The 72089-nt window shown below is 33.6% G+C and overlaps 2 protein-coding genes across 6 annotated transcripts; one reads left to right on the top strand and one right to left on the bottom strand.

Annotated features, from left to right (window-relative positions):
- The first annotated feature begins 13212 nt into the window (after positions 1–13212).
- Positions 13213–18661, top strand: LOC107851389. 4 transcript variants are annotated; one of them, XR_007048373.1, is made up of 10 exons: positions 13213–13393; positions 13746–13857; positions 15249–15376; positions 15802–15941; positions 16074–16142; positions 16507–16645; positions 16880–16942; positions 17015–17058; positions 17421–17663; positions 18201–18661. XR_007048373.1 is itself a non-coding variant. In XM_016696389.2 (9 exons), exons 1-9 carry the CDS (start codon positions 13303–13305, stop codon positions 17505–17507), a joined length of 879 nt encoding a protein of 292 aa, XP_016551875.2. In that variant the 5' UTR covers positions 13214–13302; the 3' UTR covers positions 17508–18661. The 4 variants fall into 4 exon arrangements, 1 of the variants encoding a protein (XP_016551875.2); XR_007048371.1 differs by having other exon boundaries at positions 13215–13393; positions 13740–13857; XR_007048372.1 differs by having other exon boundaries at positions 13215–13393; positions 13740–13857; positions 17910–18661.
- Positions 18662–31907: 13246 nt separating this feature from the next.
- On the bottom strand, positions 31908–59484 carry LOC107850862 (probable DEAD-box ATP-dependent RNA helicase 48). 2 transcript variants are annotated; one of them, XM_016695659.2, is made up of 10 exons: positions 58356–59484; positions 58158–58264; positions 57783–57838; positions 57465–57689; positions 34517–34723; positions 34215–34298; positions 33953–34048; positions 33602–33817; positions 32798–32980; positions 31908–32555 (listed from the first exon to the last, which is right to left on the bottom strand). In XM_016695659.2, the coding sequence occupies exons 1-10, from the start codon at positions 59375–59377 to the stop codon at positions 32325–32327; spliced, it is 2427 nt and encodes an 808-aa protein (XP_016551145.2). In that variant the 5' UTR covers positions 59378–59484; the 3' UTR covers positions 31908–32324. The 2 variants fall into 2 exon arrangements, with proteins under 2 accessions (XP_016551145.2, XP_047257035.1); XM_047401079.1 differs by lacking the exon at positions 33953–34048.
- Positions 59485–72089: the final 12605 nt, after the last annotated feature.

Below are 72089 nucleotides of genomic sequence, written 5' to 3'. Positions count from 1 at the left end.
AAGTCAGGAAATAGCAACCAATAACCCCAAAAAACAAACTCAAACCAACTCCGTAACCATATTCCCAAATAACAGTGCCAAAATTTGATGTCGCCCAAATTACACCTCTTAAGTAAAGTATAATGTGGTCACTGACAAATATAGAACCCAACCAAGGTTGGGGTCAAACAAACAAGGAATAGGTCAAAATATCAATCAATATATATGTCAAGGGAATCAATAATAATTTCCAGTAATAGAGGGGATTTGTAATTAAGAAATTCAGTAGTTTTAGTAGTACTAGTTATTGATTTTGTTGGATTTTTAATCAATATGAGAGAGGCACTGGGACTGTTTTCCCCAATTGCTTCACTTCATAGGTTCGTTGTACTTCACAATCTCTCCTGGTGTTCAGTATGCAGAATCACAAGGTTATGTATACCTAGAACAGCTTTACGCATTTGTCTAGGCAATATCCTCAGGTAAGTTTTCTCTTCTCTTAAGCCTGCGTTACTAACCTCTATCCTAGATCTCAAATAGATATCCCATATTATCAGCTCAAGCTATTAAGTGAAGGTTAATAGCTCCAAGTTTCTATTGGTTATTCCCTTCTTTTCATTCGTACTCATTTTTTCGTCAGATTACATATTAGACAAGTTTTAACACTGGCCATCATCAAAAAAATTCAAAACCAATGGAATAGTCAATTTGAAGATTACTCCATACTATGAACCCTACTTTCAATAATCCTCCATAGTTCCCACAACTCTAGTTGTGGTGTTTAGCTACTCATAATTGCAAGCACATAAGAAGAATTCATAATTATGAACTTACAAGAATAATAAGAAAACTCCAAAATCTCACTTTGAATTCAAACCCTAGAAATCAATGTTTGTACTTGCAAAACCAATAATATGTCTTGAAAGTAATAATAGAATGTAAATTTATAAAATAAAATGAATAAGAGTATTTATAGATAAAGAAAACCTATCCTAAATAAAATAGGAATCTGGGTCGGTCTCAGTTGAGTGAGAGAAAGGTATGATTGTGGTTAGCTACCATGATCATCATTTGGTGCTCGTAGTTTCATCAGGGACTTTGACATCTTTAGGTTTTCCTTGGTACGATTGCCAGTACGGTTCTATGGTATCAACGTATGACTATACAATGTAGTAATTTGATCAGCTTCAACTTCAACTTCTGCAAACTTTAATTTTGGCCTTCGGTCTTATGACCTTGAATTATGACTGTAACTTTAAGTTACAGTCATGGGATCCAATCGTCTAAGCCTCTTTACACCTACCTTCTGTATATATGGCTCTAGGCCATCCTTCCCATGATCACATGGTACAATCTTATAATTAAGATACGATTGTGGGAAGCTCTCATCTAAACAATATCTATTATCCACTTCTCTACTTTTTCCTACGATACCCAAGTACGGTCGTGGTTAGATCCCATTATCGTGGCAATGATCGTCTAATGCCCAATTTATTCCAAAATCAGCACTCCACTCCTTGAGACTTATTTGACTTGTAAACGCCCAAAAATCCATCATATCTACATAAAATCACCTTTATACTTACAAATATTCACTATTTTACGTGTCTCAAGTATCATAATTCACAACACATCAACGTGTTTTGAGCAACCACTGTCCATGAAACATCTTTAACTATTTCATCTAAATCCTTCCTACAACAAATATCATTTGTTAGATTTGATAACCCATTTTAATTTGAGCTCCTAGTAAGCAGACAAACGAAGAATCAAGCTTCTGTTTGTTCAGACAAACAGCTTGGTCCTTTCAGATTTAGGAACAGATGTTCCTTTGTGTTTCATCTTCTCAAGGTAAGTAGAATACTTCATTTTAAAAGACATTCTTTTGAAAACTGCTTTTAGTAGAATACTTGACCATTTCTACCACAGTGAGTACACAATAGATTATTGGAAACATGCACATACTTGCTATGGGGATTGTATGGGGGATTAAGATTTTGATAATCAAGACCATGACCATTACTTGGCCTCTGACTAGTTAGACCAGCTAGGACATACGAAGGTATTGTCCATCAAAGGGAACTTTTCAAGTTCACTTTACACATGGACCATGTCCTTCTCAAGTTCTATGTTTCTCTCAAAAGAAGCAGTAAGATCTAGTTGAAACTTGTTCATCTTTTCTTCAAGCTCAAACTGAAGGTTACTACTTTCACCTTTTTCTTTTGTGCCCTAATAAGAAGCCTCTTTCAAATGCTCATGCAAAGACAGATTTTCAGTCAACAACATGCCACATTTTTCTTGTATTTCAGTAATTTGAACACATAAAACATTTTTTTTCACTTTCAAATTCATCAATATTTTTCTTGAGAGCCTTTTTTTCTTTTGTGAAATGACAAAAAGTATCTATCAATACGTTAGCTAGAGACTTTAGTTCCTTTAGTAAATAATCCTGAAGATTTTATTTAATATCTTAGTAAGTTACCTCATCATAATCTTCATCATCTAATTTTACCATAAGAGAAAAAAGCCAGTTGAATATTGAATCTTCATCTTCAATCACCATCATTGAGGCATCTTCAGAATGTTCATAGATGTCTGACTCATTAGAGGAGTCTACCCAGTAAACTGGAACTTCCTTGACGGCCTGATCAGTGGATGCTCGTATTTTGAACTTGTGAGGAACCCAACCCTTCTTTTTTCCTTTATCAGCTTCATTCCTTACATATTCCTTGTACTCAACTTTGTATTAAAGACACTCCTTGATAAAATTACCTATTTTTTTACACTTATGGCATAAATCATTGGTACCTGTTGTTCTACTGGCATTCCTCCTTTTAGCGAAGCCTCTATTTCTTTTGAAAGCCTTCTGGAATCTCTTAGTGAGATAAGACATATCCTCATTTTCGTCACTTGAATTATCTTCCCATCTTTAAGTGCTAGTGTTTTCTCCTTCTTAGGGGTTTTTTGCATTAATCTTGTTGTTCTTAAGCTCATAAATCTTCAGGTTGCCTATCAGTTCATCCATAATGAAAGTTTTGAGATCACAAGCCTCATTAATTGCATCAACTTTTCTTTCCCAAGACTTGTGCAAAATATTGAGAACTTTTTGAATCTGCTTGCTTGGTGTTATCACTTCACATAGACAGTAAAGTTTATTAGTAATAGCTGCGAATCTTGTATGCATCTCCTAGATAAACATTCCTTCTTTTATGGTGAAGGTTTCGTATTGAACTTCTTCACTTGACTAGTACCTTCACATGCAGTCTGCAAACACTCTTATATCTCCTTGGCTGATTCAGAGGCAGAGATTCTATTATACTCATTTAGTCCTCTCTTGTATACCAACCACCTTTTAGTTCGGTATCTTTTCTCTATCTTTTTTCTATTGTCTTTATCATACTCTTTGTTGGTTTTAGGAACAAAAGTAGTGACTTTTTCTACTTTGACTGATTTCATAGGTGCATGAGATCCATCAAGGATGACATCCCAGAGTTCATTATCTCCAGCCATTATAAGGACGTGCATATAAGTTTTCTACCACCCATAGTACTGACCATTGAAGCGGGGTGGCCTAGTTGTTGATTGATCTTCTTAAAGACTTGGTGGAGCGGTCATTAGAGTGAGAACTTTCCTAGGTGTTAACCATTTAGGAAGTACTAGCTCTAATACCAATTAAAGGCCTATATGAGTCCACCAGGTCAAGGGACCAAGTCTTTGACATGGAGTAGTAAGAAGTACTAGCTCTAATACCAATTAAAGGCCTATATGAGTCCACCAAGTCAAGGGACCAAGTCTTTGACATGGAGTAGTAAGAGTAAAGTTAAACAATAGAAATAAAACAAGACAAGAACAAACAATATTACGTAAAAACCTCACTGCTCAAGTACCTCGTAGAATTTATCAATCAGTCCACTCAGCTCAAGAAAACTTCAGAATTACAAACTCTTACATTCCTAGGATTAAACTCTTAATCCTCAACTCTTACAACAACTCTGTTGTGCAACCATTAAAATAGCTCTATTGTAATTAGTCTATCAATTAACTCTAGTTGTCTAGACACAAAATGATAACTTGAGAATGAGACACCAAATACCTACACAAGACTCCTAAAACAGAAGAGTAGGTTTTCATATAAAGAGCATTACAATGACTCAACACAAAAACAACAAAGAGACGATCTTGGAACAAGTCCTTATCGCTGAGGCAACATAAAGAAGCAGTGACTTGCTGATAGAATATCAATATTTTGATTTGCAGATACTAGGTTGTCTTGTGTCATCTCTTCTTATATAGAAGACAAAACAAAACCTAAATGTCTGCTATTGGCTGAGGTTGGTCAGGACTGCAGTTGTCCTGCTGTGCACTGACAGATAGTATGAGTTTTAGTTGTACAGTTGATTGGAACCTCGGAGCATGTTCGAGGTACCAGGTCCCCGAGTAAGGTTTATCAAATCATCAAAATGAGCATTATAACACTTTGAGAGAGTTGAATAGTATTGTTGTGAGTTGCCCTAAATTTTGTGAGTTCTTTAGTTTCACATAATTATGCATTTTTTAGAAATTATGTGAAACTTAATGAAACTTATGATCAATCTCGTACAAAGATTCGTATGATATTCTTTGTTAGTTGAGAGCAAAAAGCCAAAGAAACATGAAAAATATCATTTCTGTCTCTAAAAATAATGAATATAGTTGACTACTTAATAAACACTTAAAATGATATCGATTCTCGAGTTTGACACAAATCACAAAATTCCTATAATGTTATATCACTTTCTTCCTAACTTTGTTGTCTTCCAAGACCTTTACAGCGACTAGATGACGAAGATTGACTGAGAAGGTACAGAAATAATTAACTAGATACTAATTTTCATCATATTATTATAAAAATAAAAAGACACGTAGCTTGGATTAAATTTAATTATTGTGCCGAATCAATAAATCTTGTGATAACAACAATCATCAAAGTTGATTTTCTTAGTGAAAAACACCGTTATAAAAATCCAGTGGGGTTGGAAGGAGTTTGCCAGCCAAAAACCTAACTTTTTAACTTGGTTAAATTTAAGAAATCGTATTAGATTGAGTATTATTCACGGAAATTATTAACAAGAGACATATTCACTCAATTTTTATGCACACTTTAAGAGTATATTTAAAAAAAAAATCGCTTATTAATAAACTACTACAACAACAACATATTAGTGAAATCCTACAAATGAGGTTAGGGAGGCTAGAGTGTACCCATACCTTATCACCACCTCGGGGAGGGAGATAAGTTTATTTTCGAAAGAACTTCGGGTCAAGTGCAGTAAATTTAGATATAAAGAAGAAAAAAACAATGAAAAAAATATAACAACTAACAAAGAAACAATGCAAAGCCTACAAGAAACAATAACAACAACAACAAACTAATGCGATAGTCAAAACACCATACGCAACAAACTATGATAGCTATCACAAGCAGCGATCAGTTTCACCTCAACATCTATGGCTAACCCTAAACTACCTACCATACTATAGCTAGGTTTATAAACTAACTAGTGAATTTGATCGTGCTTCGCACGATTATAAAAAATAATAAATATCAATAATTATATTATATAAATTTATCCAAATGTACAATTAATTTCATAGAGGAAAATATGTGGTTAGCAAACTTCTAAAAAAGTCATAAGGTACTATTTTGAACTAAAAGAAATTACAGGGTTAGAATCAGAAATTCATATACACTGTAAAATAACGAGAGCATACAGAGAAAATTCAAAAAATATATATATAATAATGCACTAACATAACTTCTTACCACCTTAATCTTTAAAAGATAGAAAAAAAAAATGAAATCAATGCATAATTTTCAAACGCTTGCTGACATCTATTCTCACAAATCGATCACCATTTTATTAATCTTAATTTTTTGCATCAATCTAAAACATGAATATATTAAGCATAAAAAAATATGATAACTAAAAAGACTAATGTGATTATTTCTAGGAAGTCTTAAAATCTCTCTATTTATAGGTTACTCCAATATGGAATAACAAATAATATCATGAATATCACTATTAATTATTTTAGAGGTTATGATAACAAAAAATTGTGAAAGTAATGAAAATAAAATTTTATTAAATTTTACATTAAATAAATGACTTGGAAATTTTTTAACATTACATGCTTAATATAATTAAAAAAGTTAAAAGAGTATTTTTTATTTTTTTAATATAGCACATAAATAATATTTCTTGGACAAAAATGGAGAAACCCCACAAAAGGAGAAAAAAATATTTCTTGGACAAAAAGTGGTACCACATCACTCTGTTATTATCTAATTAACTTACTCTGTGTGAAGATATAAATACCACAAAAATTAAAACACAATTATATAACAAAAGACACATAAAAAATTAAAATAGATAAACAAAGCAAAACTAAAGCATTACAAAGTTTACAACCACTCGTGGAGCAATCCTCATTCCTAATACATAGAGGTAATATAACACTAACTAATGCTCCTTTAATTAACAAAAAAAGTATCCTTTTTAAGACCTCTGATTCTACTCCTCTTATACCTTTCATTATAGTTTAAATATTAATTTCATCAATAATATTGATAATTAGTGTGAAACAAAATAAAAATTATTGAAGATCTTTGGTCTCCTATCACTCCTTTCACTTTTTATTATTATTCAAATACTATAAATAACTTTAGTTGAAGCAAATAATATTTATTAGAAAATATATTAGAAACTTTTGATATTTTAAAAATAATATATAGAGCACTTGTTTTTTGCTTGAATATAAATAAATATTAAAAGAAATTAGGCACCTATATATTTATAGTAACTAACTAATGAAATTTGTCTGATCAAAATAATTTTAGATTTTTGTATGATAGGAAGTTATGGAAAAAAGAAAAAAAATGATTTGAATGCAAAAATTAGTATAGTATGTAACATTGTTTTGTAGTAAGAACTTCTTTTAGAGGAATAAATGTCCATTTTCTCAAGTTTGTCATACAATTTTCAAATCACTTAAATCATCAACAATGTTGTAGTACTATTTACCTCATGGCTACAAGTATTTAGAATAGGATTTGATCAACCCAACACACGTAAACAAATATAATTTGATGGATAAAATAAAATATTCTACATGTCAAAAACAATATATAAAAATAGCAAAAATAATAACTTGATAAGTTTCAAATATTTCATTTAAAGCAACATATCAGATAAATGATAATCCACCACCATCCAACTTTGCAAACTTGTTCCAATAGTATTTGTCAAAATCAAAAGAGCAACTTTCAAATTATTGTGTTTTGGTGTAGGTTTGTAAATTAATTTTGGTGGTTAATGAAATAAGAAAATGGGGATAAGAAAAGTCACATTCATGACTATTGAGTCTTTTAAGCTTCTTTTGTTACTAAAAGTCCAAAAGTGAGTATTGATTATTGAGATATTAATATTGTTACAATAAGATATATAAAACTTAGGAGGCAAATTAAAAAGTAGAAAAAAGTTCAAAAATAGGAGAAAAAAAGATAAATAATTTTTTAAAAAAAAATAAAATGACTTCAATACTACTCAAATAAATTTTATTTTTTGTGGGTATGAATACTGATTGAACAAAATTTTAAGAAATAGAAGAGACAAATCATAAAAATAATTAGAATTCTATGAGAGAAGTTTTATTGTCAAAATTTGTTAGTCACAAGCACTATTGAGATATAGATTATAAAAAAAATGGTGAAAATATGATTTCGAATAAAGTCTCTACCACATTTAAGAAAATTTCTCATCTGAAATTTTGTAATCATGTAAATATGTTGAATTTTATTTTGTGATCACCCCAACAGAAAAACATAATTTACGGTAAATAAATGTGTGAGAGTAAATAACTTTTCCTAGAAGATTTATACAATTACATAGGAGTAGGGATGAGATAAAATTAGAATACTTACCAAAGCGTAAAACACTAAAGCTACAATACGATCTTCTGAAATAAGATCATATTTTCCTAATAGCTTGAAGTTTTTAATGAAAGGATAAGTAAAAGTGGATAAAAATGATAGGGGAAGATAAATAGTACCGTGAAATAAATATGACTAATTAATCACACTTCATCATTATCTTATATTAATCCTAATAAAAATAATAGTTACATCCATTCATAAGAAAACGGTTACAACCTTCATCATTAATTATTAATGCATTTTTCTTATTTAGAAAGAATAAAATTAACATAATTAGAGGTCGTTTGATAGAGTGTATTGAAAAGTTAATGTATGTATTAGTTCAATGTATACTACTAGTATTTTGTTTTGTATATTCTTTCACCCTATGTATAACACTCTAATATGAATTGAGATGTTTACCAATACCTTAAAATCCATTGTATTAGGAATGCAATGGATCCAATGCATACATTAACATGATTAACGACACTACTATCCTTCAAAAAAAATTTTGTATCCTTTCCAACATATATATGAAGTGTATTCCGTTAAAAAAAATTATCTTTTTGAAATTATGTAATTCATGTTACGTTTAATACATTGAACCAAACACTGCGTAAGAAAAATACAACCATAACTAATACAAACATAGCTAACACAAACATTACTAATACAGGTATCACTAAAACACCATATTTTATATTATTTTTATACATTCTACCAAACGATCCCTTAATAAAAAATATTGAGTGCAATAGCATTCACACTTCCAATTCAATATATCCTTTAAATTATACTATTGAACAGGGGCGGCTCAATATATCCGATGGCCTAAAACGAAACTTCAAAATGAGGTCTTTATTTGTTATATATATATATATATATATATATATATATATATATATATATATATATATTATTTGAAGTCTGTTTTAGAAGTTCTTGAGATGTAAAATTACAAGTAAAATTATTTTATAATGATCTTCTCGAAATATTCTCTTGAGACATTGTTTATTTTAAGAAAGATTTTATCAATTTTAATTTTAAAAAATTCTTTTGGTTAAGGATTGCTATAGAAAGTCTATAGGCAATATATGTATTTGAAAAATAATAAAAACTTTTATTTTATTAAAATATTTCTTATCTTTCTCCTCACTCATCCCGCTTTAACATTTATTTTAATTCTTTTCACATTTATTAAGCAAAATAATATAATACAAGGTATAATTTACTAAGTTATTCTTATTTATTGAGCAGTATTAAAAAGAAATCTTCTTTAATTTTAAATGTGAAGTTGGAAACAATCTTAAAGTGATAATATTTTTGAGCTAAAACAACATTAAAATGAGACAAAAAAATATTAAAAAGCTCTCAATATTTTTTAATAAAGAAATTATAAAACTATAAACCTATAATTGTGAAAAATGAGACCCCCAAAAATTAGGGGCCTAAAATCTTGGCTTCAATTGCTTTATGCTAAAGTCGACCTTGCTATTGAAGTGATGTAAGTAATTTTTTGACTTTTGAAATACGGTAAGCGTCTTTTTTAAAATTGATGATTAGAGAGTTTATGACTAGAGCCCGTTTGGATAAGCTAAAAAAAGTGGCTGAAAAAAAGTTCTTTAAAAGTACTTTTGAAAGTGCTGAACTTATTTTAAAAATAAGCAGTTAAGTGTTTGGATAAAAGTGCTGAAACTGAAAAAAAAAATCATTGATGTGTTTGGTAAATAATGTTTTTAAGCACATTTTTTTATCAAAATGTCTAAAAAACCCTTATAGCTGTTAATAATATATAGAATTGATTATTATTAATTTTTATTGCTAAAATGATTCAAATCAAAATTAATATATATTTTCATATATATATAAATGTCTAAAATACTCTTATAGTTGTTAATAATATATAGAGTTGATTATTATTAATTTTTATTGCTAAAATGATTCAAATTAAAATTAATATATATATATATATATATTAAAAATATTTTCATGAATGACTATTGTGCGCTAAAAACCCATTTTTTTAAAGAGTTTAAGTGTTGAATGTTTGTGTTTGAAAAATATAATTATAAATTAAAAGATTCTTTGTTTCTTCATTGTTATGTTAAGATTCCGTATCATTAAGGTGCAATTAAAAGATTATTTGTTTCATCATGGTTATGTTAATAATATTTATTTCTAATATTATTTTAATTGTCTTATATTGCATTGTTTTATTTATCGTGATATAATGGTGAAATATTTTATATTTGACATTATATAATAGTAGGAGGAAATGACACATCTATCCAACCGTTATTTGTATAAATTGGAGTTTGAAATTAGTAAAGATGGACAAGAGAAATGTGAAGATTAAGATGACAATTTAGGAATAAGTGAAAATTATAAGGGAAAAAAAGTCATTTACTTGGTCAACTGTGAATAGATTATAAGCTAAAAAAATAAGTAGAAAATACCAACTTCTTATTTTTAGCTTTTTTTTTAAGCCAAAATTGACTTTTTTAAAGCAATTTTCAAAATTGTCAAACACTCCTAAAAGGTTAAAATGGCTTTTAAGCCATTTTGACCAACTTATAATCTCTTCCTAACACCCTCTAACAACCACATCAGCAGTCCCATAGCAGTCATATCAACAATCATATAAAATAAGTATAATTAAGAAAAATGTCAAAAATTTGAGAAATGTTATAAATGTATTTATATTATAGTAAATGTTTATCAAGATCTAATTGATGTATTTAAACTATCTGTCTTTTAGTCAGAAACTAGAAGTATTTTTTTCTATAAATAGATGAATTTTGTTCATTGTATTCTCAATCAAGATGATTTCTCATCACTCAAGAGAAATAAAGAAGTGTCTCCTCTTCTCTCTATTTATTCTTCTTGTTCTTTCTTTATATTTCATAATACGTTATCAGCACGAGACTCTGCCAAACAAGGTGAGATTATTAATCTAAAGGTAATTTCAAGGTTAGAAATTTCTTATGTTATTTGTCTTTTGCTACTAATAATATAATTATTGTTGGATTTAAGGAAAAATAATTGGTTTGGAATCATTTATGTTTAAAATTTATTCCTCAAGAACACTATTGTCAAGAGGGATGATAATATGTTGGGTTCAAGTCCCATCAATTTATGCCTAAGACACTTTTATATGGATAAGATGTTGAGTTTGAATCTCAATGCACCATATTGATGATATTATGATGGCTAAGGCAAAATAATGAGTATTTGGTGAAACATGTCCCATTAAATATGCTCAATTTCTTTAATTGAATGTGGTAACAATAAATCATATGTATGCCTCAATTTATTTTGGTAGTAACTATTAGAATTTGATACGCTTAAAGAATGATTATATTCCATTCCTAGAGAATGAGAAGCTTATTAATGCAAACGTGCACTTGATTATGATGGTATTACAACTCACCTCCAAAAGAGGCTGAATAATTGAGAAAAGTTATTTTGATATCTACTTCTGAAGTAGTAAATCTAAAATTTATTCATGTAATAGTAAATCAGAAATTTACTAAAGAAAAAAAGGTGCATGTCATGGTAAACTTAGTCCTTGAAGAGCCTACGACATAACACTTCCAAAGAAAAAAAGTTCCAAATGAAATAGTCTTTGAAAAATAAGGAGCAAATAAACATAATAAGAAGGCAATGTGCTCTTGAAGAGCCTACGACATAACATTTCATGAAACCTTATAAGAAGTTCAGGTACCTGAAAATAAAGAAGTGATGAGATCTCAAAATGTTATGTCGCATTGTGAATCGATACAAAATGAGAAATCATCGACGATATCTTTAATACAATATTAGCGCAATATTGTAAAAGATTACGAAGATCTGAATTCTATGTTTATTTAAGTATGCTAACTTAGAAACATTTATCAAGTGACATGAAAGGGTGCATTTTTGTAAGTGAAAACTTATTTGATTTGCACTTCACACACTTGAAGATGTCACACATGAAATGTTAAATATTGTGACTTGACAAAATATATCTTGCAAATACTACAAGGTCTGATATAGCCTTTTCGATTAATTTGTTAGCAATGTATAGTTTTACTCCTATTAGGAGACATCGAAATGGGATCAAACACATGATCTTGTATTATTCTAAAGCTTGCAGTCCCGATTATGTTGATGTTAGGTATTTATTTAACCCACATAAATCTCGATCTCAAATATGAAATGTGCTCACATGTGGGGATACTGTCATATCTTGGAGATATGTAAAGCAGTCTATCTAGCCACCTCATTGAATTATGTTGAAATAATAGTTATTCATCAAGCAAGCTGAGAATATGTATGGTTGAGGTCTATGATACATCTCATTAGAGAAAAATATGGTTTGAAATGCGATAATGTACCCACAATTTTATACAGAGATAATGTAGCATGCATAGCACATCTTTATTTCGGATTCATAAAAGTAGATAGAACGAAGCACACTTCATCAAAGCTTTTCTACCTACATGAGCTACAAAAGAATAGTGATATTAACGTGCAACAGATTCATTCAAGTGACAATTTGGCTGATTTATTCATCAAGTCTCTTCCAATTATAACTTTCAAGAAGATGGTGCACAAGATCGGGATGCAAAAGTTCATTGATGTTCTCATCAGGGGAGCAAATACGCGTTGTACTCTTTTTTCCTTTCAAGGTTTTGTCCCACTGGATTTTCTTGTAAGGTTTTTAATGAGGCATACTAAATGTGTATTGTTAGAAATGTGTACTCTTTTTCCTTCACTAGATTTTTTTTCACAGAGTTTTTTCTAGTAAGGTTTTAGCGAGACACATTATCTATCTAGACATTCAAGGAGAGTGTTATAAATGTATTTACATTATATTGAATGCTCAATAAAATCTATCAAGATCTAATTGATATATTTGAAGTATCTGTCTTTTAATCAGAAACTATGAGTATTTTGTCTTTTAATCAAAAACTACAGTATTTTTTCTTATAAATAGAGAAAGATGATCTCTCATCACTCAAAAGTCAAGAAAAATAAAAAAGTGTCTCCTCTTCTTTCTATTTATTCTTCTTATTTTTTCTTTATATTTCATAACAACAACAACAAAAAAATGTCACTTTTAATTTTAGAAGCATGCCATATATAAAGAGAGAGAATAGGTGCTGGTGCTCGATTTTAAAAATACGTTAATGCAATATTTGAAACCTTTTCATTTAAAAAAAAAATGAAAAAGAAAAAAACAAACTATTTAGCGCCTGACTCTATTTAAATAAGGATTTTTCCTGGTCCACCCATTTCACTTGGAAAGTATCTCAACTTCTTTTAAAATAAATAAATAAATAAATAAATGGGAGGATGAGCGTTAGCTACTCCGCACAAAATCAAGAATGCAGATTCTTCATACTCAATCTCTACTTTCTTCTCTTAAACCCTTCAATTTAATTCCCTTTTCAATTCACAAATTCCCCAAATTTGATGGTAATTTCATTGTCTAATCAATTTTTTTATTTCTTCTTTATATATAAAATGGATTGTCCACATTTCAGTTTTAAGATTGCAATGTTTATGGTTCTTATGTACCCTTCTTTAGAATTTATTTCAGAATTCAAACAAGTCTATCTATAATTATAATTTTTTAAAAAAATATTTCGAATTGTCAATAATGCTGACCTATAATACTTTTTAATATAGTTTTCAAATATATAAATTTTATTTCAAAAGTTTAGAAGATCTCAATACTCAAATTGATGATCAAACTTAAATTGTTTACTCTCAAAATTGTGCCTCAGAAATTGAGACAGGGTAACTGTTAATTCCTCTGCAGTTGCAGATTTGGGTAGTCATGTTATGAAGGCAAATCATGGTTTGAAAACCGACAATCGCAGTGTGATATGCTCAGCTACTGAACAACCGAGCTTTGGTAATGACGCGAAACGGAAAAGGTTCCTGCATTTTCACTCTTCTTGATTTTTATACCGTTACTGAATTGTGACCTTGCTGTATAAAAAAAATAATCATATGTTGGTGGGCTCGTTTAGTTAGACATTGATAACATGACAAAAATGGAGCACTATTGTTCGACAACTACAGCATACCCAATGAAATCCCACACAAATGAGATCTGGGGAGGGTAGAGTGTATGTGAAGCCTTACCCGTTACCATATTAGGGTAAAGAGGCTGTTTCGAGTTGCACTATTGTTGGAGTCCCTAAAATCAGCATATGACTTGGGGGTCGTTCAGTAAAGTGTATAAGAATAGTATGGAATGGGGTGTATTAGTAATGCTAGAAATTAGTTATGCTAAGATTATTTCTTATCCGCTGTTTGGTTTGGTATATTAAGAACATTCTGTTTTCAACCTTGCTTATCCATGTATTAATGATGCGAAATGGAAAAGGTTCCTGCACTTTCACTATTTGTAAAGTTTATATAGATACTGAATTGTGACTTTGCAGTATAAAAAATCATATGTTGTTGGCTCCATTCAGTAAGACATTGATAATATGGGAATGTAGCTCCATTGTTCTAGTCTTTAAAAACAGCATATGACTTCAGTAATTTAACTTTTTTTAATCAAGGGTAAGAAGTTGAACTAATGTGCAATAGTTTTCTGGCATATTTGAAAAAAAATGTAAAAGGGGAAAAGGATATTCAGTATCAACCTACACTTCATTTGATAACAATACTAAGATTCGACACGTCTCTTTTGTCTTTCAGCATGCACTATTTTATACTTATCTTGAATCTGTAGATCTTAATGAGTCGTGATCGGTTATATTTAGCTTGACAATTCTAGATTTTGATATTCCTCTCCCTATAGCTAGAGTAGAATTTGATTTCCTTTGCTTTTCATTCATATTTGTTAGGGGGTGCGCATTTAAGAACATTTGCAGTGAAAGATGAGGATGATAATGCATCTCCTCTTCTCACAGGGTTCAGGGCAGGGTTACACCCCAAGGGATTGTAATGTAGGTAGTCTATGTTGACACAAGCATTAGTGGCTAATTCCACAACACTCCACCTGTGATCTATAGGCCATGAACACAATTTTACTCATTGCTCCAAGGTTCCCCTTTCAAAGACGATGATTATAAGAGCATTTTCATTAGAGAGGACCTTCCGGGAATTGTGTAATTTTGGGTATAACATAATCAACTAATCTGCCCATTATATATAGACTTGAGGATTGTTTGTGGTAAACTTAATTGAACTGTACAATTTCTTTCATCCTTATCCCAATCTTGAATGTAGTTTAGATCTTGTTATTGTTGCTTGTAATATTATGTTTTCTCAAGTTGCTCTTGGAAAAACAATACTTGCTTGTTGCTTGCAGAAAAGTGGTTGAGCACGTGTGTCTGCTCAAAGGGAAGAATGACTTATCTGAAGAACAGGAGAAAGATATGCTGGATTACCTTTATACAACCCAATATCAAATGCGTGGCGTTGTTTCCATTTCATTAGGTCATAGTTACTTCTTGTTTGACTTCTAAATCGACGTAATAAGGGTTGTGAGTGTTTGCTTTAATCGTGCTCTGTGGAATATTAATCGAGTTCTTTAATTTGTTGTACTTATGTTTGGTAACCACTGTAAGAGATCTATTAAAAATGTAATCAAGTCCTGGGCAAAAGCATAAGGAGTCCAAACTTTTTCTTAAGGAGGTTAAAACTTCTCCAAAGTTGAGTTGCAAAATGAAGAAAGAGATCTAGATGTAGGAAAATTAAATATCCACTTTATTCAGTTTGAGTTAAATCCCTATGCTTCTCGTCCTAAACCTAAAGCTTGAGTCAGTCTTCCTTTCAAGTTTGTTTTGCGTGAAGTGCGGAGATGATGCCTTTTGTGGTGTCTATTCACAGAATGTTTGTTTGATATTTATTTACTGATGTAGGACGCGTCTCTGGTGGGAATGATGACAAATATAGCCACGCTATCTACATGCGTTTTCAAAGAAAGGAAAATCTGTTGAAGTTTTATCAGAATCAATTTTATGTGGATGTCCTTAAGGACCATGTTGTGCCTTACTGCCATGTATGCCCTAACATGTAAAGAACAAAATCCTCTGTGTCATTTGATTTGTTGCTTTGGAGATGAAATCCACCCGCTTCTTTAACTTCTATGCTTCTTCGTATCCTGAAAATTTTCAGTTTTACATTTTGACAGGAGATTATCAATGCCGACTTTGAGTCCGAAGTAGAAGATGACATGCTATCAATATTTCGAAAAGGGGAGGTTGAAACATATCCATTTATTTGAATCTCGCTGGATGTTTAAACTTGGTAGTTAGAGTTGTTATTCCTTTTGGCCATTCAATTGATTTATGTTCTGATATACTTAATGCGGGATAGGCTTACCACCAGACTTTTTCTGGAGTAGGTCAATTGTTGATCCCCAACAGTAAGGCTTATCCTGTTTCTATTAGGTTCACTCTTTAATATGTCTATTATTTGGTGGTTTCAAAATTGACATGATAGCTTTCTCAAACAATCCTACCTATCTTTCTCTTTCCAAAATTTCAGTAGTTTTGGTATTTGCTAGCAAGCATTAGTGACAGTAGGTAGTCAAAATGAAACGTTTGGCTGTCTTTACGTGGCAGGAGTTCAACTATGGTATGGAGCTTGTACTTCTCATAACATTTGGTAAGAGTTCTTTGGATGGTCCTGCTGAAGATGCTTTGGTCGCTTTGTCAAAGCTAACAATGGATTTCCCGTCCTTGATCGTTCAGGCTACCATCGGTATTCCTGGAATTTTTTACTGATGACTACTTATCTATAGATTTTCCCCAATTGAAATGCTGCATTTTCTTGTATGTCTAGAAGTCATATGGAAGCATATTATTGAAATTAAAGTTGGAGATCAAAGATATTTAATAAACTAAAGGGACTCAGAATATCATAACTTGTTCCCCTGGTGCTGTTTTCTCTGCCAGTTCTCCAGCACCTCACCCAATTATTACTTCTGTTTTTCAGGTGCAAATTTTAACATTTCCAGTGCAGAATATACTCATGCTGTAGTAATACGGTTTCGCTCTTGTGAGTTCTCATCTTTTTCCTTTAACTTGCAATGAACTATTTCCAACAGCTAACTGTATATTTATTAATCAGCGGAGGCCTTCCAGATGTTCATGAACAGTTCAGAATACAATAATGTAAGTGCGCTTAATCTATGGCAGGCCTTCCAATATTAGAATCACTACCATAATACATCATTTATCATTGTAGAAAGAACTCCAAGGGAATCACTTTCTATAACCTATTTGTTCGATAAGTTGAGATTATCTTTTAGAGATTTAACATATAAGATTCTTCTGTTTATATTTCTGGTTAAGACCTCTTTTATCGTGTAGGCTATAGCATGGCTTGATTTACTATCATTATCATAGTATGCGGAAATCATTAATTTAATGATTTTGAAGTTAAAAAGAAGCTTTGATATGGCCTAAATTTCTTGACTTGATGATGCCAAATCTAGTTGCCAAAATCTGAATTTTTTTTTTTTAATTGAAAGCAGATGTGGAGATCTAAATTTCAGCCAATTGTCCAAAAACATCTTTCTGTTCATTTTTCAATTGATCCAGTGGGCACAGAGCTTATGTAGCAACAATTTCATCCCATTGCTGGTTCACTTGGGCTACTTTGGCCTTAGTTACATATAAAGAATTTAAACATCTTATTTTTTTTATCGACCGACCATGGTGGCTTTGGGATGCCTCTATTACATCACATTGAAATGCCTCTTCCAAACAATCAGCAGGTTAGCATCTAAATCACTAACATTGTTTAAATTTTGTTGTGTTCAGCTTTGCCTCATCAACTACATTAATTAGTAATTATGTAGTATCTTTTATAACTTTAGCATCATTTTTCTGTGTTAACTGAACTGGAATTAATATAATCCAGTTAATAAATACACCGGAATACAGCATTTTTAGTTGTGTGACATGCTATGTACGTAAAGGATAGCATAATTTAATTGCATATATGATCTTGTGTCCATTAGGCTCCCATTTACTTACTTGAAGGTCTCGTGGGAAAGCAAAGTCAGTTGGTATATTCTGACATTCTACTAAAGGCTTTTTCCAGAATGTTGAAAATAAAGCTCGTTGAAGACCCATCCTTTCAGTTTTTATCGAGGGGAACACTATCAAAAATAGAAGAAATAAAGTCTTAACTGAAATAGGTTTAATTAAAACTATGTAGCTGACTTTTGATTTTGAGGATCTAATAACTGATTTTTTTAGATCAGTTTAGTAATTTTGCCTTTTATGTGTTTCTCATGGCACACATATAGTTCTCATACAATAAGGGAGAAGTTAAATCTTTCAACTTGGCATACTATTCGAAGAGGTGGTAAAACTTCAATTGCCTCACGATCATCATCAGTCACGGAATTCACCTCGAAATACTTCAAATGAAATGGTGGACTTGTTGGAGGACATACTAATAGAATCTTCTTATGTGGATGTACGAAAGAACACATTGTTTTTTATTTGTATCATAATGTATCCGATGGATCTAAAAGCTAACTGGCTTCTCCACCAGTAAGGTTGTTATTGCTTAAAATATTTATTAACCAGGCTTAGGATAGAAAATAAGGAAGAAAAATTTAGCTTATTGTGGCTGCTTTTGAATTTTGCTAGTTGACTTCTTTGCATCAGCCAGTGTGTTTTGTTTTGAATGGACATACATTAATCAAAGTGAGGGAGCCAATGTGATTGATTGGTTATTCGTAATATTAGAAATTTGTCTTTCATTATCTGCAGCCTTTTATTATTGTTTTAAGTTGTATAAGTTGCAAAAGATATATATATATATACACACACATTCAAAGATCACATGATGCAGCTTTTGAACTCTGGATAACTAGATCAAGATCCCCAGCCAGAAAGAGCAACTGCTGCAGTGTATAAATGGACAGAAAGTGCAAAATATGTACAGTAACAACATACCTAGTATAGTTTTGGAGAGGGTAAAGTGTATACAAACCTGACTTCTACCTCAGAGGTAGAGCGGCTGCCTCCGACAGACCCCCGGTTCAAGATAAAAACAGTTTAAAAAAAGATGTAACGAAAATATAAGAAATGACAGACAGTAGTAAAACAACATATAGTAGCAGAATCATACTACAACAAGATAATACTATAATCATCTTACACAAAGCAATAGAAAAGTACAAAATATGTAAAACCTCAAAAAAAAAAAAAAAAAAGTTAAAAGCAAGACAGACGGACAAGAAACTTCCAAGTTCAATGAATGAAATATATTGTTCTCTATACAGTATTACTTGGAACATGTAACAAAAGAAAGAATAAATAGTCCCTCCATCCCAAATTGCCTGTCCCAAATTAAGATGGTAATTGATTAAGAAAAATAATTAAACATGGCTAGTTTACCATAGTATTCCTATTAAATGATGTTTATATTTTAATTTAAAGAAAAAGTAATTAATGTAAAGGGTAAAACATAGGGAAAAAAAGTCGTTTCTTCTTGATTAATGAAAAAATACAAGTAAAATGAGAAATCAAATTAGGAAATTTGGGACGGGTAATTTGGGATGGAGGGAGTACGTAAAACTTCAAAAAAAGAAAGTAAAAACAAGGAGGACAAGAAACTTTTTAAGTTCAATGAATGAAATATAATTGTTCTCTATACAGTATTACTTGGAACATGTAACAAAAGACTTTCCATTATTAGTTACTACTGTTTCCTAGTATAAACTTGTGAATTGCCACTATACAATCAAAAAGAAGAAAACCATAAAGAATAAACATGTATAACCCAACTAACTGCAAAACCTGTGATTAATACAAAACTCAATTCAATTGTGTAAAGGGTTTGGTCCTCCTGGAACGGCGTGATGCGAAACACTGTAGCTTTGCTCAATATCTTCATTTCTTGATGCTTTAGGATCTGTTGAAAAACTGGAATCCAACTGTGTTTGCAGTGGTGATTCTTTGGCTGACAATGAGGATCAACATGATTAGTAGTAAAAATGGAACATAAGGGTACTGAGTTTTCATGACTATATGATGATATGAAGAAGATTTGGAAAATGATATTATTCAATTGTACAGATTGATGACTTGTCCTAATTAATATGCTTTGAAAAACATATGGTGTAGACAAGAGATGGAATAAGAAAGTACACATACTAATCTTGGTCGGTGTAAAATGACCTTCGTACCCAAAAAAAAGTTTGATTGTTAATTGTTAATTGTCAACAGTTTAATGCACTTGGTCAAACAGTTCATCATGCTGTGTTAATGCCAAAAAAAAATCCTCAATAACAATCTGGTGCAAAATAAGTGGTACTAAGGCCTTCGAGTTGGAATTTTCAATTATAAACAAGAGTGCCTTTTGATGACCTATGTCGAAAGGATATTTATCTAATCGAATTGATTGCGTAAAGCTTACAGTAGCCTATGTCGAAAGGATATTTATCTAAAGGAAGATTGAAACGCCAACAAACGTTTATTGATGTAGATGTTATATCCCAATTATATGACAGTACACTATTTGGAGAGTCAATAATACTAATTGTGACCGATTTTTCATATATTTTTTAAACCTTTTTATACAAAATAATTGTGATGTATAGAATTTTATGTACTTCCTAAAGGGTAACTATGCACATTCTATTCCGAAAAAAAAAAAAAAAGATTACTAAGTTTTCCAATTAATACGGAAATCACGCTTGATGAATTTTGTGCTCTTTAATACTACTTTTTGGGATACTGTATCTAATTCATTCCATTATAATTAAAATGAAGCTTTTATTTTATGTGATTTTTAAAGATAATATAAACCAAGTGTAATTTTAAAAGTGGAATTTGAGGAGAATAGAATGTACGTAAATCTTATTCTTACCAATATCAAGCAGAGAGGTTACCGATAGCTCAAAAAGAATGTTATTGGAGTGTAATTGCAAGAAAAATATAGCAAGACACAACAAATGAACCAACAATAGATACTAATACATGTAGAAGAATAAGAAATTACGCAATTATTAAATAATACTATCAGTAGTGAGAAGAAGAAAGGAGGAGGCCAGCTTCCTACCTCTCTCGCATAGCGCAACATTACTGGACTACTTACTAACCTACTAATCTTCTATCACAATCTTCAATCTCTATGGACACTTTTGGTAGGATGTACTAAAATTTAATTCAGTCTAGTATATTGTTTGATTGCACAATTCAATTTAATCCCTCCTTATACATGGATTACTCATACACCATAGGGTGTATTATCTTATACTAAGAAAACCTAGGAATTACTTATACGGAGCCAAATAATGTACATGGACAAGAAAACTAAATGACCAAATTCCCCTCCATCTCTTTTACCAAGTTTTCCTTATATCAAGCTGATTGATAAAGAACCTAACTTTTTTACACTGTAAAGCGTGATGTAATTGATCCTGAGACAAGTGTGGACTTTGAGTTTTGGGCGAACAATGATGTTAAGTGTGGTAGTGAGTGTGAGAACCAGCGAGCATTTGTCAAAAATTTCAAGGGAGATTCCCATGATACCTTCTGCTCTGCTGGACCTTATGTGAATTCATTATATTGTTGGGACTAACATTTCATGATAATGGTTGTACATAATATGAAGTATCCGAAGCATTCCGATATGGACGAAATAATAGAGTTCGTTAGAAGGGAACTAAGGATTGCAGTACCTATTATACCAGCTTTGATGACAACAAAAACAGATGTGATCATTTCCGACTATGCTGTTTGTTCATTTCCTTGAAAAATTAGTTAAATGTAATAAAATTACATGTGATAAAAACAACACACACGAATGACTTCGAAGATGGACAGTAGCAAATTAAAGGAAAAAGGTATATGAGGTTCCAATAATTGTTTTAACAATGATGTCTCACTTTAGTATGCATTTCATGATATGGTAAAGGTTCGTAGATTATTTGATGAAGGATCTATGCACTTCAGGTATATTCATATTTTAAATTTTAAGATATCAAGTTAAATAGAACAGAAATTCCACAAAAAGATCAAGCGCAATGAATTTTATCCTAAAGGAACAGGATATGGAATGAATTTTTTCATTTTTTTTTGTTTTTGCGTTTATTGTGTGTTGAGAAGACAGAACATCCATATAAAAACAACATTTCATTTTTCAATTTTTATTACTTCTCCAACATGACGTCATCTTTGAGCTCAATGGCCCCTTCTTAATAGTCCAATTTTCAAATTATTCGTTTTCAGGCCCCACTCAAATAAACTCGAAACAGTAAACGCTTTGGTTCTTTTCTGTATAAAAGTTAATTTAGAATTTAAAATTTATAAATTTTAATTTTTAGAATAATGAAAGATTTTTAGTGAATTTTTAATATGTATATCGAGTATAGTCAAAAGCTATGAACTTTTATTAAAAGGTTGGACTCCCAGGATGTTTGTAACAGCGATAGTTTTAAATATGAGTAAATACATAATTATCCTCCGATGTTGGTAGAGATTTTTAAAAAGACACCTAAACTTTGAATTCGACCAATTATCCCACGATTCTTACTTAATTCGTTTCAAATACACCATTTTTTGCTGAATCTCAGTCACAACAAAGAGAGTGAACACACGCACCAATCAGGTGCTGCCACGTGTTAAATATATTTAATTTCATATTTTATTTTTTATTTTTAATAAATTTTTCCTTTTTATTTAATTTATCACCCACCCCCTCTTCCCCTACCCCACCCCATCCAGCACCCCTCCCTCCGACGTCCAGCAGCTCCCCTCCCCCCCACCCCCATTCAGCACCCCCACCCTCCATCCAATACCCCCACCCTGCCAGCATCCCCCCTAACCCCCCCCTTCCCCACTCCGTCAAAATCTCTCTTCCTGTCCTTTTTTTTTGTTCAAATCAATTCAAAAAATTATTTTATGATTGAATTGAGTTTTAAGGATAGTTAAATGATTGAATTGAGTTTTAAAGATAGTTAAATGAGCTTTAATGGAGTTTTAAAGATATTTATAAAAAAATGTTTCAATGGAGCTTTAATGGTGTTGAAGAAAATATTGTGTTGAAGAAGGCATTGTGTTGAGCTTTGATGGAGTTTTAATGATATTTAATAAAAAAAAAAAAAAGCTTCAACGAAGCTTTAATGGTGTTGAAGGTGTTGAAGAAGAAATGGTGGATTTGGTGGGGGGGGGGGGGGGGGGGTAGGGGGCGTATATACCGAATTATCATATCAAATCGAAATTTTTAATACCGTGATTTTAATATTATGATATTTGATATAGTATATGGTATACATTTTAAATTTTTTTGGTATATGGTATGGTATTCGGTATTTACAAATGACCTACCAAAATACCGAATACCATACCGTAATATATATATAGTTACATAAGTAACTTTTATATATATAGATATATATATATACAAACACAGAGACACACAAATATAATACTTAGTAATAGTATAAAAATATTTAAACATTGAAACTTTCGCTACTCTATTTTGATTAAATTATCTTTTTGGTGTAATTGACTAATAAAAGGAATTGTTTGTACTTTTTTTTTTAATATTTCTACATCATTAATGTGTATTTATGATACAATTAAGATGTGATTTTGAAAAGTTAAAGTAATAATACTCTAGTATACGAGTATATATTGTCGAAGTTAAACAAACTATAGTTACCGATTATCATACCGCAAAATATCGAAACCAAACGTCAAAATACCGAATCATACCAAATTAATATGGTATGTTAATGGTATAATATTTTTAAAAATCGAATACCGAAATTACCGTACCGAAGTTTCAAATGTCATACCATGCCCACCCCTAGGGGGAAAGAGGGGAGATATAGGGTAATTTAAAAAAATAAATACTATTTTTTTCTTTTAAAAAAAGAATATAAATTATATATTAATTATTTACACGTGACAGCTTTTTATTGGTAAAAAAAGTCAATTTTGAGCCCTTTCACGCGCCTGTGGCGGGTGTATACACGCAGAGGTCCAAAATAGTGTATTTGGAACGGAATAAATAAGAATCCTGGGGTAATAGGTCGAAGTTAAAGTTTAGGTGTATTTTTAAAAATTTCGGACAACATCAAGGGGTAATTATATATTTACTCTTTAAGTATCTTAGGTCTATGATCTAGGGGAATGACAAGATTAATGAGGATGTTTCTAAACGTATTGGAGCAGGATGGATGAAGTGGAGGCTCGTCTCGAGAGTGTTGTCCAATAATAAGGTACCCCTTAAGCTTAAAGGCAAATTTTATAGAGTGACAGTTCGTCCGGCCATGTTGTATGGAGCGGAGTGTTGGCCGGTTAAGCACGTTCACATTCAAAAATTGAAGGTGACTGAAATGAGAATGCAGCGTTGGATATGTAGGCTTACTAGAGGGGACAAAGTTAGGAATGAAATTATCCGGGAGAAGGTGGGAGTAGCTTCGGTGGAGGACAAGATGCGGGAAGAAAGATTGAGATGATTTGGGCATGTGATGAGGAGGGGCGCGAATGCCCCGGTTCGTAGGTGTGAAAGGCTAGCATTGGATGGTTTCAGAAAGAGTAGAGGTAGGCCGAAGAAATATTGCAGGGAGGTGATTAGACATAACATAGAACAGCTTCAGCTTACTGATGACATGACCCTAGATAGGAAGGCGTGGAGGTCAAGGATAAGGGTAGAAGGCTAGTGTTAAGTGTGTGGGCTGTAGCAAGCAGTTAGGAGAGTTCTTTTGTAGCCGGGTTAGTAATCATAGGACAATGTACATAGATGTCTTTGGTATGTGAGTGTATGTTACTACTAGGTGGGTGGCCTATTTCTTATTTCTTAGTTCCTATTTTTCTTATTCTGTGTTGCTTTTATTTTCCGTATCTCATAGTTTTCTGATTTTTATTTTATTATCTCTTATTCTTTATTTTGATTAAGTCATCCATATCCTTATTTACTATTATTTATCTAGAGTTGGTATCTATTGGAAACAGCCTCTCTATCTTTTCGGAGATAGCGATATGAATTGCATACATCTTACCCTCTCCAAATCTCATGTTGTGAGAATACACCGATTTTGTTGTTGTTGTAAAACTATGAAGTTGTACTCTTGATATCATAAAGGTACTAAGCATTCAATACTATAATAATAGGAAGTTTTAAAAGAACGAGGAAAAAGTGGGCTATCAAATTAGGCCGCCTAATTTAAATATATATAAATATTATGTATATAAATTAGTATAAAAAAAGTGAGTTATATTTTTTTTTAACGAAAATTTGAATGACAGTGTTAACTTTATAAAAAGTGTATAACTTACTTTTTTGATGAGTTATTTTTTTTATTTATACGTAATTCATAAAAAAAGTGAGTTATAAGTATGAAAAGTATAAGACTTACTTTTTTGTTAGTTATTATTTATATTTATATATAACTCACAGAAAATGAGTTATACTTATTTTTATAATTTATATGAATTTTATAAAACTCACATATTATGTGAGATTTTTATTTTTCTTTTCTAATTTTTATTTTATCATATATCTATTTTTTTAATTTGTTTTGATTGTATAAAGCTCACTAATTATGTGAGTTATGCGGCATCTGTTTTTATCATATAAAACTCACTAATTATGCGAGTTATTCAAATATAGAATAAGTAATTTACTTTTTAAGTGAGTTATCCATTTTAAACATATCACAACCTGCTCTGATGACAGTATGTGAAATATGAATATAATTCCAAAAAAAAGTGAGTTATGTGTACAATTTTATTAGTGATGTGAAATATGAATATAGTGCTAAAATATGAGTTATACAAAACAAATTACACGCTATACAATTAGACGTGAGGATGGAGTATATATAAATTAATTGTTATATACTATACAATTAAAATCTTTTCTTTAAAAAAAAAGAAGAAGACATAGAGAAACTTGTTACACCTACTTTCAAAATAGATTTAAATAAAAAAGAAAATAGATATGTGAGTTTTATATAATAAAAAATTAAAAATAGAAATAGAAAAAGCTCACATAATATGTGAGTTTTCTGTTTTTCTTTTCTAATTTTATAAAGCTAACATATTAGGTATTATGTGAGCTTTCTATTTTGCTTTTCTTAGTTTTATTTTATAAAACTCACTAATTATGTGAGTTATCCCACCTCTATTTTTATCATATAAAATCAAATTTGTATGGCTATGTCTCTATTTATAAAAATAAATATAACTCACTTTTTTTGTGAGTTATATATAAATAAGAAGCATAACTCACAAAAAATTGAGTCTTATACTTTTCATAAATATAACTCATTTTTTGTGAGTTATATATAAATAAGAAGGACAACTCAAAAAAAAAAACAAGTCTTATATTTTTCATAGATATAACTTACTATTTTTGTGAATTATCTATAAATAAAAAGGATAACTCACCAAGAAAAAAGTGAGTTGTAAATTTTTTATAAAGTTAACATTGTTATTTAAGTTTTCATTAAAAAATATACATAACTCTTTTTTTTTTTTGCGTTAACTCTATTTTAATACTAATTTATGTACATAATATATTTTAATACTTTTTTAAAGTACGCGGCCTATTTGGGCCGCCACTCCAAGAAAAATGGGCAAAGCAAATGAAGCATGTTAAACTGAGCTTGTGTATAATGATGAGTTGTCTTATTATATGCGTCTAAAAACTACGGCGCAATCATGCTTTCATATTGAGATTTTAAATTCACTTGTCTACTAATAAACCATCAACATTTTAAAAATGAATTGCATTCTATGAATATAAAATATAAAACCTATCTAATGTGACAAAACTGAATATTGATTAATTAGTTCATATATATTCAATTGCTTCGATTTAAATTTTCCGAAAAATGTCATGCTTACTGTGCAGTTAAAAGGACCGGAATAGATTAAGGGTCCATTTGATCATGATAATTTTTCTTTTTTTTTTGAAAAATTTTTTTGGAGTTAGAAATTGTGGTGTTTGGCCATGAAAATTCAAAAAATAATTTCAGAAAATTTTTAGAGAAAATAGGTTTTTGGTGTTTTCATAATTTTTCAACTTCAATTTCAATTTTTATTATTATTACATATAATCCCAATCTTTTAAATTTTTATATAAAACTCTCCTTATAACACTACTTTTTCAATATTACGTATATAGCAGTTTTAAAGAATAAGATAATTATAATTTCAAACTTAATGCTATCCTAATTAATATATATTTCTTTTTCTCTCTCGTCATTATTTTTCTCCCTTATTTAATTTTCTCTCTTATTTAAGACATTATTTTACTGCTAATGATCCTAATTACTATAATATAATAATAATAACAATAATAATTTTTCTGTTGTGATACGGATGTTTAAGGAATTATAGTCGTGTAATTAATAATGGATAATCGTTTTCTATATTTATGAAATTAATAAAGTTGTAGCAGATTAGTTTACCACTGCCACAAATTATTCTCATTTTTAATTTAATTATATATATTATATTGTGTACATCTTTATTATACTATTCAAATATAAATAGTTTATACCATATATATGCTAAAAATATAAATCGATGATACATATTTTTCATAAAAAAATATGTCCAATTTAACAAATTTATACCTTAAACTGTAACTGCTACCTTTATATACCATAATACTTGGTATCTTTATACGCAAAGTATTATATGTATACCCATAAATATATAAAGTATTATATTTATAACAGAAATATACAAAGTATGTTATATATAAAGTTTATACCGTGTATATATCATATACATACATATATAAATATACAAAGTATTAAGAACTATACTAAGCATATTTATAACATAAATATACAAAGTATGTTATATATGAAGTTTGTACCATGTATATACCATATACACACATATATAAATATACAAAGTATAAAGAAACATACTAAGCACATTTATACATTTATGGTATATGATATAATATACCATAAATATGCAAAGTATGTTTTACATAGAAATAATTTATTCACATGCAGTAAAATCTTTCATGTATAAGAAAATTAAATAAATAAATTAGCGGCACCCTAAAATTTAATAACAACTCATCATTTCCTATTTTTAGGAATGGAAAATAAAAGAAATAAATTAAATAAATTCCTAAAAAAGTAAATTTGTTTGAAAGATAATATTTGTTACCTAAAAATAGAAAGCAGTGATCTATTAATATAACATCCATATTTAAAATTTTCAAATATGAAAAAATAACTATTAATGTAAATATTATATATGTCATAATTGAAATTTATTAAATATGGCAATTATCTATAATCTATAATATATTAAAAGTGTGAAGACCCTTATAAAAATGATTTGAACTCTTTGCCCTTCATTAAAAGACTTCGTAATAGACAAAACTGTCTTTTCTCTATTTTTCTAAATAATTATTATTATTGAACTAAATTTAAAATCAACTAAATTTAGTTAAACTAGATAACAGAATCCTACTAAAAAATTAAAATCAACTATAATGTGTCCTTGATTAATGGGAAAAATTTTATTTTCTATGATATATATTAAAAATTAAGAAGTACTTAAATATTAATTTGATTTTAGAAGTTTGATCAAACACTAATTGGTTCTCAGTAATACCTGTTTTTTTTTATAAAAAAAGCACTTTTTGATAAAAAAAAAATAACTTTAAAAAGCTTTTATGTAATATTATATTATTTATTAATTATTATTTATAATATTAAATATACTCCAAAAATATATGTGGGAATGGGTATTAATATATTAATAGACTCCTACATAAACGGAAAGAACGAATTTCAATTAACCCAACACTTCTACGTTAATGTTCTATATAATTAAGAAATCCTAATTTATGCTAATTGCTCTAGGTTTTCTCTATAACAAGGACATTAACCAAAGGGCAAAAAAAAAAAAGGTACGCATAAGCTACTATGGGCTTGTTTTCTTTTTATTATTTTATATTTTGATTTTTAATAGTTTAAAGAAAAATAAAAGAACAAACATGTTTATTCTTCTTCATCTTTTTACGTTTTGTATTGATCATAATATATAGCTTCTTTTTTTAATTGTCTTATTTGGATTACAGTTTATGGTGATTCGTGAAGTATAATTTTTTATTTGAAAAATTGATCGCACAAGATAACCAAAAGGTAGGTTTCTTTTGTTTTTACTTTAGTTTTTTTTTTAAAAATATATGTTCATCTTAAATTCTATTTTTAATGTATGAAAATTTGCTTTATAAAGATTTGTATATGATGAGGCATTCAAGGTTTTTGAAACCAAAATAATGTAATTCATGTTAAGAAGAGGTGTTCAACTTTCTAGCATTTAAGATATATTGTGTAAATTTTTTTCGATATTCTATCAGGTGTCCGATATTCATATTAAAACTCGATTAAATTTAAATTTATATTAGAAAGTCCCATATTAGAGTTTAATAGCTTCTTAACAAAGGTGAGGTGTTACTCATTATGCAAGTTTATCTAAGTTTATGTAGATATTATGCGCATTATATCAAGATTTTGGGTTTGTTTATATATTTATTTTTAATCCTTTTAAGACAAATTTCACATTGACAAAATAGCAATCTTAATTGTTTTTCTAATATTTAAGACTTCAAATTTAACTCAAATTTTATTTATCAAATATTAATTACAATGTCATGTAAAAATTATGATTTACCTTATAATTATATACTAAAATTTGGAATTGTATATTTGTAATCACGTAGAATTTATGTAATAGCTAAAGATGGAGTAAGAATCTTATTTTATTTAATTTAAGTATGGTAAGATCATAAGACTTCTTTCACAAGTACAATTCTTTTATTTAGTATTTTATTTAAAAAAATTAAAATATATACAACTTTACCTTATATAGATATTTGTGTATATAGTAATTCCTTTAAATATAGATTTCAAAATGTATAGAAAAAATCATGATAAAATAAATATATTAAAATAAATTAAACGTTGATATTTAATATTAGGAGAATTAAGGAAAGAAAAAATAAGTGGGGAAGAGAAAAACTTGTGTTTTAAGTATTTATCTATCTATCATTCTAATATGATCCAAACTTGTCCTTCATTAAAATATTTTATAATAAACAAAATTATTTTTTCAATTTTTTTAATAAATAGATAAGATATTTAAAATCTGAAGAAGCATAAATTATAGAAAGATATTTACATGACTATTTTTTTTATAATATAAGAATAATTAATTTTCCTTTTAAGTGAAGAATTCTTTTAAGTCTAGAATTCATGACCAAATAATAAAAATTGTGTAATATATCAAATTTGTAAAGAAAATAAAAAATCAACAAAGTCACCTTAGAAAATATTTCTTTAAATTTTAACACTCCTTTTATGTTTGAGGGTCCTTTTCTTTTTTTTTATAATTATTCCACTCCTAACTATTCACCTCCAAATTGTCACTTTATGCATTCATAAATTAATTTAACATTATTTTAAACAATAGGTTCACAATCGAATAATAAATATATTTTAGAATTCAATGATTCAAAAAAGTAAGAAAAATAATTTAACAATTAGTGTGACAATGTCATTGAGTTATTAATAGGAAAACATAATAGATGATTCCAAAATTAATATCATTATAGAATTTTCTTATTTTTTATAACTATCAAATAAAAGTGCAGTTGTACTTTAAGTTATTTTACTAATAGTTAGGACAAATCAATAAAAGTTTTGATAATCAAACCTCTCCTTAAACTATTAGGTAAGTCACATATTTTTAAATTTTAAATCAATTAAAATTTTATTTTATACAAGTTTCGTCTATATTAGAATACTTTATTTGATATTTATTTTCTATTAAATTATTACCATTCTTCTTCAATTATTATGTTGTTTGTACTTTGAAGTTTAATAATTGTGATATATGTTCTTGAAGTTTACAATAATAAATTATCATGTATTTTTAATAGATAATTGGTAATAGAGAATTTTTTGTTTTAAGGAGTTTCGATAGTATCTATGATTGAAGAGACAAATTTGCTTGTGATTTGAGGTAAGTTTTCTAAATATTCTCAAATGTTCTTGAAATTAAATATCATATATTCTTGATAGACAATTACTAATTGAGAAGTTTTTTTTTTGTGCAATATTGATTTATCTTGTGATTGAAAAATAAATTTGCTAGTGTTTTGAGACAAGTTACCTAAAATTTTAGTATTTTATTAATGTTTATAATCCTAATAGTATCTATGATCAAAGAGAGAAATTTTCTTATGATCTGAGATAATTTTTCTTAAATTTTAGTATATTTTTTGAAGTCTACAATAAATAAACTATTTTTTTATAATCAATTATTAATTGTGAAATTTTTTTCCTGTGAAATCTTGATATATCTTATAATTAAAGAGACAAACTTAAGTTTTCTAAAAATTTTAGTATGTTATTGATATTTACAGTCATGATAATATCTAAATCGTTTAGTCATTCTATTTCAATATGAATTCTCTTTTAAAATATAAGATCATGCTACTGCTTCAACTGTGGAGATATAAACTATGATCCGGTATATCGACATTATTTTACTATAGATTTCAATGGTTGTTCTTTTTTTTTTTTTGTCTTGGTACAAGCCATATTATTTAAATAGATATAAAATTTATTCTAACTTCAATTTCTACTTTTTAATAATTTTATTTCTATATATAATTTTATTGACTTACGAGAAATACACGCACTAAACTAATTTTTATAAAAGTGGCTAAATGTGTTCTTTTTTCATTAGTAGGTAAATTTTAGTTGAGTGATTTTAATAATTTGTAAAAATCGGGGCATAAAATCATATTTAAAAAAAAAAAATCAAAAGTAAAAAAAAGAATTCAAAAAAGGCATGTCCAAACACAACTCCAACTTCAAAATTTTCATGACCAAACGGCTACTAACTTTGTCAACCCATAAACATAAAACAATTTAAGAACCGCACAGATTTACATGTAAATGTACTACTCAGATGTGGTGCAGATCTCCAAAGGTGGGATAGGTAAGAAGTGTAATAACTTAATATAGAATAAAGAGAATGTACAATATTTTTGGGTCATGTATTAATTTAAATGAAACAAAAGCTCTGTCAAAAAGATTTAACACATTCACATGAATCAAGACGCCTAATTAAGTCATGAATAAATAGACAGGAACGTCACATTCGTTCAACACTACAATATTTACATTTCATTTTCAAGAAGATTTAACACATTCACAGCATGTCCAAATAGACAGTCGAGACCAAATACAAGTTGTTTCGGATCTATGTTAAAGAATCCTTAAAACTTGTACCAATTGGCCCGAGGCGAAATCACTGTATGTTCAGTTCACCATGAGTAAATTGCAGAGAACTGTGGATGCTACTACTCTCTCCTGATATAAAAATCTTTTAACGTAAAACCAAAGAACTTTGTGTTACTTCCGTATCCGGATGCCAGGAATATCTTTCAATCCCATCTTTAGAGCTGTTCTACGAAATAAGGAAGGAGGATTTTGCAAACCAATAGATTCGCTAAACTGGTTAGCTAACTCAACAAGCATTGTCTTATCCCTGCCTATTTCCCTCATGGAGTTGTAATAACCAAGCCAAGCGTGATAAGCTGCTTCTTTGACACTAGTATCCATCTTTCCCATTGCTTCTTCCATCTGCAATTATCGCCAACAAATGATTACCAGCAGTAATGAAACAATTGTATACAGGGGGTGCGTGAGCCGGGCATGGGGATAACACATTCTTAGAACTCCAGCATACTATTCCAAAATCTTATTATAATCCTCTATAACAAGTAAATTTCCTTTATTTTCCTTAGGGACGTGGGGAGTATTTTGTGTTCTATGGCCTATCAGTGCATAGGAAAAAAGTAAATTGAGTGTACGAAGAAGCTCACCTTGACTTTAACACGAGGATCAAGATGTGGAACTGGCCAGTTTTCCATGGGAAGGTCCTTTATGCCATCCAAGAAATATTGTTCCCAAGGTGCAAGGAACAGGATACCTTCTCCTTCTTTGCCTTCTCGCCCAGTTCTTCCAAGCCGATGTATATACTGCTCCCGGTCAACAGGAATACCAACCTGATATACAGAGATTTTCCAATATGAGGGATTAAGGAAGGAGAATGGAAACAGCCTCACAAGAAAGAAAAGAAAGAAAACTGAGTCCCCACATGATGCACACGCCTTGATTATGAGACCACCAAATTGATCATCACTTTGCAAAAAGGCAGAGAAAACACTTTAGATGAGAAATGACATAAATAGTGACTCTAATTATATGAAGGATGGCAAATTTGGACGAGGAACTTAAATCACTTGGACCTTCAGAGTTATCCTTTGATCGATGTATTCAGGTTTGTGAAAGAAGTTATGAGACAACCTCCTTTGACACACTGGAAAATGTTATCTTATTTGATTGTTATTTTTTTTTGGTTCAAGAGAAGGTCATGTTAGGAAGATAGCAACAACAACCCAGTGAAATCCAATATGTTAGGAAGATATTGAACCCAAAATTATTTGGCCATGTGATCTACGTTAGCGGGATTCTTCACGTTGAGTGTTCCCAAGATAACTCTTCCAAGAACAAGAAGTTTTAGCTTGTTTATAAGCAAACAGATTATTCAAAAGAAAGGTCAAAGATAACGTTTAAACTTTAAGAAATATCAACATGCATTATAAGTTCTCTGAATTGCCATATACCTGAATTACCAGCGTAACATCAGGATAATTCATCCCTCGAGCTGACACATCAGAGGTAATAAGAATTACACGTTTTGTTTCCTTGAATTCATCGGAAATTCGAGTACGATAAAGTTGAGGTTTTCTAGAATGGATCTCTCTCACATTCATTTTCATCTCGCGGAAAAGGGAAAACATGAGGGATGTCATCATAGCTGTAGTACAAAAAACAATGACCTGTATGACATTCATTCAATGTTCAAAGAACCATCAAAATAGATACGAGAAAATAAACATCACAACTAAGAAAGCAGATGGTATTGCGAAAAGCTTCAAAAGTGCAAATATATTCAAACATTAAGAACTAATTACTTTGTAATCAGGCACTTCCGAGATATGGCTTGACAAAAGATGGTGCACAAGTTGAAAATGTTGTTCATGCGGCGCAACTAGATAAAATTGCTTAACCTGCTTATGAGCCGATGCATTAGAATAGATATTACAGAACTCAAAAGTATAACCATATTGCAAATAAAGAAATTGCACTGAATCCAGAACCTAAAAGTCTAATTTTTCGGTAAAAGAAGCAGGAATCTATTCTGTATCTTTAGTGGAAACCAAAATCAGCACATACCTTAGGATTTGTTTCCAGTCCAAGCCCCACCGTATCAACATAGCCATATTCTCTTTTCAGAACAAGTTGAGATATACGACGAACCTGCACTTTCATAACATTTCTTCAACCAGCAGGAAGTTTTCAAGTTTTAACACACTAGAAAGATCTGAGTTCTTGGGTTACACAACACCAGCCAATTTCTTTTGTTATGGTGGTGTCCCTCCGGATTGCACACACTTCCACTATCTAGTGGACAGGCTGCTATAGCTCACAGTCAACCTTCTACAATATTAACAAGAGGAAATAAGGAAAACTCTAACCTCCTTTGGGACGGTAGCTGAAAAGTGTAAAGACTGTCTTCGACGAGGCAAGCAATCAACAAGTTTCTCTATGTCTTTCCGGAACCCAAGGTCCAGTAAGTGGTCAACTTCATCAAGTATAATCATCTTCAATCCCATTAATCGTGTAGAGAAGCCAGACTTGTTCTCGATGTGATCTAACAATCTACCAGGTGTGGCAACTATAATCTACAGAAATAGCATAGGCAACAATGAACTTAGATGCAGCTAAATACACGGAAAAAGAGAAACATGCACAAAATCTCTAACAAGTCAGCTAAATAATAGAGAGAAGAAACATTCACAATGCTTTAGCAGCTTTGACCCTGTATTAAGATTGCTACATGAAAATAGAATCTGGCCTGGTGATAAGATTCTCGCTTAAGTTGTAACATGTCCAAAGTTCAATTCTCAGAATGCCTCTGATTATCTTAGCCCTAATCGCATGGAGTAAAACTGTGTTAAAACACCTATAATCTCTTGCAACTAATGTGATTTGACACAGAATACACAAGAGAAACAAAAGCTTCATAAATGTGATACCAACTAGTGAGACTAAGCATGGTCATGTTCATACATTTTACATTAGGTCTGATGATTTGACTACATCTATGACCAACAAGAATAGATTGATTGAGTCTTCAATTTGATTATAAGTTTATGTCATATGTATAGTTATAGTCATAGAAAGTATAAGAATGATTTATTATTACATGAGATATCTTATGAATAAAATATGAAGTGTTTATTAAGAATTACATTTATTAGTTTGAGCATGTGATGAGGAGGGGCACGGATGCCCTAGTTCGTAGGTGTGAGAGGCTAGCTTAGGATGGCTTCAGGAGGAGTAGAGGTAGGCCGAAGAAACACTGGAGAGAGCTGATTAGACATGACATGGAGTAGCTACAGCAAACTGAGGACATGACCCTAGATAGGAAGGTGTGGAGGTCACAGATAAAGGGTAGAAGGCTAGTGTGAGTGTGTGGGTGGTAGCAAGTAGTTAGGTGAGATCTTGTGTAGCCAGATTAGTAATCTCAGGACTGTGTCCATAGGTAGGAGTCTCTAGCCAGGAGAGTTTGGGTGTGGTGGATGTCTTTGGTCTGTGAGTGTGTGTTCCTACTTGGTGGGCGTCCTATTTCTTAGTCCTTATTTCGTTTTGCTCCTATTTTCTCTTATTTCGTATTTCTCCAATTTCTATTTTTGTTATTTTTATTCCATATTTCTCTTATGTCATCCATCCTGGTTCTTCATTACGACCTTGTTTACTATTCTTTATCTTGAGCCGAGGGTCTATCGGAAACAGCCTCTCTACTTCTTCAGAGGTAGCAGTATGAACTGCGTACATTTTACCCTCCCCAGACCCCACTTTGTGGGAATACACTAGGTTTGTTGTTATTGTTGTTGTTGTACTAAAAGGGGCGGAGCCAGGTAAGGCAAAGGGGTTTCACATCCTCTTTGGATGAAAAATTACACTGCTTATACATGATTAAAATTATTTTTTATGTATACGCAGTAGATGTTGAATCCCCTTTGGCTTCTTCATGTGTTTACTTCTACATATTTTAAACTCCATAAGTGAAAATTCTAACTCCGCCACGGGCGATAAGACATTTACTGACCATAATTTTGAACAAATACTTGTTTCTTCGATTTTGTATGTATAATCGTAACATTGAAACAAAAGCAGATTATTTCTAGTCATGTGCAATGATATGGAACATACCTATAATATTTTTTGATTTGACGATAGTACATTGATTATATATTGTAAAAATAGGTAGATAACTGAATTTTAAAATAGAAGGAATTATATATGATTCAAATACACATTCCAGTGACCCCGATTAGTGTGGTTGCTTCCTAGGAGTAGACACCACAATCGTAGAAGTGGAGGTTAATATTTGGTAAGCGATAGATGCCCATGCATGAACATATACACCACGGGTGTCCATGTATATATAACAACAACAACAAACCCAGTGTATTCCCACATAGTGGGGTCTAGGGAGGGTAAAATGTACACAGTCCATATCACTACCTACGGAGAAGTAAAAAGGCGGTTTCCAATAGACCCCCGGCTCAAAGACAAAGAATAGTAAACAAATCCGTAATAAAGCATGAAACAAGATAAAATAATAGAAATACGAAACTCACAAAGTAATACCCTACACTAACGAACCAAAGGCACCTCCCACCCCCATACCCTCCTACAAGCAGCTCCAATCTACGGACATAGCCCTAAGACTACTAGCCCGGCTACCCCAAAGCTCTCCTAACTACTGGCTATGACCCACCCACATGCATTAACCTTCTAACCTAATTCGCGTCCTCCAAACCTTTCCTATCTAGAGTCATGTCCTCAGTAAGTTGTAACTGCTCCATATCACGTCTAATCACCTCTCTCCAGTATTTCTTCGGTCTACCCCTACCCCGCCTGAAACCATCCAAAACTAGCCTCTCACACTTATGAATTGGGGCATCCGTGCTCCTCCTCATCACATGTCCAAACCATCTCAACTGAACTTCTCGCATCTTGTCCTCCATCGAAGCCACTCCCTCCTTCTCCCGGATAGTCTCATTCCTAACCCTATCACTCTTAGTAAGCCCACACATACAATGCAACATCCGCATTTCTGCCACCTTTAATTTTTAAATGTGAGAGTTCTTGATTAGCTAACACTCCGCTCCATACAGCATAGCCGGACGGACTGCCACCCTGTAGAATTTGCCTTTAAGCTTGGGCGGCACCTTCTTATCAGACAACACTCTCGAGGAAAGCTTTCATTTCATCTATCCTACCCCAATACGGTGGGAGACATCCTCATCAATCTCTTCATTCCCCTCCCCTGAATCATGAACCCGAGATACTTAAAACTATCCCTCTTACAAACAGCTTGGGAATCCAACCTTACTACCACCTTGTCCTCCTGCCTCAAGTCATATACTCTGTCTTGCTCCTACTCAACCTGAACCCTACAGACTCAAGGGTCTGTCTCCAAACCCCCCATTTATCATTCGCCCCCCCCCCCCCGCCCCGCGCCCCGCAGCTCATCAATCAAAACTACATCATCTGCAAAAAGCATACAACAAGGCACCTCTCCTTGAATACGCCAAGTCAACACATCTATCACTAACGCAAACAAAAATGGGCTAAGAGTTGATCCCTGATGCAACCCTATTAAGACAGGGAAATGCTCTGAATCTCCACCCGCCGTCCTCACCTGAGTCATTGCTCCATCATACATGTCCTTAATCGATCTGATGTACGCCACTGGGACTCCACTCACCTCCAAGCATCTCCAAAGAACCTCCCCAGGAACTTTGTCGTACGCCTTCTCCAAGTCGATAAACACCATATGTAGGTCCTTTTTCCTTTCCCTATACCGCTCCACAGTCTCCGCACCAGGTGAATTGGCTCTGTCGTCGAGCGACCGAGCATAAATCCAAACTAGTTCTCCAAAATAGACACTATTCTCCTTAACCTCCTCTCGACCACTCTCTCCCAAATCTTCATAGTGTGACTCAAGTTAAGACCCCTATAGTTGTTGCACCTCTGGATGTCACTCTTGTTTTTATATAAAGGAATCATAGTACTCCATCTCCAAGCCTCAGGCATTTCCACCGTCTTGAAAATGCATATAAACAATTCAGTCAACCACCTTAAACCATCCCCGCAGTAAACTTCCAAAAATCCACAGGAATCTCGTCAGGCCCCGTCGCATCCTGTGAATAGCCTTTCTGACCTCCTCTACCTTAAAACGTCTACAATAACTAAAATCACAACACTTCTCCGAGTCCTCCAGTTCCCCTAACACAATATCTCTATCCCCTTAATCATTCAAGAGTCTATGAAAATACGACTGTCATTTTCTCTTAATGTGAACGTCCTCCATCAGCACTCTACCATCCTCCCCCTTAATGCACTTCACCTGATCGAGGTCACGACCCTTCCTCTCCCTAGCCTTAGCAAACCTATACAACCTTTTTTTTCCTGCCTCTCTCCTCTAACCTCGCATACAAGCTCTCAAATGCTGCCGTCTTAGCAGTTGTAACTGCTAAATAAAAAGAAATGAATACAAATTTCTTCAACAAGTTTCCCTTATGCATAACCCAACGAACAAGGCTATGGGTGCAATAAAATATGGTGTCCGTGAAAGCAATGTATATTCAATAGAAAGGTGGGAGATTCACGATTTAGTAGACATTAGGCCACCAAAACTAAAAAAAATTAGAGTTGGGAGTTTTTTGGAATTCTTATGGCCAAACACTACAATTTTCACTAAAGCGAAATAATTTTTTGGAAAAAAGTAAAAAGTTCTCATGGCTAAATGGGCTTTTATTCAAATTGTTTGATTGGCATCACTACGGATGGAGAGGTTGATGTTTTGGGAGATAAAAGAAGTGAAATAATAAGTGACTTTGAAAATTGATTCGTTGCCATAAAAACAAGTTTACAACAACAACAAATCCAGTGTATTCCCACAAAGTAGGGTCTGGGGAGGGTAAAATGTACGCAGTCCATACCGCTACCTCCATAGAAGTAGAGAGGTTGTTTCCGATAGACCCCCGACTCCAGGTAGTGAATAGTAACCAAAGCGTAGTGAAGCACGATGGATGGCGTAACATAAAAAGGAATATGACATACTAAAATAAAAATAAAATAAAGTATAAATCCGAACAATACTAAATAAGATAAATAGGCTCAATAAATAAGAGATAAGCGATAGGGCATCCAAAATACGACACCCTCCTAGTAGTAACAAACATTCACAGACCAGGGACACCTGGGCCCTCCTGACTAGTGGCTCCTACCTACTTGCTACAACTCACGCACTCATCCTAGCCTTCTACCCTTATCCGCAACCTCCACGCCTTCCTATCTAGGGTCATGTCCTCGGTAAGCTGCAGCTGCTCCATATTGTGTCTAATCACTTCCCTCCAGTACTTTTTCGGCCTACCTCTCCTCCTTCTAAAACCCTCCAACACTATCCTCACACCTGCGGACTGGGGCATCCGTACCTCTCCTCATCACATGCCCAAACCATCTCAATCTTCCTTTCCGCATTTTATCCTCCACGAAAGCCACCTTCACCTACTCTCGGATTGTCTCATTCCTAACTCTATCCCCTTTAGTAAGACTACACATCCAACGCAACATTCTCATTTCCGCCACCTTTATTTTCTGAATGTGGGAGTTTTTGACTGGCCAACACTCTGCTCCATATAGCATAGCTGGACGGACTGCCACTTTGTAGAATTTGCCTTTTAAGCTTAAGTGGGACCTTCTTATCGCACAACACTCCCGAGGCGAGCCTCCACTTCATCCAACCTGCTCCAATACGGTTAGCGACATCCTCATCAATCTCGTCATTCCCCTGAATCGTAGACCCAAGATACTTAAAACTATCCCTCTTACAAACATCCTGGGAATCTAACCTCACGACCACATCTTCCTTCTGCGTCAAGTCACTAAACTTGTATTTCATATACACCGTCTTGGACCTACTCAACCTGAACCCCTTAGATTCTAGAGTTTACTTCCAAACCTCCAATTTTTCATTCACATCTCTCCGCGTCTCATCAATCAACACTACATCGTCCGCAAACAACATACACCACGGTATCTCCTCTTGGATACTTCGCGTCAACATGTCCATCACCAACGCAAACAGAAACGGACTAAGAGTCGAACCCTGATGCAACTTTGTCACGACGAAAAAATGTTCTGAGTCCCCTCCTTCCGTTCTCACCCGAGTCTTTCCTCCATCGTACATGTCCTTAATAGCTCTGATGTACGCTACCGGGACCCCTCTTGCTTCTAGGCATCTCCAAAGAACCTCCCTAGGGACTTTGTCATATGCCTTCTCCAAGTCGATGAACACCATGTGCAAATCTCTCTTTCTTTCCCTATACTGCTCCATCGATCTCCTCACCAGGTGGATTGCCTCCGTCGTCGAGCGACCAGGCATAAAACCAAACTGATTCTCCGAAATGGACACGATCTTCCTCAATCTCCGCTCAACCACCTTCTCCTAAATCTTCATAGTATGACACAACAGTTTGATACCCCTGTAGTTGGTGCAACTCTGAATGTCATCCTTGTTTTTGTATAACGGAATCATTGTACTCCACCTCCAAACCTCGGGCATTCTCGCCGTCTTGAAAATGTTGTTAAACAAAATAGTTAACCACCTTAAACCTGCCCTACTTATATACTTTCAAAAATCCATCGGAATCTCATCAGGCCCCGTTGCCATTCCCCTCCGCATTGTACGAATAGCTTCTCTGACCTCCTCAACCGTAAAGTATCTACAATAACTAAAATCACGTCTCTCCTCCGAGTGCTCCAGCTCCCCTAACTCAATGTCTTTGTGCCCCTCCTCGTTCAAAAACCTAAGAAAATATTCCTGCCATCTTTTCTTAATGTGGGCATCCTCCACCAACACTCTACCATCCTCTCCCTTAATGCATTTCACTTGATCGAGGTCCCGGCCCTTCCGCTCCCTAACCTTAGCAAGACTAAACAACCTCTTTTCCTCGCCTTTCTCCTCTAGTCCCGCATATAAGCTCTCAAACGCTGCAGTCTTAGCCGCCGTAACTGCAAGCTTAGCCTCCTTTCTTGCAATTTAGTAGACCTCCCTATTCCCTCTCTTCTCCTCTGCATCTTTACTCTCAATCAACTTAACATACGCCCCCTTCTTAACCTCCACTTTCTTCTTAACTTCTTCATTCCACCACCAGTCCCCCTTATGACGTCCTGCCCGACCCCTCGAAACTCCTAACACTTCTCTAGCCGTCTCCGTGATGCAGCTGGCAGCCTTATCCCATATAGCATCCACTTTCCCCCTACAGTCCCACCCCCCCCAATCTAGCAACTTTCTCCTTTATCACCAGCGGACTTTCAGGCATCAAGCCACCCCACCTAATTCTAGGCCGACCCTCCCCATCCCTTTTCTTCTTGCTCTTCTTCAAAAACAAGTCCATCACCAGAAGCCTATGCTGAGTCGAAAGATGCTCGCTCGGAATGACTTTGTAGTCCTTACATAAAACCCTATCCCCCTTCCTTAGCAGCAAAAAGTCAATCTGGGTCTTGGCTACCGCGCTACAAAAGGTAATCAGGTGATCCTCCTTCTGAAAGCTCGAGTTCACCACCATTAGCCCAAAGGCCCTCGCAAAATCCAACAGAGACGCTCCTTCATCGTTTCTATCACCGCAACCAAATCCCCCATGCACCTCATCGTAGCCTCCTAGCAGAACCCAATGTGTCCATTAAAGTCCTCTGCTATGACAATCTTCTCTGAACTAGGCATGTTTCTCACCACCTCGTCCAAAGCCTCCCAAAACCTTGCTTTCACCTCCTCTCCCAAGCCCACCTGTGGTGCATAAACACTACACACATGCAGCGTAGACCCTCCAAAGACCAACTTTATCGTCATCATCCTATCACTAACCCTCTTAACCTCCACCACCTGCTCTCTAAGCTTCTCATCCACTAAGATCCCCACACCATTCCAACGCCTGCTCTCTAAGCTTCTCATCCACTAAGATCCCCACACCATTCCAACGCCTGTCACTCCCCGAGTACCACAGCTTAAATCCATCCACATCTCTAGCCTTAGTCCCTACCCACTTAGTCTCCTGGACACGCGCAATATTAATCTTCCTCCTCTTAAGAATCTTCACCAACTCTATTGACTTACCCTGAAGGGTTCCTATATTCCAAGACCCCACCCTCAACCTATCTACTCTCGCCTCTCTCCTCCCTCTACCACCCCTCACCGTACCAGCCCTAACATCCAAAATAGCATCCGACCTATACCCCACACCCACCCCTGCCCTCCCCTCTTCACCCCCACCTAAAACCGCCCCCGAACCCAACCCCCTCGAACATGACCCTATTCCACCATCAACCCCTATAACCATCCCCTAAAAATCGAAACAAGTCCAAACGAAAGCCCCAACCGATAGGCCGATAGACAAGAAAAATAGAAAAGCAGTATGCAAACAGTAGGCATGCACAAAAAGCCCTAATCGGCCTAGCAGCTACAGCAACACCACAAAAACTACCAATAAGTGAAACAAGACAGTCACAACTATACTCACAATAAACAAAACAATACCCACGAAACGGGAAAAATAATAACTAGTAAAAGTATCTAAATATCAAAGTTTAGATGTCCCCTGGTAGTTCTGCGTGCTGATGGTACCGTCAATTTTGATTTCAGAATTGATTGCTGAAAACCGCGTCGCCGGAAAGCTGCCGCCGGAAACGTCATCGGTTTTCGCTGTTGCTGGGAGTGTCTACTGGTGATACCGGATCTGTAATTTGGTGACTTTCGCCGGCATCTAACCGGCGGGAACCCTAGTCCCACCGACGATATCAGCGGCTAGATGAAAAAGAAGAGGGGGAGAGAAAGAAGTAGCTCGAGAGAGAAGGAGAGCGATAGAGAAAGAGACAAAGAGGGTACCAGACGGCGCCGGCCGAACGGTCGGAGAAGAAGACCGTTAGGTGAACTTTCGTAGAAGAACATTAGAAGAAGACCGTTAGGTGAACTTTCGTAGAAGAACATTAGTAGAAGAGCGTTAGGACTATATATGAAATACCAAATAATATTATCATAAAACAAGTTTACAAGGATAAGAATATACTGTCGAGGTTATGAAACACTACCGCATTTTTTAATCAATTTTGATTCCTTGTGAAAAGGTCCAGTGCAAGCTGGTATGAATTAGTTTTCTAAATTATTTAAAATGAAAATTGTATTTTATGAATATGGAGATAAGGTATGTTTATTGATTTATGTTAATTCCTCATATCAAATTCTGCAACTATTATTTTATCTGTCCCATGAAAAACTATTCGAGGTTTCTACATTCATCGAGTTCAAATCAACCTAGTCTTTTCTAGATCAAAATTTTTTTTGGTAACTACATGCTCATTAAGATATAGAATCCATTCAAGACATCAAGCAACTATAGAGGTCGTCATTGTAATGGTAACTAATAAGGTCGTAGACTCAAAAACAATATACATCGATATTTTTGCAGACAAGATGAAACTACATGGTGCGTCATCGTCATACATGAAAGTGTGGCGAGCAAAGGAAAAGGTAATCAAAATATTGTAAGGGGATCCGAAGGAATAGTAGAGGATGAGAGTATTGCAAGCAAATAGTAGTCGCTGAAAGCACGCATCTAAAAATTGGAAATTGGACATGTTTGTTGAAAATTCCATTTGGTCTTTGGGAAAGCTAAGAGAGTTTAACTAGTGCAACATTTACCAATAGAAAGAAGAGAAAATGGTCTATTACCTCCCCAACCTTTAGTCGAAATCCCCAACTACACACTTATACTTTGCAGAGGTCCTATGACCCCCTGAACTATTTTAAAGTGAAATTATTACCCCTAAACGCTGACACGGCAGGAGAGTGTTTCACTCTCTTTAAAGAGAGTGAGAACGATTATTTTTAATATTTTTTTATTCATTTTTAATTATTCTTTTTCTTTTCATTTTCTTTCTTCTTCTTCTTACAAACAATGGCATCCAAGAACTCATCAATGGCATCGAAAATTAATTTATCATTTTCCTCATCTCCAAGCACAAAATCGATTGGTTTCGACTTCAAATTCGTCAAAAATTTCAAAATGGGTATTGTTCATTGTTTCCAACTTCAAGATTGTCGGAAATTTTAAAATCTATATTGTCCATTATTTACGACTTCAAAGTCGTAAATTTTAAAATGAGTATTGTCCATTGTTTCCGACTTGAAGGTCGCTGAAAATTTCAAAATTCTCTATTGCTTCTGACTTTAAGGTTATTGAAAATTTTAAATTCAGTATTGTTCATTGTTTCCGGCTTCAAGGTCGTCGAAAATTTTAAAATTGGTATTCTTCGTTGTTTTCGAATTTAAGATCGTCGAAAATTTAAAAATTGATATTGTTCATTGTTCCCCACTTCAAGGTTGTCGAAAATTTTAAATTCGATGTTGTTTATTAGTTTATTATTTCCAACTTCAAAATCATCGAAAATTTCAAAATCGATATTGTCAATTATTTTCGACTCAAGGTTGTCATAAATTTTAAAATGGGTATTATACATTATTTCCGACTTCAAGATCGTCGAAAATTTTAAAATTTTGTATTGTTTTCGACTTTAAGGTCATCGAAAATTTTAAATTTGGTATTGTTCATTGTTTCCGGCTTTAAGGTTGTTGAAAATTTTGAAATTGATATTGTTTGTTGTTTTCGAATTTAAGATCGTCGGAATTTTAATAATTGATATGGTCACTGTTTCCCACTTTAAGGTTGTCGAAAATTTTCAAATTCGATGTTGTTTATTATTTTCGACTTCATCACACAGTTCATAACCAAAGAATCGACAACAAACCAACATGAGCAATTATTCACCGACAACAAAGGTCAAACAACACATAAACATTCAATCTCAACATCGCACATCACTCCTCATTTTTCCGTTTACAAAAACACACAGCTGACCCGATACATACACAAATTTACATACACATAAGGGACGAAAAACACACAAACGTACTTCACTGGGATTGAAAAATAGAAACCCATAAACATGCAGCACACATTTCTTGAATTTCAAGAAATTAAAAAATCAGCACCAAATCAGGTGGGTATTCACAAAAAATAAATCAGGTGGGTATTCGCAGGAAATTATGAAAAATCAGCACCAAGGATCTTGTACAATCATAAATTCAACATCAATTTTCATAGTTGATAAATTTTAAAAAAAAAAAGGAAAAAGGAAAAAGATTGACAAATGGGTATTCTTTGATTTCTGAAATTGAAGAAAATGATAGAAAGAAGAAAGTAAATAAAATTTAATAAGTTCATTTTGGCTTTTGAGATAGAAGAAAAGAAGATAAAGAGAAAGGAAAAAAATGGATTGAGATTGAAGAAAAGAAGATGAAGAGAAAAGGGAAAAATGGATTGAGATTAAAATACTTAAAGTAAAATAATTAATTTTTTAGATAAAAAATTAAAAAAAAATGATGTGGCAGCGAGTGCAGCTCACTGCCTGAAACAATATCTGGGCATGAGCTTTTAAGGGTGTAAATATTCCACTTTAAAATAGTTCAGGAGGGTCATAGGACCCCTGCAAAGTATAAATGTGTAGTTGGGATTTGGGGTAAAGGTTGGGGTGCTTTTGGCCATTTTCTCTAGAAAGAACAAGTGGTAATCTCTTTACAATGAATAGAGATGCTAAAGCATCAAATTTTAATATCGAAATTGAAGAGCAACCATTACTCTGCACCAACACAACCATCGGGTTTTTCTTAGCATATACACATCATATTTTATGCATATCCATCATGTATCTATTAAAGATTTTCACTTGTATTTTGTGTTCAAATGAATTGGATTATAAATTAAATGAAATTTTTGTCTAAATCCCAATATCATGGCTTTTTTTTAATTCCGATATGTTTCGCTTATTATATATTATTATGCTTGAACAGATCTAAAGATGTAATTATGTGCATCACTTGGAAACAAATTTGTAAATGAAAGTTAAATTTCACCATATAAGGAAAACAAAGAAAGATGAAGTCTTTTATTTTTTTTCAGAAAATGAACAAAATCAACCACTAATATTTGGAATAAACAATCATCTAGAAAAAGATGAGTCTATGGACTAATAAAACAAGCCAAAGAAGACATCGAAACGCAGAAATTTAAGACTAGACAGAGGCTAAAAGGAGAAAAGCAGCACCTTCACCTTACTGCTGCTTATGGAAATCGAAATTCTTAAAACCTACGATATATGAAACAAAAATATTTAAAAAATCAAGGGAAACTGGCTTGGAGAGCATCAGTTGCCACCTTTGTCTGTTCCTCCATTATACTGTTGAGCCTTTGGAATTCTTTTTTTTTTTTTTGAGAAAGTAACATTTGTATTGCGAACCAACACTTAGGTTGTGCAAAAACCCTTTACATGCAGTAAGAAGTTAGTAAGAAAACAAAGGAACTCCTATTCCTAACATGCCTCTAGAAAGTCTAGGATATCATCTGCAACTATAGGAGATTTCTTTGTATTCCAAAAACACAAAAGCAAAATACAGTCATTTTTAATCCTCTGTACTGTCCTACTTTTATCGTCAAAGCTTTTGGCATTCCTTTTCTTCCAAACAGTCCACCATATACATGCTGGAATGCTCCTCCAGATGCTTCTGTTTTTGGCTCCAATCCCTGCTTCCTCCCAACTGTGAAGAGTGTCAACAATCTTGCTAGGCATTGTCCATTGTATGCCTCTGAGATTGATAAAAATCTTCCATAGTTGGTCAGTAATTCTGCAGTGCAAGAACAAATATCCCACTGTTTCTACTGCCTCTCCACAGAGACAACAGTGAGTAACAAGGATGATGTTCCTTTTCCTTAAATTCTCATGTGTCAGCACTACCTCTTTAGCTAGCAATCATGAGAAACATGCCGCTTTCAAAGGTATTGTAGCTTTTCAGATTTGTTTCCATGGCCCGATTTTATTCTAGGCTCCAACCAAATTTAGTAGCTTGTATCCCGAGTTCACCTTGTAGGACCCTTTACTGTGTCCTCTCCACCACAGTCTATCAATCCCATCTTTTGGCCCTTGGAAACAATCAAGGGTTTTAAGAAGTTCCCCCACTCTTGGGATTTCCCAGTCATTTAAGTTTCTTCTAAAAACTAGGTTCCAACATTGGAGAGACCACATATCTTCCACTGTCTTCTCCTGGTGCAGAGCTATATTAAACAAATCTGGGAACTCTGTTGCTAGACTTCTATCCCCTAGCCACTTGTCTTTCCAGAAGGAAGTCCTCCAACCATCATTGACTGTGATGGTAGTGTGTTTTGAGTAGAATATGCCACCAATTTCTAATGGATCTCCAAACAGTTACACCATATGGAATGTTAGCTTGATCACATTTTTCCATAGGGAACTGGTTTCATGTGCATATCTCCATAACCACTTTACTTTTAGAGCTTTACTTTGGTTCTTCAAGTTTTTTATCCTGCTTTTTGTTGGACATCAATATCTTCTACTTGACTAGGTAATAGCCCTGCCTAGTTTTGTTTCCTTGCCAGAAGAATGATCTTCTGATCTTGTCAAGACTCTGTACAACACTAGCTGGAATTGGAAAGAGGGTGAGCATATAAGTCAGGAGGGCATCTAGTATTGCATTTATCAGGGTCAGTCTGCCCCCCAAAAACAGATATTGAGCTTTCCACCTTGACAGCTTCTTTTCGCATTTTTCTATAACCATATCCCATATATCTTTAGATTTTGACTTAGCCCCCCCCCCCCCCCCCCCCCCCAACCAAAGGCATTCCTGAGTAGATAGAAGGAAGATTTCCCACTTCTCCCAAAATTGAGGCTAAGAGATCAATGTTCGGGACTGGGTTAGTGGGATATACATGACTCTTACCCCAGTTGATATGCAAACCTGAAATTCCTTCAAAGAAAACAAGGATCGCTCTTAGGTATCTTATTTTTTCTTCCTCGGCATCGCAAAAAATAAGGTATCATCAGCATATTGGAGGTGTGTCACCTCTAGACTACCTTCATTATTCTTAGCCACCTCAAATCCTGAGATCCAACCATTATATTTTGCAGTCCTGATCATGTTGTTCAACCCCTCCATGGCTAGGATGAATAAGAAGGGAGACATGGGATCCCCTTGTCTTATTCCCCTTTTGGGATGCAAAGAAGCCTTCAGGAGTACCATTAATCAATACAGAGAATTCTACAGTAGAGATGCAGAAACTGATCCAACTAATCCATTTTACCCAAATCCCATTGTTCTGAGAGTGTTGAGCAAGAAGTCCCAATTCACATGGTCAAAAGCCTTCTCAATGTCCAGTTTACATAAGATTCCAGGTTTTTTTCGGGACAGCCTTGAATCTACTGCTTCATTTGCAATCAAGACTGCATCCGTAATTTGTCTTCCATGAATGAAGGCCAATTGTTGTGACCCTACCAATTTTTCCATCACCCCTTTTAACCTTACAGTGAGAACTTTAGACATTAGCTTATAGAAACTACCTATCAGGCTAATTGGTCTGATGTTTTAAGTTCCATAGCCCCTTTCTTCTTTAGGAGTAAAGCAATGTATGTGGCATTGAAGCTTTTTTCAAACATTTCATTTTCATAGAAATTGTGGAAGGCTTCCATAATATCATGCTTTAAGATATCCCAACATTTTATGAAGAATCCCATAGTGTATCCATCAGGACCAGGAGCCTTGTCCACAACACACTTCTTCAAACAATTGAGAACTTCCTGTTCCTAAAAATTTGCTTGTAACTGGTCTCTCTCTGTTTCCGAAATTATGGGGTAGCCTATCATGTTCCCTGCAGGTCTCCATCTGTGTGTTTCTATGTACAGTTTTTTGTAGAACTGTATAATTTCCTCCTTAACACTTTCCGGGTCCTTCACTAGCTCTCCCTGTACTTCTAAATGGTCGATGTAATTACTTCTTTTGTGGACATTAGCTGTGATATGAAAGAATTTGGTGTTGTTGTCACCTTCCTTCAACCACAACATTCTTGACCTCTGTCTCCAAGCTAATTCTTCATTCTTAAGCAGGGTTTCAAATTCCATAATCATTTTTGCTTTCTCAGCAGCTTCTTCATCAGTCAAAGCTTTACTATCTACTATGGAGTCCATGGTTGCCATTCTGCTTACCAGAGTTCTGCAAAGACAAATTACCTTTCTCTTCCCTACTCCATTCTTTTAGCTTGCATTTGAGAGCTTTCAGTTTGCAAGCTAAAATGTAGTCTGGTTTTCCCAAAAAATTAAAGGAGCTCCGCCGTGCTTTGACTCTATCTGTGAAACCTTTAGTGTTAGGCCACCACTTTTCGAATTTGAAGTATGATTTGTTATGCTCCCAAGGGCCACATTGTAAAGCTATAGGCACATGGTTCGAAGTTAACCTTTGGAGGGTAGTTTGCTTCACTTTGCTGAACTGTTCACTCCACTCAGCGGAAAAGAGGATTTTGTCTATCCATGAGGTTGTGTTGTTGGTGTCTCCTCTGAACCATGTATGACTCCCTCCTTCTAAAGGAAGATCGATAAGCTCCAAATCATCTAATGCATCAGAAAATTCAGCCATGGCAGAGGTCCTTTGACAGTTCCTCTTCTCGATCAGGAACCTACACGCATTGAAATCCCCATATACAGCCCAAGGACCCTCCATTAAACCTCTCACAGCTCCTAACTCATCCCACACTTCCCTTTTTTCCACCTTACAATTAGGCACATGAACACCTGAAATGTGATAGTTGAAGTCTTGGAGCAGAGCTTCGAAGCTGCAAGTTAGAGTATGAACCCCCAATTGGAGTATCTCCCTCTTCCCGACTCTACTATCCCAAAGCATAATGATTCCTCCCCTTGTGCCACTAGCCTCTAAACAATCATGTTTAGCCCATCTCCCACCCCAAAGTTGCTTCACTATCCCTTGCATGTCCCTTTGTAACTTTGCTTCCCGAAGACAGATTATGTCTGCCTTCCATTGGTCAATACAATTCTTCACTATTCTTCTTTTCCCCTTATCATTTAATCCCCTTACATTCCAAGATATTAGTTTGAGCTTCATGATACTGATTGTGAATGCTCTTTCCCCTTATTCCTACCCTCATTGTTTTTGAACTTAACATCAAAAGAGATCAAGTTTTTCAATTTGTTGGCACCCTTGAATCTGTTTTTCCTGATTTTTGAATCTGTCCACAGGCATCTATTTGCATAAGAAGCTCCTAAGCTTCCTCCTCGTGGCCCTTGAAATCAACCCCAAAGATTTTTCCAAGTTTAATTATGTTCGCCACACCCATATTGATGTGGTCGTCCCCTTTTCAAAGATATCTGTAGGTGTTTCTGTGGCTATTGGTGTCGCCTCCTCCACGTTCCACAACTCTCCTCCCATACTAGAATTGGCATTCATAATTTGTTGATTCCTGCAGCTCTGGGGCCCAACGTTTTCTCTCACAGTTATTTCCCCCTCTAACTCTTCGGTAATTTTCGCAAACTCCAACTTATTATTTTCGTTGGTACTGGCTTCTTCATCTTCAGCAAAATTTTGATTCCTCCCTTCGTCTTCTTTACTGATGTTTTCTGGTGAATTTCTAAGCATCACAGTCTCCTCCTGTAGAGCATCTGTAAAGATTAAGTTGGGTTGGGCTTCTGAGGGCTTCTTTTGTTGAAACTTCTTTTTAGATTGGGCCGGCACAAAATTAGAGGTACCCATGTTGTTATCTACATGTAATAAGCTTTTCACGTGCTCCTCACGTGGGTTAGATTTAAAAAAATCGCACCCCACGTATGTAATCCAGTCGACAACTGTCAACGCAGCTGTTTCCTTGATAACCTCAAAAGGCGCTTTAGTCCGCTGGACAATACCCATCTCTTGTCAAAGAGCAACTGTTGTGTAAAGCCTTTTGCTAGGGTTCCATTCTTTTCCACTTTTTCCGGCATAGCTTTCGCCGAAATTTCGACCAAGATTTTCTCGAAAGAGGCGGCTTTTTCAATCCAAATTGGGATTCTAAAGATGTAACCATCTCTTGTAACGGCGACTTCATTAGGGATTCTATTGCCGTCTCCTTTTGACCTCAATGCGCGCCCATTTGAGATGGTTCCTCAATTCAGTTTCCTCTTCTATTCTCAGCCATCCTCCACATCTGTCTCCTATTTCTTGGAATGTCTCATTAAACCATAGATGCAGGGGTAAGCCCATGGCCCTGATCCAGGTTGATTCTCTCTTGTGCTGGGCGGATATGCAACCGATGAGAGAGGTCCACCATTGTAGTTGAACCATCAATTTTCTCCAGATCCATTCTCTTTGGACTATTTGCTCAGTCATGTGCTTGTTTGGAAATTCGAAAAGGAAGGTATGCACTGCCATCTCATATATGTTGACACCAAAAGCTTTCTTCCAAGTGGAGGAAGCCCACCTTCTCGCATCGGCTAGTGTGGGTGACTCACCACCTCTAAAAATTCCAGTAATGCTTCTCCCCAGAGGCCCCTTAGGGTTCTCAGAGCTTTCAATTTGATCTTGGCGTTGCCATTTACTGCTCTCAACCGCGCTGGCATATGAGAGAGTTTGTTCTGATGGTTGGTTGACCATACATTGATGGTTAGCATTTATGAAGTTTTCAATCTTGAGAGCTATGTCCCTCCATCCTGCATTTATTGCCAACTCTAGGACAATAATAACTTCTCTAACACCACCTTTAAGGGACAAAAAGCCTATGTACCTTCCGTGTTCGTTGTACTTTTTGGTGCCATAAAACTCAATTGCTTGGTCCTGAGTCCTCCATCTTCTTACCAGATTTCTGTTGTCGTTTGATGCTTCTTTGAGGATATGGCAAATCCACTCCATTGTCTTCCTACTCAGTGTTATTCTACGCATTCTGTTTCTGCTTCTCTCAACCCAGTGCAACCAAGTTGTATTGCCAGAGTTCCATCTTGTAATGTTGAAAGACTTAACCCGCATTGAAATAAATTCAATTTTTTGCCATTGATTTGAAACAATAATAAGAGGGATTGAAGCATTAATCAAAGTGGGTGAATATTGATTGGCTAAAAAAAAAAAAGAAAGGTTAGATAGTCGGAGATCGACGCCGGAGTGAGACTTCTACAGTCCTAGAAAGTAGGAGAGAGGATGGAGGGAGGGAGATTGAGAAAGTCTACTGATAGCATTTTTGGGTGCCCTGAATCCATTTTTTTCCTTTCTCAAATCTATGAAATAGAAAATTGCTATGAAGACCAAAGCAATTACACACCTTGATAAACCTCTTTGGCACAACACTTTGAGCCTTTGCAATCTTTTCGAATTGCAATTTCTCCCGCATTTCATTCCTTTCCTTTTTGCTAATTAATTGACGTGGATTTCTTTTGAACCAATCTTCCAAAAGTCAACAACACTACTTCCACTTAAAACCAAATTCGAACACATTCCTAAACTAGTTGCAGAAACAATCACCTTTTCACTAGTTTTATGCACTACTTCATCTTTACCTTTCACTTCGTCAACTTGACCCACAATTCTCTCCGAAAATTTGAATAACTTCTTCTCGTGAGGCTTGGAGAACTTCTTTCTGCCAACGTTTTTCAAATATTTCCTTTTCAACCTTGCGAGTTTATCTTGTAATTGAGTCTTGCTTGCTTTCATCTGCAAATCGTCCTTTGCAAAAGTAAGGGATGTAGCATAATCTGATGAAGGTTTGGCGCTCTTTAGGAATAAAAATTAAGATAGCCTTGAAGGATGGATATCTCTTCTTCGCTCCATACTCTCTTAAAGGCGCTCTCATACATAACTTTCCATCTTCATTTTTTTGGTGAGTTGGTTTGAGAATTATGTGGACATATTGCAGATAATGTTTCAAAATCGTTCAAACATTGTCTTGAGAACTACAAGGAAGAAACAAATGCTCAATTGTTTCCAGCTCCCAATTACACAAAAATCTATTTCACATACAGTAGCATCTCCTTGGAAGATTGGGTTAAACAAGCACCCTTGGCTGCTAACAACCAAAGCAGGATGCTTTTAAGGGTGCCTTAATTCTCCAGATCATTTTCCAGGGCCAGTTATGCATCCCTTGAACCTTGATTATTCTGTTGCAACAACATTATATAACAACTTTTGACTGAAAATAATTTATCCCTGCTGCTGACCCAAACTAAAGTGTTTGCTTTGTCCTATCAATTAAGCATGTGTTCAATTGTTGGGTCAGTTGGCAATAACTCTCCACTTCCCAGTCATTCAAGTTTCTCCTAAAAGTAATATACCAGCCTAAATTTGGACAAAAATTTATAATGTGACCCTCTTTGTTCAAAGCGCATCTAAACAAATTTGGAAATTTGCTCTTAAAATGTTCATCACCACCCCAAGTATCTATCCAAAATTTAATTCTAGCACCATTGACAACCTCCAACCTTGCATGTTGTAAGAACTCATCCCATTCTTCACTTATTTTTCTCCAAATTTCCACAAACTTTCAATTGTGAAGAATTTTGCTGCCATCCCTCTTTTCAACCACATATTACATCTAAATTTTTTGCCAAATTTTCTCACTCCCCCAACTATATCTTCATAGTCATTTAAAAAGTAGGCTTCTATTGTGCATCTTCAAGTTCCTCACACCCAAACCCCCTTGATTTCTCATCACCAATGACAACCCGCCGCTTCACCAAAAGAATTTTCCTTTTATTTGCATTCCCATTCCGTAGGAAATTGTCTTCTAATGGAGGCCTCTTTCTTTCAACTTCTAAAAGCATTTTAAATTAAGACCTGGAATATGTCCACATGATTCTTAAACCAACTCACAAAAAAAAACTGAAAATGGAAAGTTCAAGTGCGAAAAGCGCCTTCAGAGAGTATGAAGCGAAGAGGAGACATCTATCCTTCAGGGCTATCTCAATTATTCATTCCTAAAGGGTGTCAAACATTCATCAAATCATGTTGCATTCCTTACTTCTGTAAAGAACGATTTGCAGAAGGAAGCGAGCAAGACTCAGTTACAAGATAAAGTCGCAAGGTTGAAAAGGAAATATTCGAGAAACATTGACACAAGGAAGTTCTCTAAGCCTCACGAGGAGAAGTTATTCAAAATTTCAAGGAGAATTTAGGGTCAAGTTGACAAAGTGAAAGGTAAGGTTGATAATGAAGTAATGCACAAAACTAGTGAAAAAATGATTGTTGATGCGGGTAGTTCAAGAATGCGCTCATATCTGGTTTTAAGTGGAGGTAGTGTTGCTAACCTGGAAGAGTAGTTCAAAAGAAATTTGCGCCAGTTAATTAGCAAAAAGGAAAGGTATGAAATGCTGGAGAAATCCCAATCCATAATGATTGCAAACGCTCAACAATATTTGTTGGAGATAGAAGTGAAGGAGGAACAGGCAAAGGTGACCACTAATGCTCTCCAAGCTATTCTCCCATGATTTTTTATGCTTTTGGGTATATTTTTGTTGTTTATATCCTTGGTCCTAAGAATTCTAATTTCCACAAGTGGTGAGGTGAAAGTTCTGCTCTTTCTACTTTTGGCCTCTGTCTAGCCCTAAATTTATGCTTTTTAGTGCCTTCTTTGGCTTGTTTAATTAGTCCATATAATCAACTTTTTTAAGATGATCGTTTATTCTAAATATTACTGATTGATTTTGTTCATGTTCATTTTTTTTAAAAAAAAAAATCATCTTCAACATCTTTCTTTGCTTTCCTTATAGGGTGAAATTTGACTTTAATTTACAAACATATTTTCAAGTGGTACACATAATTACATCACTTTGATCTTTTCAAGCAGAATACTATATAGTAAGCGAAACATATTAGAATAGAAAGTAAGTCGTGATGAATAGGATTTAGAAAATTTCATTAAAATTTATAATCAAATTCACTTAAACATATAATACAAGCGAAAGTCTTTACTAGATACATGAGGGATGTGTATATGCTAGGAAATACTTGATGGCTTTATGCTGGTGCAAAGTAGGCTTTTCAATTTTTTAGCATGTTTATTCATTGTTGAGATTACCACTATGTTCTTTCTATTGGTAAATCTTGCACTAGTTAAACTCTCTCTTGGCTTTCCTAATTCCCAAGACCAAATGGAATTTTCAACAAGCATATTCAATAACACAACGTCTTGTAGTTCCTTAACGTCTTGTCTTTCTATTGGTAAATCTTGCACTAGTTAAACTCTCTCTTGGCTTTCCTAATTCCCAAGTCCAAATGGAATTTTCAACAAGCATATTCAAGGACACAATGTCTTGTAGTTCCTTAACATCTTGAATAGATTCTATCTCTTAACGAGGATATGTGGCTACAAAATTTTCTATACTTGAAAAGGCTAGATTGATTTAGACTTAAAGAATGTAAGAAATCACAAACCATTTCTGCAAGACAGATGAGATAATAGTTGTGGAATTGAAATGAGGAATTAATATAAATCAATAAACACACCCTATCCATACTCATATAATACAATTTTCATTTCAAATCATTTAGAATACAAATTCATACCAGCTTGCACGGACCTCTCCACAATGAATCAGAATTGATTCACAAATACGTTGGGTTTCATAACCTTGACGAGTGTAATATTATCCCTATAAGCCTATTTTACCGCAACAGATTGGTTTTCGGAGTCACTTATTGTTTCACTTCATCTCCCAAAACATCAACATCTCTCTCGGGAGTCATGCCAATCATATGATTTGAATATAAATCTTATAAATCTTGGATCACCCAACTTCCTTCTATTGCTTTCACCAACACCAACACCAACATTTTCCATTGCACCCATAGCCCTGTCCTTCAAGGTTATGCATAAGGGATACTTGCTAAAGTATCATATTCACCTTTTTTATCTAGATATATATGGACACCCATATCGGTGTGTATGCTCATGGGTGGGCATCAATCACTTATCAAGTATTTAACCTTCACATCTACAATTGTGATGTCTACTCCTAGTTGAGAAGAAACCACATTGATCAGGCCATTGTAATGCACATTTGAATCATATATAACTCCTACTAAAGTCCATGTAGCTACTCGATTTACTATACACAGCCAATACACTATACTATCATTATATGTATATTTCAAAAAGTCCATGTAGCTACTCGATTTACTATACACAGTCAATACACTATACTATCATTATATGTATATTTCAAATTGTTGCACGTGACTAGAAAAGAAAAAATCTGCTTTTGTTTGAACTTACCATTATATAATGTTAACAAAAGTGAAAAGCGCACAAAAGCTCTAAGGTTTGTTGGGGCTTTAAGCGCAAAGAAAGTGCGACACTAATGAAAAAAGGTGCAAATGAAGAAAAAAATATAAATATATATGTTAAATCCAAGAATAATACCTATAAGAATGAATAACAAACATATGGGCAACGAAATTTAAAAAACAACGATAAAGTGAAATATTAATTGTTTAGTGTTAACCTCTTTAGGATTCGCTCAATGGCAAGGAAAAGTACGTCTTAGACAAAGAAACTGCATACATCCTTCTAAAACAAAAAGATCAATAACAATCCTTTTTTAAGTACAAACAAGGACCTACACTTGCTATATGAAACACTATAGTTTTAATGCCCAAAAGCTCGTAAAACTCTATAACCCAATTTACATTGCTTTTCTAACAAAAAAGTCAAATAATGACGCACCTAAGCAGTTATATCGTAAAGTATACACAACATAAGCTTTTCCTTCACAACACCTCCTATTTTCCTTCCGTGGGAACCACATTATGCAAAGGGAAGCTATGTCCCAAATTTATCTAACATACTATAAAAACCTACCGTACCTCCCCATCGCAAAACATTCCTCAATTGCTTTCAGCATCACCATCAGTGATACCACTAATGTATTTAGGTGAGATTTCTTAACTGTGCACTGGGGGGAAAAAGAAAAATTACTTACAGGAAATCCACCTTGGCTCTGTTTGAGTTCGATCAAGAAAAAGATAGCTTGACTTTACAATGGTTGGAGCCCCAAAGGTAGAAACCAAACAGGGTTTTGCATGTTTTACCTGGGTCAACTACTTGACAATCCACCTAGGCACAGCCAGATCAAGCCCCATTTTACTGTATTTTTTAGAAACAAATGGGAGGTCCAGGCCAAGTTTGATAACACTGGTACTAACATGACATCCTTAGATAGACAGTCAGTTTCTAAAACTCATAAGCAACTTCTATTAATGAATCTGAGGTAACAGACGTGGCATACTAGCCATCATGAAATATTTGGAAGAACTTGCATATCTCTACTGTTGAAACCCCCTATTTAACAGAAACATGTATACAGTTCCCAATATATAATCCCTCAAAATGCAGAGAGCTACCTCTGGGCAAATCATCCCTATTGAATTCATCTTGTACCATAAACTGAAAAATGTTGCAATACAGATAAAAGCATATATACCTGGCATGGATTACACTCTAGGCGTTTCTGATCTTCTTTGAACCGTGTCCCTCCAACTAGTGTTTGCACACCAATGCCTTCATGGTACTTTAACAGCACATTGGCTTCAGCAGCTATCTGACTAGCAAGTTCTCGCGTAGGACAGAGAATAAGCACATCTATTGGTGGGACCCTTTGGCCACTCTTCTTACTTGAGGCCTTCAGAACTGTTTCAATGGCTGGAAGCTGTTGGCCTTTAATAGCAGCAATAAAATAACAAGGAAGTGAAACGGGCAAATAATCTGCAGGGAATCATGTAAAAGAGAAGAAACAATTTACCAAAAAAGCAGCTGTTTTGCCTGTGCCTGTCCTTGCCTTAACTAAAGCGTCCTTTCCTGTAATTAGCAAAAGCAAAAGTGAGAACTAGTTCATCCTGAAGAGATATTAAAGGTCCAATCTTGAACTTGCTCATAAGTTAAACTCGTTGAAAGGCAACATCCTAGACACACTGGATTCATTTTTTCAGGACAGATAACAATGAATTTATTATTACACAAATCAAACAATGGGCTTGATGGCAAGCACATCACTCAAAAATCAATGAATGAAAAACATGACACTCATTTATCAAGACTCTGTTCATTCTTATGACAAAAAGCTAAATATTTACCAGAAATCTAGTTCTCAGTTGTTTTAGTAGTAGTAATAACATACCCTCAAGACAAGCAGAAAGAGTTGCCTCTTGCACTTTAGTCATTAGCACATAACCTGCTTCAGTAAGGGCTTTGACTGTCGAAGGAGATATATCGTATTCATCAAACCTAATCGATCATACATCACATTGTCACTGAAATATCATATATAAAAGCCTTTTGCAATATCTAGGGACAAACTGGAACAACCACTTCTTACCTTTTAGAACTAAGTATTGATTCCTTCTTGTCTTCTTCGATTTCATTTTTCTGCATGCTCCGCCCTTTAACCTCCTTCCTAATTGCCTCTACGTGCAGTGATAAATCATCTTCATCTTCCACAAACTTCAATGGAACTCTCTTCTTTGTCTTCATATCGTACTTCCCTAAAGCAGCACTACTCATCATCTTTACACTCCCTCTACTTCGTCTTCCCCCCTCCTCATCCTCATCCTCCTCACTATCTTCATCATCGTCTTCATCAGATGACTCCTCGGCATTCTGTCTAAACCTTGGCCATCTTGCTTTACGTTCATCACCCTTCACCACCAACCCCTCCGAATTCGACTTATCCTCACTCACCGAACTCTCATTTCTAGTAAAATTCAATTTCCTATTCGCAGAATAGGATCCAAAATTCAAGAAACCATTCAAACTATTCATATTTCTATTCTCAGTTTTAAACATCCTCCATCCAAACATTGGAAAATTGCCACCTCTCGACCAACTACCCGAACAAACCGGAATCCCAGTCCTCGGATTTTCCGCAAAAACATTCCTAACATTAGTACAAAAATGTGTGACTTTCTGAAAACTATAACTAGGAGGAATATCACTAAACCCGTTATCCCTCAAATTCGAATTCTCCGTTACCAATTTCCGCAAATTAATAGTATGATTGGTTTGTTGATTATATGGCTGCGAAGTATTAACGGGCCCTGGCCCAGGTCCGATGGGCCCGTCGTCTTCATTCCACAAATCCTCGGCGCCTTCCTTCATGAACCGATCAGCTAGAGATCTAATATGGTCTTGTGGAGAAACAGGGCCGTAGTTGGGAGTGTATTCGGGCTTTTCGGGCGCAGTAGTGAGTTTGGCCCGAATTTGAGAGCGGATTCGGGCATGATAAATTTGTTTTTCGTGATCGAGGAGTCGTTTTTCTTTGTCACGGGCTTTTTTCTCGTGGAGGCGTTTCCATTGCCATTTGGTGAGACCACCAGGGAATGTACGACGACCGCCGCCCATTGCAGGAAGATTCTGGAAGGTTTTCGAGGGAGGAAGAAATGGTCGTACTGTTCTATTGATGATTTAAAAGTGAAGATTTGGGGTTTTGTTAGGGTTTAAGTCGATTTGTACTTTGACGCCCTTATAATCTGCACAGGTGTCTGCTTCCCGCCAGGGGTAGTTTTGACATTTTATAATTTTGACGTTTTAAATGTATTGTATCTCAGTGCTTTTTGAATATACCCCGTCATTCCTGGACACAAAAACCAGCAGATTTGTTGCTTTTTTTACTTCCTTCTTTTGCCGTACTGAGGGCCCCTCTCTCCTTTTGTTATTGTATTCCTTTAGGCTCCTTGGCATTTATTTGGGTTTTCGCAAGTGGGACGCGTATCTTATTTTTCGATGCCAATTCTTTTTTCTTTTTTTTTTTTATGGCACATTTTTTGCATATTCCCTTCATTTGAAAAGGAATAATATGTTTTTACTTAATAAAGAATCTTAAAAATTAAAAAAAAATTATGGTGTTAAATTAAATTATATCAAATATATTAAAATATTTTTTAATCCCTTCCTAAGCTGGAGGTCTATCGGAAATAAGTTCTCTACTTTTTCGAAGGTAGTGGTATAGTCTGCCTACACTCTGCCCTTTCCAGATCCCACTATGTGGGAATATACTGGGTATGTTATTGTTGTTGATTCTTTAATCTTGTGTTCTAAACATGACATATAAAAAATTAGAACCCCTTAAAGTATTGCTAAAAAGGAAAAAAATCATTCATTTTCAAATGAATTAAAAAGAAAAATATGTCTTTTTTTTTTAAAACGAGGAAATATAATTGCTTCAATCTTGATAGATACCCCAGAATATTATTGCATTCATTAATAATATTTAATGTACAAAATATAATACTAATGAAATGAGGAACTCAAAGATTATAATATTTTAAGAATAAATACATACGTGATATTGTTAGAAAGAGTGAAATATATTAATTTGAAGATAATGTGAAGTTTTAAAGACTTTAATGTTTTAATTTAGTAGTTTGTTGATTCAAATGATGTTTTCGAATTTAACATGTTTTAAAATTTAGTACTTTGTTATTTCAATTTATTTATCTTATCTTTTTAATATGTTACATATTTAAAAAATCACGCAAAAAATTATAATTCATAACTATTAACATCTTAAAATATTTAAAAACATATCGTAAAAAAAATTGTTGATTCTTGAAATTCTAATGGTGTCACATAAATTGCAATAAAGCGAGTAGCATAAATTGTTTGAAATTACATACAAAAAGATACTATAAATTACAATGATTAACAACTTAAAATATTTATATATTAGTAAAAATTCGATTGACTCTCTAAATTCTAAAATTGGGATAAAGTGAGTAACATAAATTGTTTGATAATTACGTAAACGGTACTATAAATCACAATGATTAAAAACTTAAATGATTTAAAAATTATATTAATAAAAATTTGATTGACTTTTCAAATGTTATTTGTGCTACATAAATTGGGATAACGAAAACAACATATGTTGGGTCAATGCTGACACAAACTAAGTATCTAGTTTACTATAATAATTATAGTAAGACCCTGTTAAATGTTAATCCCTCGATCTTGTTTTAGATGAGATAGTTTGACTTGATATAAAATTAAAATTAAAATTTGTGGTATAAAATAAGTTATGGATATCTGTGTAGCTATACATCATTTCATTAAGGATAAAATAGATATTTTAAAATTAAACGGTATTATAAATTACAGTGATTAACAACTTAAATTATTTAAAATTTATATTAATAAAAATTTGATTGACTCTTCAAATGTTATTTCTGCTACATAAATTGGGATAACGAAAACAACATATGTTGGACCCATGCTAATACGGTCTAAGTATCTAGTTTACTATAATAATCATAGTAAGACCCTGTTAAATGTTAATCCCTCGATCTTGTTTTAAATGAGATAGTTTGACTTGATATAAAATTTAAAATAAAATTAAAATTTGTGGTATAAAATAAGTTATGAAAATTTGTGTGGCTATAAATCATTTTATTAAGGATAAAATAGATATTTTCAAATTAAATTGTTACTCAAAATAGAAATATGTGTTTCGATACTATATAAAGAAAAGTGAGTCATATAAATAGGCCATAGGAGTACTAATTATTATTATTTCCTCCAAAGATGATTTCACTTAAATCATATTTCATGTTTTTTTTGGAGAGGGGGGGTGGGGGGGCGGAAGTACATTCAAACAATTAAATATTATTTGCAAGAACTATAATCAAATAAAACTCCAACTTTAATTTTTTTGAATAAAGTGAAAAAAGAAATTTGTAATAATATATAGTGGCTCGTATATTTGATCTAATAGATGTCATTATTAGACTATTTATTTTGAGATAATACTTTTTAGAGCAGATTTGATTTGCAAATTAGTGAGGCAGAATGTAACCAATGAATAGGGATTGAATACAAAATCTCCAAAGTATATATTTGTCAAGATAAATTATGTATGTCGGAAAATTTTATTTTGCTAAAAGATATTACCAATGAAATTATTTTAGGTGTCTCATTTTTTGTTCACTTGTATCATATTCCTAGGTGGGATAAAACCGATATAACTGAAACATTCGATAATAAAGAAATCAAATTTGTTTTTTTTTTCACCATCCTATTCATGGTTTTTAAATATAATAAAAGGAAAAATACTTTCAAAAAATTAACATTTTGATTTTCAAAAAAATGAAATTTATAGCTTGACAATAGAAGAAGCTTTACAAAATCCTAAATTGAGTGAAAAAATTGAATTTTTGAAAAAATATTTTTTCTTAAAAATTTGTGGAGACCACCCAAATATATTTTGACAAATGAAAAAACATGTAATCAGTATGAAGAAAACTTTAAAGAATATAATATTCTCGCTAAAGTTAGATCATGTATGCAACAGGATCGGACAGGCGAGCGGTAATCCACCATGCCATGCAACAGGATCGGACAGGCGGGCGGTAATCCACCATGCCATGCAATAGGATCGGATAGGTGGGCGGTAATCCGCCATGCCAACCATACCTATTAACTAATATCGGAAGCCTAGTCGGAAAATCAATCGAGGTACCAACCGAAATATAAAAGAATTTCAAATAACTTAATGACTGTATGGAAAAATTCTTTTACCTGAACAAGGGGCCTGTCAGAAGATTAATACCTACTTACGATGAACCCATGTGTCTAGCGATTCTAACCATGAAGAGAGACGTTATTTTCTTTATTATCACGGGCTTAAAAGTCACGACTTGCCAGACGTAGTCACTAAGACAAAGCTACCATAAGCAGTACTAATTTCGACTGTACCAATCATATCGGAACCAAGTCAAGAAAGCATAGAAAAATTCTTTCATATTTCGATAGAGTCTGAATCTTTCATAGTTACTAAGTAAGAAAAGTTAGATCTCTGGCATAAATATGAAAAGTTTTTAGTCGGACATAGTCACGTCTGGAGAGGGGAAGAAAGTATTAAAGTATACAAAAATTTAAAAAATTTAATACCTTAAAACTGGCTGGATGCAAGGTCGGAATAGTATACAACGACGGCTATCAGCCCTTTTATTCAAACCTTGAACTATGTTACACAAGAGAGAGGGGAGAGGATATTATGCCTAGAGAGAGAAAATAGAAAATGAAATTCTTCTACTGACCTTCCATAACAAATGAAGGTCCTATATATAGAAAAAAAAATCAAAAGGAATCTATGCACAGTACTTATGGATCCCACATCCGGATCCCTATGCACAGTGGATCTACTGTGTAAATAGTAAAAGGGTTCCATATCCGGTCCTATACATCAATATTTCTTTCCAATCATCTTTTTTTCTTTCCTTTTTAGTTCGCAGAGAAATTCCTCCGCTCTGGCTATGACTTTCTCAATCAGGGTATCTCCTGAATCAATTGGCTGTGAGTTTTGAACATCTTTCACAATATGATTTCTGGTGATGCTCTTCATAGAAGTATCTGAATGTTGTTTGGCATTTTTCATCAATTTTTTTTAAACTTCTTCCGGATATTGTTATATCATTTCCATTCTATCTCCATCATGAACAACGATCTTTCTGGAGATATGTTTTAAGGATTTATCCTCAACAATATTTTTCTGGGGAGCATTAGCATATTCCTGAATTTTATTATCTATAGTATCTAGGAATTCTTGACCATTTAATTTTTTAGTTGTGGAATTTTTGCGCATTAGCATATCCCAAAAATTATCATACAATACCCTATAAAGACAAGGTATTTGTTCTTTAGTAAATCCGAGTTCAACATTCCATTTGTGAATTCATGGAATGGAGAATTCAATAAAGAAGTACATCTGGTCAATCTTGTCCAGATTACATACATAGTCTAAGTGATATATCTCAGTCAAAAATGGAGATTTCTTTATCCATTTTTTGTATAAATTTAAAAATATATCCGGTAATATCTGAAGAGTTGGGCCATGATACGCCCACGAATTAATAAACCAGTTGGGGAGTGATTCGTCGAATATCTTCGTATAATATTTTATGAACCAGGTATGTTTATGTTTATTATTATAGTAGTATAATGTGTTGGTGAAGGCCTGAATATAGTCCCAATATGTAAAATTAATTTTGGAACCCTTCAGCAACAACTGCCTTTCTACCATAGAAGTTGTACCCCAATCTCCAAGGGTAATGATCTTTTTTATAACAATTTTTGAGAACCCATGAACATATGATTCTCCATCATAAGCTTGGAAATGTTCAATCTCTGCACTTCTAGTGGATAATAGAATTTTTTTCATAATATGCTCGAGTCTTGTAGGACTCTCATGCAAAGATCATTCTATCTCTGAATCTCTGAATTTTCAACGAGAACTATCAGTTGTCTATTATCAAGTTGTACACATGGTTTGCTATCAACATTTTCTTTTGTTATTTAAGCAAACGTATCTGTTTGCTTTACAGTTAAATATGACTGCAATTGTCCATATAATGGATGATCTTCTGAAAAATCATCTAGATGGATGGACTGTGATAAAAATTCGCTTATCTGCGGAACCTTAGAATTTATCAAACTAATATTTCCCCTTCTTATCACTGGGGTATTTGATGATGAAGTATATGATGCTTGAGGCTGTGATAATGAGAGGGTGGATCTTCTCCCAAAAGAGGAGTATCTTCCTCTGCCTCTACCTTTTCCTCTGGCCATTTGCCAGGGCGGATCTGTAGTCATGCTGCACATAATAGATTAATCAGATAAATCAATATCAATCCAATCAATTTCGTCTGTAATTTGTTCATAATTAAAGACAACAAATTCATCTTCAATTATAGAATATATGATTTTTCCAAGAATAAGCACATGCATATCTGCGTTCAAAGGAATTGCTTTTATAATAATGATTATCATTTCTGTAGAGAGGAAATATGTGTAAAAATTCATTTTTCAGTTAAATATTCTCTGGATAAGAAATCAGGCAGGGAATTATCAATTCTTTTTTATACTAAATTTCAAAATCAAAAGAGGCTAATTGAGGTTGCCACCTTGCAACTATTAATTTTGAAGCATTATGTTTAAAATCTTTATCAAACATATACTTCACTGATTGACCATCAGTTTTAATAAAATTTTTTGGATTATATAAATCATCCTGAAATTTAAGAATGCACTTAATAATGGTTAACATTTCATGTGCCACCACTGCATACTTCTTTTGACTATCAGTCCATTTTTCGAGATAAAACCATATCAATTCTTCAATATTATTATGGGGATTCACTTGTATAAGTATTCCTCCATAACCAACATTGGATGCATCAGTTTCAATAATTTTAGGCCAAGTAGGGTTAGCTAAAGTTAAGTAAGGCAAAGATTTTACACGTTGCTTAATACATTTTACAAGGTTTGTATGACTATCAGCCCAGGAACCTTGAAAGCCTCTTTTTAATCTATCATATAAGGGAGCTAAATCTCTTGACAAATTCTCATAAAATGAGGATATGTAATTCAAACTCCATAAGAATCTTTGAAATTGGGTTTTATCAGTGATAACATCAGGAAATTTATCAGCAAAATCAATAGGACGCTGAATAGGGACTATCTTCCCTCGACAAATATTATGACCTAAAAATCGAATACTTGTTTGGAACAAACTCATTTTTGGTTTAGATATTACCAAACCATTTTGTATCACAATCTTTTTAAACATATCAAGATGTTTAAAGTGTAATTCTAATGTTTTTGAAAACACCAGAATATCATCAATATAAACAATAATGAAATCCATATGTGGATTAAAAATGTCATTCATTATTTTCTGAAATTCAGAAGGAGCATTTTTCAATCCAAAAAGCATCACATTCCATTCATATTGACCAAATGGAACATTGAAAGCAGTTCTATAAGTGTGCTCTCTAAATATCTGAATTTGCCAATAACAAGATTTTTAATCAAATTTAGAAAATATATTGGCATCAAATAATCTAAACAATAAATCTTTTTTATTTGGAATAGGATATTGAATCCATTTCAAACATTTATTAAGAGGTTTATAATTAATTACTAACCTCGGCATATCACGTTCTTTTTCAGACGGATTATTCACATAAAATGCAGTACAAGACCATGGTGATTTAGAATGTTTTATTAGACCCTTTTGTAAGAGATTATCAATCTTTTTTTTTTGCAGAATTCGACTAACTCTACATTTATTTGGCAGTGTCTTGATTTCATTAGGATTTTGTCCTCGCAAAAATCGTCTTCATATGGAAGAGTTACAATATGCTATTTATGATTCCAAAAAGCATTGGGGTGGTCAGCATATATATCAACAATCATTTGTTTGGAGATCATTTTTATTTTCTCCTAAACTTTAGCAGATTTCATGGTATCACCAATATTCATACTAAACATTTCAAGTTGTAAAAAGTTTACATGTTTTTGCTTCATATCAATTAAAGCATTTATATCCCTAGTTACTGGATCAGTCATAAAAGGGTAGGATATCTCCTTATTTTTATAAGTAATAGTAAATCATTTAGCATTAATATGAGTATAAGGATAAATTGCATTTATAAAAGGTGTGCCCAGAAAAATTGGAGGATATAATTGATTTTTTACCAAAAAGAAGAAATGTGGAATGCAAACCTTATTTCGACAAATATGAGCATTAGGAAGTTTATAATTAATATCAAGAGAGTGACTAGATGTAGACTTAACAATATGTGTAGTCTTGAGAAAATATCTAGTCGGAATCAAACCTCCTTGAATGCAACTAACATCAACACCACTATCAATCATGGAAACATTAGTTACAGAGCAATTATTATCAATTATTATAGTACAATTTATATACCATTTATGAGCTGTAACTATTTGCATCATGCCCCAAAAAAATCATTTTTTACATTAAAATTTTTGACAATATCATCTTCTTCTATATTTGACAATTTTTCCTTCCCTTTGGAACTAGAAGAAACATCATTATGAGAAATATCTTTCTCAATTTTTGTAATCCTGTGATCACAAATCATTTGATTTTGCTTTAGAGATATAATCTCTTTTTTCAGGTTATCAACCTCAATTTTTAAATCGTTGAAAGAAGTATCTTTACTGGGCAAATGACTTAAAGTAAGTCGTCTATTAACCTCAACTAAAGAATAAGGCATGTAATAATCATTATCAGTACTCTGAGTAACATGAGTGCTATCAACAATTTTTGAAGTATTGGAGGTGCTATCAACAAATTTTTTAGTAGCAATATTAATGATTTTTTCACGAAGCTTATCATCAGAAACTTCTTTTAATAATTCAAGGAGGCTATCAACACAAATGTTAGCATGATCGCTATCAGATGAATTAGGCAATTCAATATTATTTTCAGATTCAGAATCACAATTATAATCAGACTCAGAACTAGAAGTGTATAATAAACCATAAACTTGATCATGAATATCATCAGCAAAGCCTAAAGACTTAAGCTTTTTGTAACGCCCCGAATTTGGTACCCAAAATGCTACACGGTGCTCATGATCCCAAAGGACCACAAGCTAACCCATGACTGATATCTGTACCTGTATACTGCATAAAATACTGAATAATGCAAAAACATAAACTGAAAGGCCATAAGGTTCACATAATTGAAGTAAAATATAACATCTAAACGGGGTATGAAATACCCAAAACAAAATTGAAAATACTAAAGTCTGAAGCATGATAGTCTAAAAAGCCTCTAACTGACTGAACTGTCTAAGTAAGGAGTTGATAGGACATGTCCCCAACTAACTCCAATTAATAAACTAATTAATGAGATAATAGAGAAATAATCATGTCCTCAAATGATGAGGACTCTCTTCTAACTCTGACTGCTGAAACTGGAATCTACTGCTGATCTGGAGCTCGTATCTCTAAATGTATGGTATAAGACATCATAGCTCAAATACGTCAGTACTTTGAATGTACTAGCATGGGGTTCATATGCATGAACAATACTGGCTAACTGACTAATATAAACATGAGAATACATGCATGCATACATAGTAACTATATCTAAAATTGTGATAACATGAGTACTGAATCTAAATATTGATAACATGACATACTGATAACTGATAACATGAGTGACTGTATCTAACAGTCCTGAATCTGGTGGAACTATTCGAGTTTCATTCTGCATCTGAGTTGACTGTATCTGACAGTCTTGAATTCTAAAGAACTATCTGAGTTCTTTTACTGAGACTGATATTGAGAATGTGGGAGGTAGTCATCTAACTAACATGCCCCAAATGATGCATTATAGCTGAATTGGGGTCTAATTTATACCCTGATAGGAAGGGTGTCAATACCGCGCCACTGATAAGGACAACATGGGGGTAGCCCTAATATAATAGGTAACTCTGGTGGGAACGGTGGGAACCCTCATATAGCAGGCTAATCCACCTTATCAACCCACATATAGCAGGATATGATGTCTCAACCTATGCTGTCTATATAGTTTTGGAACGCAAGGATTGCTTCTAAGAATCACACCCTTACATAACAGGTGAGTTCCCATCCTTAGGTTTACTCGGTGCTAATTTCTACTCCCATCTGAATAGACACTAAACATAATTTACTGAACTGAGCATGGACTGAGTTACTAAATTCCGTTGACTGATGGAATATTACTGATATCTGACAACTGACTGAGTTCATGAGATCATGGAGATTTTCCAAGTCATAAGACTATCTGAAGTCTAAGTATTCATAGCTTGAATAAGAGTATCGTGGAAACATGACATGACTCTTGGCACGTAGCTAATATTTTGGGTACAAGTACCCCAGGGCTCGATGGAAGGAAACTGACCAAGCATAACTTACTTGAACATATAACTAACATCATAATCCATAAAACATTTATAGAAGCATTCCATCAAAACATGTGATAGGCATAACTTGTACATACATGGGGATTTTATGATATCATACTAGTTGGACATTGTTCCTTCATCTAGGCATTTAATCAAACACATGGTAGGCATAGCACATGTAGACACATTATATAACAATTAATCATTATGATTCATCTCTAATTTCATCATCTAGGGTTTATTCATAGGTTCACATGAATATACATCTATACAAATTAATTCCACATAAAATTGATCACCCAACATAGATTTGAATTTAATTAATCATTCTCAACATAAATAAAACAAACCCAACATGAAATTCATAAAGAAATCCATGAACTTAAACTTAGAAAAGAGATTCTTGGGCTTCATGGAAGGAAGGAGTCCATGAATGAACACTATGCATACCTTGGTTGGTGATTTCGTGAAGATTGACGGAGGAAATTCTTGGAATTGGATCTTCTATGAAAACCCTAGCTTGTTCTTGAGAGGTTTTTGAGAGAAAATAGCATATTTTGGGTAAAAAGTAGCTGAATCACGTGTTAAAGGGCTTAAATAGGGGTGGGAAGTTGACCCTTTTAATCCTGGATGCGTCATTTAATTTCAGTGAAATTTTCCCGAACTGAACCCCTAGCGCGATGCGGCGCTAGCGCACTATGGCACTGGAATTTGACAATTGGGAAACTGAGGGATGGTGGACATGGAGCCATCGCGTTGCTCCTTCTTTTGTGACCTGAAACTTTGGCGCGACACGGAGGAAATCACGCTAATACACTAGAAAAGGACATTTCTGAATTTAGGCCCTGGCGCGATGCACCACAATCGCGGACCCCTACTGAAATTTTCCAAATGTCATTTCCTCTTGTGGCGCAGCGCGCCACTGACTAATATGGCACTGTTTTACGACGGGAACTTAAAATAGTCATAACTGCTGACTTGATCCTCGGATTTGGGCAAATCTTAAATTGATGGAAAGCTTATTGAATTTCCCACATGATAAAAAGTGAAAATCTTAAAAATTCTTCATGGTATAACCATCATTAAATTTAGAAGATACTACTAGACATTCTTGAGATGAAATTATCTAGGAAAAGTACGGGGTATTACACTCTTGGAGCTTGTCATTAGGAGAAATATTCCCTAAGTTACCACATTTGTAATACTTAATCTTGGTGATATCAAGCTTAGACCTATTCTTCATAATTATAGTAGACTTACGATGAGTTTTACGAGTCTCACACTCTTCCTTGGACCTATGTCTAGATCTTTTTTTCCTATAAGGATTATCAGACTTGGAATTGGAATTTATTTGACTTTTCCCTTGAGAGGTAGAAACTGGTTTGTCCATACCAAATTATTCACAAAAATCTCCTAATTAGGATTTTTCTCTAAGCTTATCAAGCTTAATTTGTTTAGTTAATTTTAGCTCGTTGCACAGAACTAAACCTTGTTGAGTACAGGACGCTATTAGTTGACCATAAGTAAAATTCTCATAGGAAATTTCACTATAGGAACCTAGCCCCTAAGCTCTTTTCTAACCATTTCAGCAAATAGCGGAGGAAGACCGTCTATGAATTTCGCCTTCCAATGTGTATAATTACTTTTGGGTAAGTCCATGAACCTACTAAGAAAGGTGTCTTTATACCATCTGAATTCTCGTAAGGTCCTACATCTAAGACCGTTTAAGAGTGTTTGAGTATTTTCATATTGGTTGGTAAATCTACCTCCAAAATATTCAATAATAGTAAGCATAAGAGTATAAACAACATCTTCTCTATCCGTAGGTAATGCTCTTCCTAGGTTATCAATTCCTTCTAGGGAATTCCTAGCTTTGAAAATAACATTTCTTTTATCATTATCTAAGAAGTTGTACTACCAGCCACGAAGTTGGCTGGTAAAATCAGCAACAATCATTTTACAAATAGTTGCATCTGTACATCTTTGATGATTTTCTACAGATGTAGTAGCTTTTGCAATAGTAGAATAAATTAGCATTCGATGAATAAGGGCAGAAAATTGTCTTTCAGATAAGCCATCCAAGTTCCATTCATAAATTGCATCTCCGCTATACGACGTATTAGTCTAATTCCAATCTCTTTCCCCTATCAGAACATCTTAAGGAGTTGGACGCGGATAATAGTTAGAAGTCATGTGGGGTAAATCAATATATTTTTTCCCCGATTGCTTCCTAATCGTACCTCTAAGCTTATTTTGTCAGAGTAGATTTCATTTTCCGTATATGGGGTAGATTTTATGCTATCAGTAAAGGCATTAAATAAATCAATGGGTTTGATATTTAAACCGAAATTTTTTTATCAAACAATTTTTCCAATTCATTTAGGGGAAACAATTTTTCAAATCCCTCAATATCTAGAGGTCTCTGAATACAAGACCTAGTTATCAAGTCTTCTTTTTCACTTTTTGAAGTGGAAGCAATATCAAATGATTTTGGACTAACACTAAGCTTTTTCACCATCTCAATCAGTTCATCAAGTTTTTTATCAAGAGAAGAAATATGTTCTCCCAAAACTTTCACATAAAGACTCAGATAATTGTTTTGAGAAATCAGATTATTTATTTCTGCAACAGTTACTTTACCAATTTCATTATCAATGAATTTTTGGAATGCAAAAAAAGTAATTCCAGTATTATTAGGCAACACAAAAGGTGATTGGGGAGGGTAAATAGTTTGAAGGATATTACCACTCGCATCTTGATAAGATCTTTCCAAGACATTAACATATAATGGCAAATATGTGGTTATGAACCACGGCACAAAGCACATAATCTGATTATGCAATGCACACATCTCATAAAATTCTTGAGAAATATTATTGAGTTCATCTGGACTATAAGTCTCAAAGAACCAAATTCTAAATCGATTCCATTTTTTATTAATTTTTTTTAATATAACTCCTTGCCTGGGAACCAGGACTAAAATCAATTTGGTGTGGAGTCATATTAAACACTGTTAGCATCAAACTCTATTTCAAAAGGAGTTGGGTTATCCCTATCAGAGATATTGTCACTATCTTGAACAATATTTGTTTTTGAATTGATTTTAATCTTTTCTACAATGCGTGTAGATGCAGATATAGATGTAGAATCAATAGTATGTAAAGATGCTGCACGTTTCCTAACTAGACCATAAACTGGTTCAATAGGAGATATATAATGTACAACAGGGAATAATTTAGGCATAGAAAATGAATGTCGATTATAAACCATGGATTTGTTGTCAAATTAAAGACAAATCCTTCCATCTGGATTTTGAGTTACATGGGATAACTTAGAGTTCGTCACATAATCCA

Source organism: Capsicum annuum, chromosome 12 (assembly GCF_002878395.1).
Source record: "Capsicum annuum cultivar UCD-10X-F1 chromosome 12, UCD10Xv1.1, whole genome shotgun sequence".
Taxonomy (NCBI): Eukaryota; Viridiplantae; Streptophyta; class Magnoliopsida; order Solanales; family Solanaceae; genus Capsicum; species Capsicum annuum.
Note: the sequence above shows the minus strand (reverse complement) of the source record. Positions and strands in the feature narration are given on the sequence as shown.

Bases quoted from the DNA above. Each gene is read 5' to 3' on its own strand.
- LOC107850862 (XM_016695659.2), bottom strand. From the start codon at position 59,377: ATGGGCGGCGGTCGTCGTACATTCCCTGGTGGTCTCACCAAATGGCAA. The intron at 34,299-34,516 runs GTTAGAGTTTTC...ATGAAAGTGCAG, and splicing joins CAGCTACCGTCCCAAAGGAG to GTTCGTCGTATATCTCAACT. The intron at 32,981-33,601 runs GTATATGGCAAT...TCTGTATATCAG, and splicing joins ATGTTACGCTGGTAATTCAG to GTTGGTATTCCTGTTGACCG.
- LOC107851389 (XM_016696389.2), top strand. From the start codon at position 13,303: ATGCAGATTCTTCATACTCAATCTCTACTTTCTTCTCTTAAACCCTTC. The intron at 15,942-16,073 runs GTATGCCCTAAC...ACATTTTGACAG, and splicing joins ATGTTGTGCCTTACTGCCAT to GAGATTATCAATGCCGACTT. The intron at 16,646-16,879 runs GTATTCCTGGAA...TCTGTTTTTCAG, and splicing joins GATCGTTCAGGCTACCATCG to GTGCAAATTTTAACATTTCC.